Here is a 72,089-nt window from a genome sequence, read left to right on the forward strand (position 1 = left end):
GGCTGAGAAGTTTTAGCAGCTGTGGATGTGCTTTTTTATTGACTATTGTATCTGAGTAGCGTAGCAAGGGAGGGGTTTGTCAATCCTAGTAACACCAAGTCTACCAGATCATTGTTTTGTCATATCGCCTAAATTTTAATACTGTAGTATTTATTTACAAAAAAAGTCCTAGGCCTAGTAATACATTAAAGAGGGAACTTCTGTGGTCTAGTTTAGATAAAAGGGGACATATAATTTTCTCTATATAATGGCATGGTGCTGATTTAGCGCTGATATGACCTTACAACAATATTACATTGTAGTGTTTTCTGCATTGTTTCGTATCACTAGTTTCATGTTGCCTTCACATTTGAGTCTATTACTTGTTTTTGTTTTTATCCTTGATTAGTATCAATTGTTGTATTGTAGACTTATAATTGTGTTAGTATCAATTTTTTTGTTTTTATAGAAGCTCAAGTGTGAAGTGTGAAGCCGTCAAGTGTGAACCCAAGTGTGAAGCTGTGAAGTCCTACTCAGTTTAGAGTAGCATACTGTAGCACATCTGTGTTGTAAAGATTGTAATAGATTTATTTAGTCGTATATTTGATCAATTTTATGTGTTCTTAGTTCTATTTCAAATTCATTCTTGGATTGAAAGTGGTCAAAAGACAATATATTAGTATTAAATTTAGGTTGGTTCTAAGTTTGTGATGTCACCTGTATTGGATCAGATATATTTGTGCCTTCATAATGCTACAGATCAAAATGTAAAAATCTTGAGTCTCAAAATTTGACAAAATTTTGAGATAAGCATGACATGTGGGACCAAGTTATGATATTTATTTAACAAAATGTGAAATTTCTGACGTGTGGGACTAATTTTGAGATCAGCATGACATGTGGGACCAGTACAAAAATAAAATGGCCAAAAAATAAAATCAATAAAAAGTAAAAGGCCACAAACCAAAATTCAAAAAAAAATACTAAAGTGGCTGTAAATAGGATAAGGCCCAAAAATAAGCCCAATAAGAAAAAGCCCAAAAAAATAAAACCAGCCCATGTGATCAATTGAAATGGGTTGGGCTGATTTCAACCATGACGTTTTGATTTCACCGTAATTTTGCCACGTAGGACTGAGTTTGATTGCCAACGACGATTTATGGTTGTCGTAAAGGTTACGACAATCCAGGAATCGTCGTAAAAGTTACGACAATTTTGATCAAAACGTCGCTGTTGTTCATTCTTGACGCTCCGTTTTCGACGCTTGGTTTTTCGTCGTGAGATCGTCGTAAATTAAAAACCGTGACGATGTAGCGACGAAAAAATAGCGTCGTGTATTAGCATATTCCTTGTAGTGGTATCACCTTTATATCTTTTGCTTTTACCTTTGTTTTAGTTCTTTCCTTTTCAGTTTTTATTTCTTCTCTTAGAGGAATAAGTCTTTAGTTTTTAGTTTGAGTCTTTTGCTTTTGTCTCTCCCCCGATGTATTCGAGCTTACGAGCTATATAATAAAGAGTATCTTAGTCAAGGTCTCTGCTTTGTGCCATGATTAAAAGTATGAAAAGAACGATAGCATGAAAGATCATGAGACGATCTTATGGAAAGTGATAACTTCACTTATGACACGTATGATGATTGAAACTTGTTGAGAGTAGATCAACATAGACCTTAGTTATTGTTGCAATTAATAAGAAGTAATAAGGAAAGAGAGGTTCACATATAAATATATCATCTTAGACACTTTTTACAATTGTGAGCACTCACCAAACTCTTACATGCTTAGGAGTAGATGTTGGACAAGGAAGACAACATAATGAATTGTGTTTGCTTGGTTCCAAACAATTTTATATGATTAGAGATCCCTTAGCATGTGACGATTGCTTCCACCTCATATTAGCCAAAGCTCCCGCACCAAGTAGAGATACTACTTGTTCATCCATAAACCTCCAACCCAGTTTTGCCATGAGAGTCCACCATACCTACCTATGGATTGAGTAAGATCCTTCAAGTAAGTTGTCATCGGTGCAAGCAATAAGAATTGCTCTCTAATATGTATGATCTATTAGTGTGTGGAAAATAAGCTTTGTACGAACCTGTGATGAGGAAGACATAAAAGCGATAGACTGCATAATAAAGTTCTTTATCACAGGAGGCAATATAAAGTGACGTTCCTCCGCACTAAGAGGACACGCATTCAAACCTCAAAAGCGCATGACAACCTCTGCTTCCCTCTGCGAAGGGCCTATCTTGTACCTTTACTTTTTGCCCTTGTAAGAGTCATGGTGATCTTCACCAACTCCCTATTTTTTCCTTTGTCTTGGCTACCGTCACATGTTTGGGAAAGATCTATATTCATATATCAACTTGGAGTTGAGTACTTATGCTTTACTATTGTTGACTTTACCCTTGAGGTAAATAGTTGGGAGGCAAAACTATAAGCCCCTATCTTCCTCTGTGTCCAGCTGAAACTTTGACACCATGAGTACCACGTGAGTTGTAACAATTGTGGAAAACAAAAGAGATGATTGAGTATGTGGATTTGCCTTACAAGCTCTTATTTGACTCTTTCTGATGTTGTGATAAATTGCAATTGCTTCAATGACTATGGTTTATTGTTGGTTACTTCTCGGTGAGGTTTTTGCTTCATGCTTTGCTTTGTGAAGGAATTGTTACTTTTCCATAAGAATCTTTATGATGTATTGTTGTCCTATGTGTGATCATGATGCCCTCATGTCCGTATTATGTTTTATCGACACCTTCGTCCCCAAACATGTGGACATGTTTATGGAACTTGGTTTTCGCTCTAGGACAAGCGAGGTCCAAGCTTGGGGGAGTTGATACGTCCATTTTGCATCATGCTTTCATGTCGATATGTATTGCTTTTGGGGCTGTTATATTACTTGTGGTACCATACTTATGCCTTTTCTCTCTTATTTTGCAAGGTTTATTTGAAGAGGGAGAATTCAGGCAGCATGAATTCTGGACTAGAAAAGGAGCAAATCTTAGTCCACTATTCTGCACATCTCCAAATGCCCTGAAAAGTTACGTGGATTTTTTTGGGATTATATAAAAAATACTAGACGAAAGAACTACCGGACGGGGGCTGCCAGGGCGCCACAAGCCCTGACACCGCCACCCCCTGGTGGCGGAGTGGGGGCTTGTGGGCTCACTAACGGCCCAATAGCCCCCCTATTTTTCAATATGAAGGTTCTTGGTCCAGAAAAAATCATACAGGAGCTTTTTTGTGGTTTTGCCGCCGCCAAGAGGCGGAACTTGAGCAGATCCAATCTAGAGCTCCAGCAGGGCGATCCTTCCGGGGAAACTTCCCTCTCGGAGGGGGAAATCACCGCCATCGTCATCACCAACACTCCTCTCGTCGGAGGGGAGGCATCTTCATCAACATCTTCATCAGCACCATCTAATCTCAAATTCCTAGTTCATCTCCTGTAACCAATCTTCATCTCACCACTCCGATTTGTACTTGTAAGGTTACTAGTAGTGTTGATTACTCTTTGTAGTTGATGCTACTTGGATTACATGGTGGAAGAGTTTATGTTCAGATCCTTGATGCTATTCATTACACCTCTGATCATGATTATGATTATGTTTTGTGAGTAGTTACTTTTGTTCCTGAGGACATGGGATAAGTCATGCTGATAATAGTCATGTGAATTTGATATTCGTTCGGTATTTTGATATGTTGTATGTTGTTTTTCCTCTAGTAGTGTTATGTGAACGTCGAATACATAACACTTCACCATATTTGGGCCTAGAGGAAGGCATTGGGAAGTAGTAAGTAGATGATGGGTTGCTGGAGTGACAGAAGCTTAAACCCCAGTCTATGCGTTGCTTCGTGAGGGGCTGATTTGGATCCACTAGTTTAATGCTATGGTTAGACTTTGTCTTAATTCTTCTTTTGTAGCTGTGAATGCTTGCGAGAGAGGTTAATCATAAGTGGGATGCTTGTCCAAGTAAGGGCAGTACCCAAGCGTCGGTCCACCCACATATCAAACTATCAAAGTAACGAACGCGAATCATATGAACATGATTAAACTAGCATGACAGAAATTCCCGTGTGTCCTCGGGAGCGTTTTTCCTCCTATAAGACTTTGTTCAGGCTTGTCCCTTGCTACAAAAGGGATTGGGCCCCTTGTTGTACCATTGCTACTACTTGTTACTTGTTACTCTTTGCTTGCTACGGTTCACCTAGCTACACAATCACTTGTTACCGCTACTTTCAGTTCTTGCAGTTATTACCTTGCCGAAAAGCGCTTATCAGAGCCTTCTGCTCCTCGTTGGGTTCTACACTCTTACTTATGGAAAGGACTAGGATTGATCCCCTATACTTGTGGGTCATCAGTTTACCCTTTGTAACTGTTACCGCTGAAACGGTGAACCTGTCTCCGACACTCCTCCCAGTCGTCGTAGACTCCGGGAACCTCACCCTTGTACACGCCATACGACGGCATCTCTATGCATAAGACAAACAAAACGTTAGTGGCAATTCACAGATAATATATAAGTAATATATAAGTATGCAACAAATGGATCGGAAGAGACAAGCAACACATTAATAGCACGATTCATGGTCCTACTAATAAATAGCATCGATTACATATAAATTGAACGACTGTCCAAACTAAAGAGACATACAAGTTCACTAAAGTTTAATTACAACATGAGCTAATCGATATTTCATAATTACATAGCATCAATACTTTCAACTCGACTCAGGGACCGGAGTGTGGATGAAGCCGCCGTATTTCGTGATGGTCATGAATGTGCGGTCGTTGTCAGCCTGCATTTGTAGCGTTGTTTCTATTTCACTGTTGGACGGTTGATAGTTGAGGTAGAACTGTCCCGAGGTACAAATGACATCTTGATAGATTATTTCCGCAAACTCCGACTGGATGCTATAGAATTCTTGTATGATGTCCTCGTCCTGGATTGCCGACAATCATGCGGCCCATTCTTTGAGACTATTTGGTAGCATAAGGTGATGATGGTTCCGTGCGATCGCCCGCATGTGATGGAGGGCGTAGTAGGCATCCTGCTGACTGCCAGGAGGCCGCTTGACACAGGGGAACATCGTTACGTGGGTGAACACGTGCTTGCCGTACCTACAAATTGGCCTCCTGAACGTGCCTCCAGATTTGGCGTAGCCGAGGAGAGCATCATCAAGAACTTTCTTGATATTTGTGTAGTCTTTCTTCGACTGACGGTCTGAGTTGAAATACGTGGCCATCGAATATTTCGGGTTTAAGAGGATGAGTGTGCAATGTGTGTCACTGCACAAAACATGGAATGTTAGAAAAAAAGAACGATCGAAATCTAAGAAATCATATGTTAGGGGGCGGTGAGGGGATGACTTACTCGGAAAAGTATGGCGCGAGGAAGTTATCCTTATCTGGGTTCGCCAGAATGACGCCTTCGAGGTATGAACTCACGACTTTCCGGTGCCCAGCGCTGCCCAAGATCTTGGCACGCATGTAGAAGGGGTCGACTCTCACGATGTCCGGGGTCTTGTCTCTAATGATCCAGATCTCCATACTGAGCAAAAATAGCCGAATGAAGGTGTAGTGCATCGGATAAAGGTTAAACATAGGGAATATGTCATCAAACCGCAGGACGATCATACGCCCGATGGTGCTATCGACAAAGCCCTTTCCCTCTGGCACCTTGGCCACGAAAACCGGGTATGCCACATCATTCTCGGAGAGACGCCGCTTCTCCATAGAAACAACACCGTCATGCAGACTCCGCATAGCACCGGTTGCAACATTGAGCAGATTAGTCGGTAGCATCGGCCTACCCGCCACATGCACCCTCCTCGAGATATCCTTAGATATTGGTGGCCCGTCCTGAGCACGGATCGTACTCGGTGCCGGCTAGCTCGCACCCTTGTTATTTTGTCTCTTCCGTCCCTTCTGCTTCTTCTGCTATAATGGGATCGAGTTCTGCTCAGATACCACCTTCTTGAGTGTGTTGGGGCTGATAATATTTCGCACCTCGGCTATTTGATTCTTGGTGAAGGCGACAACTCGAGGTGTCTCCTGAGAACTGAACAGACGATGCCTGTTGCAATTGGGTTTCTCCGCTGTACCAGCTAGATCGCGATCGTCTTTTGCAGGGTTGGGTTCTTGAGAAGGAGGCCCCAAGAATTCGTCACCGTACCCATGTTCGCTGATGTACTTATCGACGTTGGAAAATGTACCGTCGTCGTCGTCCGAATCATGTGCCATATGCATGTCCGGATCAACTGACGGCGGTAGCGTTGCGGCGGTCTTGCCATGGCTTGGCACCGGGACGACTGGCGATGTTGTCTGTGGGGTGGTGTCCCCCGCCCCCAAACGAATCTGGCTCTTCGGCCAAAGCATGGACCAGTTTAAGCAGGCGCTGAGGGTCATCACATCATCTTCGTCGGCCCAGGGGGTCGATACGGAGGTAACAAGTCGTCGCAGCGCCGCAGCACCCGAACCAATTGAACCCTATACACGGTGGGTGGCACCAGATTACTATGGAACACGCTGTTGCCCGGTTCAATGATTTTGGCCTTGGCGACATCGATCAACTCGCCGTCCACGAAGTGTAGGAGAGTGCATGGAACGTTGGCGGCTCCCTGCGAAAACATGTAGGGCGTCAGGGATGGCCAGTCAAAGGCAAGTAGATGAAGTCATCGGCCGAGGCTTAGTTACCGTGATGGTGTCGAGCTCGGCTAATGTCGAGGCACCGCCAACGGCACGCGTGCAAGTGATGGAGGGGTCACTTGCTGCCGAGGTGCCGACCGACATATTCTTCCCACACCCGGGTGCATTAAGCACCAATACCGGCGCCGACGCCGGAGACAGTAATGTCGCCTCTGCCGGAGACACCAATGCCGGCGCGTTGTGCGAGTTGCTGCTCGTGAAGCTGGGAATCGGGGGCGGCCCCTGTTGGCCGCCCGCAATCCACCCCCGCAACCCCTCAAGCAAGGAAGGCATAATGGCGATGATCGTCGCTCCCAGTTGGTCTCGCACTTGCTCATGGACTATCTCCGGAATCCGCACCACTTGTGCCTTGAGTTCTTTAACCTCGCGCTCCTGACTTTCCGAGCTGGTCTTTCTCTCCTTTCGCCCAGCCTTATAGTATTCGACCATTTCGTGGACAAGCCTTCGTCGGCCACACGACCAGCTGACGACGGCTTACTGAACTTATCCTCATGTTTCATTACGTTCAACGCCCTATTTAAAGTGGTGATTCAAGGGGCAGACGGGGAGCTCTGAGACCCCGCGCTACTGCTTTCAGTTTCCTGCGGAAGGAACATGAACCATTTAGAAATTTGGCTTCATTAATTAGAATGCAACCATATGGAGCTAATTACGCAGGGGTGTATTCCTTACCAGAACACGCTCAAGCTCCTTCACCTTCGGATCCGTGGTAAGTCCTTTGTTACCGGGTCCACCTTGTACCGGGCCTTGACATAGTTCCTGGTCTGCTTTTCATAGTATTTATCGATGAGGAGCGGTAGGCCTTGCTCGGCACGCTCTGCATCCTCCTTGTCCCATTTAGGTTCCGCCACTCTGTAACCGCCGGGACCGAGTTTGTGGACCCCTAAGTTCAAGTCCCGCATATCTTTCCCCCACTGACTTGATTCTGCGGATGCGTTGCTCTCGCACTTGATCTTGAACTCCAGGTAGTCAGCTTCGCTGATCGAAGGATTTGTCTCCTTGATCTTCTCGTAACTATCACCTCTTAGAATCCTTCTCTTCACCGCGGTTCTCCAAGTAGCCAGGGTCGTGCTCATCTTCGTGAGGGCGACACTGTTCACTTTATTCCCTGAGAGGCGTGTGTTTGCGAAGTCACCGGGGAACTTGTATCGTTCGTGCAGCTTCGTGAAGAGGAGGTTGCGCAAATTCCTTCGGTCACGGTGCCTTAGGTTCTCGGTGTTGATCGAGACGGTGCTCCGGAGAATGCACCCTAGTTTTCCCGCGTACCCACCGACTAATTCTTTGGGCACCGTTGGATGCCCACTGGAGGAAACTTCAGTAAATTCCTCCTTGACGGTGCCGAGCACGTTCGGGCGCCGGTCCTTCCATTGCCTCTTCGGTTGGCTGCCATCTGTGTGTTCGTTGCCATAATCAGTGGTGGCATCCCCGGTGGCACCATTAGTGGTGTCATCCCCGACGCCACTAGGGGTTGTGTACTTGGGATCGGTGTCGTCCGCGGCGTCCTCATAGCGGTGAGGTTCTTCCTCCATCTCGTGGGATAGCTCCCAGAATGGCTTGCCCGAACCGACAGCCTCATCGTTGTCGGCCATGTTCGCTCTAAATAGGAAAAAAGGCTACTAGAGTTATTGGATGAGATCAGGATAGTATCTATTCTTCTCATATTTAGAGGAAAACTGAGAATAAAACATGCAAATTGATGCACACCCATAGGTAAGATCTCCTTTTCTTGGTTTATTTTACTTTGCATGTGATTCATACAAGTCCTTAGAAAAACTTGCTATCCCTGCATTCTGATTACCAAGCATACAAACAAAGCATTTTTCATGATAAACAACCAAGGCAACCAATATATATATCCAAAAAATAAACAAATAAAAATGAGTTATTGCTAGATCCTGATGGTTGAGCTTTAGTTAGCATGGCATATGTATGGAAGAAAAAATAGTTTGCATTTCAACTTAAGGGAAAACTATAAAAGCTACTTAGAAATATTTGCTTTGTAGAAATAACATTGTCTCTAAATGTTGATTAATTTTTGTTTCGGTTGAGAATCGGGCACCTTCTAGGTCAAGAAAATTGGGCATGACCTTTGCTAAATTTTTTTACCTAGGAGTGCCCCATTGTCAACCGAAATGAAAATTAATCAACATTTCAGGAGAAAGGGGTAACTATTTGTCCCTGCATAAAAAAGGCCTACATATATCCAGTGTAGTGCGAGGGAAATTAATTTGAGAATACATTAGAGATATATACAGTTCGTTATGGCAGGTCTCCCCATAACTTTGCAATAGAGTCCAGTCAACTGTTTTCTTGCCTCACAATATCATTCTGAACATATCTTTTCTCCGCTTTAAAAAGGCGGTGACCAATTAACCAAAACGTCTTAGTGTACTGATTTAGATATCGGGATAATATATAGCCAATGGCCCCACCTACCTTTTCTTAAATATGCATGATTTGTGCTTATAAAAGGCACCCTACCTCTGAAGTTTGGAAGATACTTCTCGTGGTCTCCTACATCATAGCATGCATCAGACTCGGTGCAAAAAAGAGGAAAATAACAACTAGAATGGGTTCGACTGGTGCTAGATGATATGAATGGGAGGTATACGGAAACACATCCCCTCGCAATACTATTGCTGCTCCGCAGGTGCTGGTCCATCATCTTCGTCCCACAGGTGCTACTTGTGTCCCTACACACTGCCGAACCTGTTGTTATGTTAAACCTGACAGTCCTGAACATGTCTCTTTAGTTTTAGGTTAAACTCATGTAATATAGTCAGAAACATGCTCTAGTTCACGTTGCGTCTTAGTCCTGGTCATATGATAGTTTTCAGTTAGTTTGTTTCCTGTAAAAGTGGGTCATTGTGGCCACGATTTTGTTCGTGGGATGGCACGGAAGAACTGCATTGTGGGCAGATTATTTGGCAGTATTTTTGCTCAATTTAATAAGAAGAAGAAACAGAGAAAAGACGCAAAGTCAGAGCACCAAGATCCAATCTAATGGTAATTAACAACCAACGGAACGGGAGGGGGGAGGCCATGCGCAGGTTTACCTCGGGTGATGCAGGATCCCACGCGTGCCACCGGCGCCACCGGAGGAGTAGGGGTGGCGGGACGTGCTGGAGGCGGAGGATGACGGGGTCGTCGGTGAGCCTCACTGCGCGATGAAGGCGCTGATGGGGACAGCGGAGTCGATCTGGAGGTGGACACGGAGGCGGAGGCGGTTGGGCTCGTCGGCGGAGTTCGATCTGGGTGGCGGCGAGGTGGGTGGCGGCGAGGCGGGACGAGCCGGGTGGCGGCGGTGGCTGGCAAAGGAGAGACGAGTGAGGGGAGGGAATGAAAGAAGGGGAAGGAGTAGGATAATGTCGTAGTGGGGGAGGGTTAGCAATGGCGCACCTTTTAGGGGTGCGCCATAAAAATTCGTATATCAATGGCGCACCTTTTAGGGGTGCGTCATAAACACCGTGATAGCAATGGCGCACCTTCTCCTCATGCGCCATTACTAACTTTTTTTATTTTTTTTGAATTTTTAGTTGCATGCAATAACTTCAGATTTGAGATAAAAGAAAAGAAAATGCAAATGGAGTGATAAAACCATTGTGCAAAGATTTAGAATTAGATGACATGGTTGAAATCAAGTGACATGAAATAACAATCATCAAAGATTGAGCTTGCCACTGACACACACACACGCGGCCGACACGTCGGGATTCGATCTTAGCTATCTTTTCACAATCTTCTTGCCCTTCTTTCTCGCGGTTGAATAATTTAGCCACGGAACCCCTTGAATTCTTCTCTTAAACGGACGTCCTTTAGGTAGGGTGGTCCTGGTTCTTCTTGTGGTGTATGGTACTTCATCGTCGTCGTCATCTTTCATCTTCGGGTCGTCGTACTTGTCGAAGTCTTGCTCATTGGCGACTCCATCCATTCCGATGATGTTCCTTTTGCCTCTCTTCACGACAACACGACTGTGTTTCGACGGGTCGGTAATGAAGAAGCATTGGTCCACTTGGCAAGCTAGTACCCATGGCTCATTTTTCGCGGTGACGTTTGCGCCTGCGGTCTTGGATTTGGCTTTTGGTATAACCATGGTGGTGAAATACCGGTCTTCTTTTAGGACGCTCTTGGCCCATCTGACACGGAACATCGGGACCTTCTCTCAAGCGTAGCTCAGCTCCCAGATCTCCTCGATCCTTCTGTACTATCTGTCCTTGTCATTACCGGTGTCGGATTCCATCGTTACCCCAGAGTTCTGATAATCGCTCTTCATGTCCTTTTTCTCAGTGTAGAATGTGTAGTCGTTGATATCGTACGCCTCATAGGTTATCAGGTTGTGCTCGGCGCCCTGTGACAAGGTGAATATGAGTTTTTCTTCCGCGGAAGAATCCTCATGTAAAGGGTACGACAGAAGCTTGTCCTTGAACCAACGCATGAACATGAGTTGTGCTCTTTGATTATATCTCCGTCCGTCCTCTGTTGGCCTCGGTCATTGTACGTATTCTCAATAAAGGTTTTGTGCTCTACCACCCAAGGATCGACCACGTCTATGTGTTGTAGCGCGACTAGGTTTGCTCTTTCAAATCGGCGAGTCGACACTTGAAGTCGACATGCATTTCGCGGCGAACCTCGCGGTGACCCCATCCAGCGAGCCTACCGAGGTGCCTGTTGACGGGCAGACCAACGGGGTTCTCGATGCCTAGATAATTCGTGCACAAGGATATGCACTCTTCTATCAGAAAGCCCTTGGCTATGCTTCCATCTGGACGTGCCCTATTGCAAACGTATCCTTTGATGACACCATTCATCCTTTCGAACGTCATCATGTTGTGCAGGAACATCGGCCCGAGTTGGATGATATCCTCCACGATATGGACCAGCAGATGCACCATAACGTCGAAGAATGCGGGCGGGAAGTACATATCAAGCTCGCATAGTATCACCACGATCTCTTCCTGTAGCCTTCTAAGTTGCCTCACGCCAACCGACTTCCGAGAGATGACGTCGAAAAAGTTGCATATGCCAAATAGCATTTCACGGATGTGCGCATCCATGATCCCACGAATTGCAACTAGAAGTATCTACGTCATCAGCACGTGACAGTCGTGAGACTTCATCCCGCTGAACTTCTGCTTCGCTGAGTCTAGGTATCTACTTATCTCCCCCCCCTAAACGTAAGGAAGTTTTACTCCTACGAGGCAGGTGAAGAACTTCTCGATCTCCTTCTGACTTAGAGTGAAGCACGCGGGAGGCAGTCATATTCGATCTTCTTGGCCTTTTTGCCTTTGCGACGAATTTCCGTGTCCTTCGCCTCATCATCATCAGCATCATCATCATTAGGGTGTTTTGCGTGAAGCTCCTCCCCGATGCCCATTGATTGCAAGTCTACCCTTGCTTTCGGCCCATCTTTGGTCCTCTCTGGCATGTTGAGCAGGGTACCAAGAAGACTCTTGCACACGTTCTTCGTGATATGCATGACATCAAGGCTGTGAGGCACACGGAGGATCTTCCAGTACGGCAGGTCCGAGAAAACAGACCTTGTTTTCCATACCTTCAGCAGCAACTCTCGCGCCTTTCGCTTCTTTCCCGGCGGTGGGCACTCTTTCCAATTTTTCAACATCTCGTCTATTTCCTCGCCGCTCCTCATACGTGGGGGTCTTCGGGGTTCGGTTTCACCATCGAATAGATCCTTGCGTTTTCTCCATGTGGCATTGTCGCAAAGCCACCTTCGATGTCCCATGAACACGGTTTTCAAAGACCCGGGATCTCTATCTAGCTGGCGATACGTTGTTTCATCCATGCACCTGACGCATGCAAAAAATCCGTGGACCACCTACCCTGCGACATATCCGTAACCGAGATAGTTGTGCACCATCGTGAGCAGTGCGGCTCTCATAGGGAAATATTGTTTCGCTGCGGAGTCCCACGTATTGGCTGGCGTTTTCCGCAACGTGTCTAGCTCCTCTTTCAGCAACCCCAGATACAGATTGATGTCGTTCCCTGGTTGTTTCGGACCTTCAATTAGCATACTCATGTGAATGTACTTCCTCTTCATGCACATCCAGGGGGGAAGGTTGTATATCCACACAAACATAGGCCAGGTGCTATGTGTGCTTCTCTGGCTGCCAAACGGATTGACTCCATTGGTGCTCTCGCCCAGCATGATGTTCCTTGGATCGTCCCCAAATTCTGGGTGTTCGTAGTTCAACGCTTGCCACTGGCTCGCATCCTTATGGTGACTCAACATCTTGTCTTTTTTATTTATCTCCGGATCATTTCTGTCATCTTCTCAATTGTTCTCCTCCCTATCCGTGTGCCAACGCTGGAGCTCTGCTTGCTTAGGGTCCGCGAAATACCGCTGCAGACGAGGAGTGATCGAAAAGTCCCACACCACTTTTCGAGGAGCTTTCTTCCTCTTCTTGTATCGAGTGATGCCGCACACCGGACATATGGTAGACTCCGCGTGCTCGTCCTGATAAATGATCCAATCGTTCATGCACACATGGTATTTCACATGCGGTAAATCCAGAGGACACACGATTTACTTCGCCTCCTCGAAACTGGTCGGGCACTTGTTCCCCTTGGGAAGACGTTCGTGCCAGAATGACATGTTCTCGTCGAAGCATGTGTCGGTCATTTTGTGTTTTACCTTCATCTCCAGAGCCATGAGCGTTACTCTCAGGTGGGTATCCTCGGGCCTGTATCCTTCATACAATGGAGTAACCGCATCTATCTCCAGTTGATCCAGCTTGGCTTTCTCTCGGGCGACAACTCTTGCGTTACCCGTCTGCTTGAGAAGAAGCTCTTGAATATCAGGGTCCTGCACCCAGCACATCGATGGTCCATCGTCGTCTGCTCCGGCATGTTCATCTTCATGATCATGCCCTTCGTCTTGATCTTCCTCATCATCATGTCCGACATCTTCTACATGATGACTGTGTCGTGCATCTACTTCGTGATCATGTCCTGGATATTCTTCGTCTTCCCGCCCGCCCTCGCCGCCATTGTCTTGCTGCCCTTCCTTATTTCTTGCCCGGCCCCCATGGACGACTTCATAATCATCTTCATCACCTTTCCACTGATAGCCATCCATGAAACCACGCACGAGCAGGTGGTCCCGCAACTGTCTGGAATCCAGGTCCATAAGGCTCTTCAGCTTGCATCTTCGACACGGACATCTTATCTCCGTCTCATTCTTTTGAAGCATCTCGGCCTTCGCGGAGCTCAAAAATCTATTCACGATGCCTTCGGTCATCGTGCGGACCATGGTCGCCTGCGGGGTAGAGAAAAATGATATTTTAGAACCAAAAGAAAAATTGGCATGACTTTGCCTAAAAATAGGACCTAAAAGTATGCATAGTGCCAAATTCTCGCCGAAATGGAAATGAATCAACATTCCGGCAAAATATTGGCAACTATCGGATTTCAAATACCGGTACGTGCAAACACAAACATATGCATCACCACAAACATACGTAGATCTAGGCCATAAAAAGTGTGTACGTTGGAGGGAGAAAAAAGTAGATCTAGAACATAAAGAAAGCTTTTTCCTTACTTACCTATCAAAAAAAGGAAATTTAACCACTTAATTTGGGTGAATCTATGGTGCAAATGAGGTGAGGAGGAAGAGGCAGCCGAGACCAAGCTTGGTAGAGGTGGAGAGAATGAAGTGGGGAAAGTGAGTGTGGTAGGTGGCTGTCAAAAATATCTAGTTGCTCTCTGGTTACCAATGACGCACCTCCTAAGAATGCGCCATTGGTAACCAGGGTTACTAATGACGGACCTGGTGTGTTGTGCGTCATTACTAGTTTTAAAAAAAATAGAAAAAAAAATTGTTAGTAGTGGCGCACCGTGGGAGTGGTGCGCTATTACTACTTAATGGTGCACTTTTCCCTGGTGCGCCACTGCTAAGTCTGGAAACGGTATGGAGCCAGGACAAAACTAGTAATGACGCACCACACACCAGGTGTGCCATTAGTAATGTGGTCATTAATGATGCACCTATATCTGGTGTGCCACTGCTATATAGCAGTGGCGCACCACATACCTGGTGCGCCATTAATGTCCATATTAGCTGGAGCCGTTTTTCTAGTAGTGATGAGGCGGGAGGAGGGAACTAGTGTTTAGCGTTTACCTTATCCTCTCTCTTGTACGTATTGTTACTTTGACTTTCTTTTGCATGTATGTAGGTTCAAAGTTTGTATTCTTCCACCAAGCGGTCAACTTGGTAAGCCACCAACACAAATTGCAAATCTATGCATATCAATAGAGGAAATAGGTATTTTTGGTTTATCATGCTATTTTGTAGCAAACCCCTAATGTTTCTAGTAATCAACCAGCAGTCAAGGTTTAAGTCAGGTTTTCCTTTTTTTGCGAGGAACCCCTATGTTTCTGGCAATCAACATGCATACTAGTTTTAAGTCAGCTTTTTTGTTTATGTAGGAAACCGCTCATAATTGGGTTAATCAACCCGCGGTACAGATTTCTTTTAAATGTTCATATTTTCAAACCCTAACTTCAAATTTAACATGTCTTATATGAATTTGGATTAGAAAATGTGCAAAATGTGAATATGATGTTATTTTACCTGTTAACCAGTTTAAAATGCTATTTAGGGTGCAACCTTAATCAAAACCGCAATATCCGTCTTTATTTCATATCGGTGTTAATCCGTATTAGAAATAAACACCTTAGGGAAGCAAGGATTGGAGATAGAAAAAACCATCTACAATCACGCATGCACGTCTCACCAAAACCTCATACGACAAAAGCATATTTCTCATTTTATGTCGAAAGAAAGACTCCTTACAATTTACAACATTCAAACGTGTTGTGAATGTGTGGGAAACGAGGCCAGTGTCGTTGAGGGTGGGAAGAAGGATAAGTGGCAACACAGATGGGATTCCATGTGTTGAAAATAGGGATGTGGATGGATTGGGGTATTAACTTATGGTTATCTGGTTAGGGGAGTGTTATATTCTTTTTCTCATGTCACAATGCACCGGCTCTTTTGCTAGTCAATGAAAAAAAATCTACATCCTTCCTTCATGGAAAAAATTTGTAGTTTCCTCTCTATGGGTGTGTGAAATATAACAAAATTTCAATGAGCAAACTACTGTGGGCTAGGAGGACAGGGCGTGTAACCTTTTTTGGTACCGCTTCTATCCAAGTCAAGTCGTGCAAACTATTTCCTCCGTCCCATAATATAAGAGCGTTTTTGACACTAGTATAGTGTAAAAAACGCTCTTACATTATGGGACGGAGGGAGTAGTAAATTGCGGTTGGGGAGGAGGATAAGGCATATCACACTAGTTTACTTTGCACATGAGGCAGAAGAGGAAGGATGCGCCGGCGTCGCGCGTCGCGCGGGGCGGTGGGAGTCCATCGATAGCGGGTGCCCCATGGTGCCTCCTATGTTCTTTCCTTTCTGTCCACGCACGAGCGGGACGGGGATGGTGGGTCAAATGGAGCTAATTTTTTTAAATTATACATTTTTTATTAAATTTAAAAAATATTGTGCAGATTCAATTTTTTTAAAATAACACGACATCGGTCGCATGGTGGCCGAGTGGATTTAGTGAGCTTAACCGAAGCCGACAGGATCTTATCGGTCACGCGGCGGCTGATATGTGGCCACTTGGCCACGTGGAAGCCGACGACACGCCCAACCGCGTCACTCAGCCTGGGTTGACTCCAGTCGGCCATGGAAAACCCGACTAAGCAGTCGGCCACGGCTCGGCCGATAGGAGGCCGACCGAGCCAGGGGCCGCGCCACGCCCCCCTTCTACCTCGTCTCTTCCTCCTTTCCCCTCATTCCTTCTCTCTTTATAGAAAAATGCCTCGAATTTTCTATGATATTTGAACCGATTTCTTCCCTGTTTTCCATCGTAGTTTGATTCTAGAGGGTTAGGGGAGACAAGGGAACCCTTGATCTCGTGATGGGGTGGCTCGTGATGGTGATGGTACTCATTTTGGTGGAGGTGGTGGTGGTGGAGGTGGAGGTGGAGGTGGTGGTGGTGGTGGTGCAAGCTCTTGTGTTAGTCGTTTTTCCATTGTTCTTCGTCATTTTCCCCTTGCCGTTCATCGTTTTTTGCACGCTTCAAGGGTAAGATTTAACGTTCATTCCCATAGTATTTAGTTGTGAGAATATTTGTAGTTGATTTGCTAGTATATGTAGATGTCACGTATTTAGTTGCTCCGATACCTTAGGGAAATATGTTTAGTTGTATTGATGTTGATTCGGTAAATATCTTTAGTTTTAGCTTGTGCTTAATATTTGTCCATGTTTCATAAAGTTTTAGGTATGTAGAGATGTCACATGTAGTGAAGTTATTTTTTTATTACGGTCGTGGTACTGTGAGAACAAATCAAAATGGTGCCGATCTGAGTGAATTTTAGTACACTGAGGTGCGAGTGACTGCCCCTCAAACATGGTTTATTATTCAGGTAACAGAAGCACCCACCGTGGGTGTTCATGCATTATGGACCCAGTCCAGTTCAAATATTTTCTTTTATTTGAAGAAGATAGAGTGAGACTCTCAGTGTGTGCGCTTGTTACAAGTTCGCGAGAGCAGGGGATGTAATCCTCTCGCCTTAGTGCTCCCCGTCATGAAGCAGATTAGTGCACCTGAAGCAGAGGGTCGTTATGATTATGGCCAGAGTAGTGAAGGTATGCATGATTGAATGTAAAATTATTCGTCCCATCCTGGAGATGATGTTTACGAATCAAGGCACAGAAGTCAGGCAGAAGGAGGAAATGCTGATGATTATGTCAGTGGGAGGCGAATGCTCATGAGATAGATGGGCACATGCAAAACCAGATGGATGATGAAGATAGGGATGGTGATATTGCTGATGATTCGGACGAGTCGGGCGACGAAGAGAATGCGGAGGAGATGCCTAATACTGCATCATGAAATCAAGACTTCTCCGCTGCAATGACCGTGAATGATGGTCATGATTCTGCATGGATGCCCTCCATTTTTACAGTTGTGGTCGGGGGAGAGGTTCTCTATAGGACTACCAAACATAGATGTCGAGGAGGGTTTCCCTGCAGGCAGTCGATGTTGAAGACATTGGCATGCCTACTTGTGGTCTGTGTTGGACACGTCGCAAGGTATGTCTCGTGGTATAATTTAATCCACCTTCTTTGAGTACACTATGGCTGAAACTCACTGATGTTCTGCGTAGAGATGCTTTGCTACTGATCAGACTAGGCGAGCCTACACTACATTAAATGAGCAGTCTGATACATACACTAGGGTTATCTGGCAGCCGTACATGCAAGCAGCCATACATGCCATATATCCCGACGGTATTTCTGAGTTACGCGCAAGAGATCGGGGTTACTCGATGACGAAATCGAAGAAGATCTTCGATGTCTTCGTCGAGGAGATGGTGCAGCAGCGGGGATATGAGGTAATTTGGTCTTCGACAGATGGTCCAAACACCCCCTATAGATAACCCGCTACAAGCAGTAGTCCACGGGTATTTTATACTTATTGAATATTGCATTGTCTTTCACTATTGTTTATGGTGAAACATCGACTAATTGTTATACACACACCTCAATTGCAAGATCATAAGGAAGAGGACAATCAGGACACGGGCTTAGTGGCTCTAGAGGCTTCAATAGTACATTACAAACTGTGATACTGCGGCCACACGTCTCTGGCACGAGGATGTCGGGTTTGATCTTGGTGGATACAATGCCTATTTGGATCGGTACATGAGAGGGACACACTTACACATCGTTCAACACTCTAATGCAGAGGACATACTGGACCCTATTACGTCGGATACATACCCGAGCTATGATACTTTGGGCTCTAGGTAGTACGCGGTAACATCTATTATCTTTATCTAATGCATCTTGTTGTTTCATACTTTGTCGTCCATACTTAATAATCACCGAGACAATTTCAAGCTGAGTTGGCATACAATCTTCATAGTGATTTGATGAACTATGGACAACAAATTTCGTCTGGACTCTTGTAGTACCTTGGTCTCAGCTCCAGCCATGGTTCGCGTGCATCGAGCATAAGATACGAGATGTTTACAGAGCTACCACGTGCACCCGCACTTCAGACGTTCTTCGGCAGCGCTAGTAGTAGCAATTGTGTCCCTCCACGCAACGACATCAGCCACGTCCACGCTTAGCGCAACAGATGACACCCCATCCACCCTCTCCTGACCAGGATGGTAGTTCAGCGTGGCAACACCCACAAAAGCATGCTCCCTCGTCCAGCTTTGTGTTTCGGCCTCCACCACAACAAGAAAGTCCCACACCAGGTTTCATATTTCAGCCACATCGAGCTGGTCTCTTCATATTTATTCTTTTGAATATTAATTAGGATTACATATTTATTCAGTATTTATGTTTCATCATGCAGGATCGTACGCATATCAGGAGGCGTCGGCGTCTGGATCTGGGTGGGGGAGTGAATAGGAAGATCCACTATCGCAACACAACACCTCGATGGACATGGTTTCTACTCCTCCACCAGGACCCACACAGGATACACAGTATGATCAGGACGATTCTGAGATTCCTCCTTGTAACATTAGGCGACTCCACAGGTGGGAATAGAGTATGCCTAGCACACCGCCTGAGCGCCTAGGCAGACGCCATGAGTGATGCTTCTATCTAATAATAGAGACATGATTATCCAATTATGTATGAGATATATGTCCATTCTATGTATGAGACAAATGACTATGTATGAGACGCCGTCAGAAAATCTTAGTTAGGCAGAAAAATATGAATGCATGCACCTAACGGCTTTGCCAATACCAATTAGTATTAATTGTTCACTAGTAAGACGATTAATATAAATTGATCATGGCTGAGCCGATTAGTCCTGTGTGAAAATTGTTAAGCCAACTGGAGCCATCTTAGCAGGGCCGAGAGGCCAATCGGTCTAGCCAAGGCCGACAGGAACTAATCAGCTTCGGCGAGGCCGACTGGATCGAGTCGGCTTTGGCTAGACCGATGGCATATATTATTTTGGAACTTTTTTAAACCTCCACAATAATTTTCAAATTTAATAAAAAATCTTTTATTATTTTTTTATAGCTCAAATGGAATTTCAATGAGCTGGCAACTTCATGTACTCGTGGCAAAAGTGAAGGTTTGTTAACCTAGTAGGCGCTCTTACATCTTAAAATGAGGGCCCGTGTGACTTCAGCATTAAATTTAGTCATGACAAAATATGCAACGCGGGGCTTGTAAGTTATGTAATCCTGATTGTCTTGGCAGACTTCAGCATTAACTTTAGTCATAGCCTCCTACAGCTTTTGATTTTCATTAGTACCAAGTACCTTTCTTAGTTGATTATAGCTATATAACGAGAAGCTGGTGTTCCTTTCTATGGTTATCAGAGTACACTGTTATATGCATCTGATTAGCAATATGTCTACTGGTATTTTATAATTGGCAACATGCATGATTTATATTCGACATATTAGTGACATTTTCTTCTTGGACAATGCATGTCACTATTTTTTTTCGCGGCTTAGTCTTGTGCTAGCTTATATGCACAAGGCTACATCAGCGGAGTCCAAGGAAATGATTTGATTTTCGGATAGCTCCGCCACTGATTGCATGTATCCTATGCGAAGTTTAGTGAAGTTATCTTCATAAAATTCCGTTTCCTAAGTGTATATGGTTGCCCTTGTAGCCTCCAATTTCATTTGTGTTGTGTTGAAGTTATTTCTCGATTTCATTTTCTAAGTGTATGTTCATGTGTAGCGAAGTTATGCATTTTAAGTGGGACGAAATAACGTGTAGCCTTGTAAGCGAGTCCGGGATTAGTGGGTCCTTGAATCGTCTACCTATTCTTATGGGTCGGACTCTCTCGCATGTTCAACCGTCAGCAAAAGTATTGGATTTGAGATGTACTCTTCCGAAGACTTGACGTGCAACTCAAGACGATATAGTAATTGACATATTCCTTCTCTATTATAACCGACCTTGTGTAACCCTAGTATCCCTTGCATCTATATAAGTGTGATGCCCCGGTAGTTAAGCTACAGTAACCACACACTAATGGTGCCATGTCATCAAGTTTAACGAAGCTAGATTGTCATTTAGTAAAATCAAAGCCAAATTTCAATCTTAATTAAAATCAAATTATTATTTCTTCACGCATAAAAACAAAAATTTTCTATGGTTGCAAATAATCTACAGTTAATTATGGTGGAGGAACCAATATTTTATGAAGTGTATAAATGCCCAAAATAATTACAACATTAGCCAAAACAATAATTTAATTCCTTTTAAAAATTATAACCAAAATTATAAACTATTTTATTTGGGTGCCAAATATATTGTGGTGGTAGCTTAATATGTAACACTAATTTAGATGCTAGTTTCATATTTTATAAAACTAGATTACTTTTGAAAATAAAAAAAACAGAAATAAATAACAGAAAATAAACAAAAAAATAACCCCCCTTCTTGGGCCTCGGCCCAACTAGCCCATCGAACCGACCGGCCCACTTACCCCTCCCTCCCTCTCTGTCGTCTTCCTCCTCCCCCTCCCTGGCAGCACTCCGGTGGTCGTGCCCGCGATGCACGCCACGACGATGTCCCTCTAGCACCGGCGAGGATAAGGGCAACTCCCCGCCCCCCATCGTGCTTCCCCTCTCGCCTCTCCTCTCTTCCTCCTCCCTCGCATGAACCCGACGTTGTCGCGCCGCCGCCGTCAACATGCTCCGGCGCCACTCCGAGCTGCACCCGTTTGTCCAACAGCTTCACCGCCCTCCCCTTCTTCACGTGCGCCCCCGAATTGAGGTTGGCAAAACACCCATCGTTGCCCTCGCCCGCTTCCTCGCCGCTGGTGTCCGAACGCCGCCGTCGATTCGCAATGCCCAGGACGTCCTCGGAATACCCGTGCTGCTGCTCGACACCACTGTGATCCCCCACTTCTCCACCGTTCAGCTCTCCAGCTCAGGCATGCATGCTAGCCATAGCCCCACCACCGCCGAAGCTCACCTCCGCCATGGCCGATGAGCCTCGCGCTCAAGAGCACCTCTTCTCGAACCCGCCGCTTGGTCGAGCTCCTAGACCTCCGTAGATGTGGTAGAGGCCTTCCGCGAGCTCCCCCATTGAGGGAGTGCGGGATTCTGGGGTCCTGGGTGGCCGGTTAGTCAACATTGGATGAGCCCATTGGGCCGCGCTGGATAAGACCGGGCTTGATGACGACCTCTACTCTGGAAGGTATATCCCGAAGATTGGCGTGTACTCCAAGCTTAGAAGGACTAGGTCGGCTCATCTATTCCCGATTATAGTCGGTATCTTGTAAACCCTAGGGACCCTGGTGCCTATATAAACCAGGGATCCCTATCCGTATACAGGAGGCTGAATCATCTAGGGTTTAGCATATAGGATCTCGAGGTAGATCAACTCTGTAATCTTCTTCATCAATATAATCAAGCAGGACCTAGGGTATTACCTCTTTAGGAGGGCCCGAACCTGGGTAAACCGCTGTCTCCCCCTCTTTCTGCAACCCATCGATCCAAGGTCCATAGTTCGGGGTCCCTACCCGAGATCTGCCAGTTTTGACACCGACATTGGTGCTTTCATTGAGAGTTCCACTACAGGTTCGCCAAAAGTGTCGATGTCTCGTTTAATCATTAGCAACAGAATCAACAACGGTGACATCTTTGTCTTCGGACTGGTTCTCTCGTTCGGCAGCATAGCGCTGCGTGCAGACCCAACCGGCCGTCTTGGACTGATCGAAAGCTTCGTCCCCGATCAACAAACGACGTCAGGAAGTTTCAAACCCCCAACCCATCCGCGGACCAATCTGGTCCTCACAAGAATCCTGGCCTCGGCCAAGGAGACCAGAAACCTCGAAGATTTAACTTCGGGTCCCACGTTTGGCCAGATCCTCGGATCCTTCTCTTTTGAAGAGTCGGCCCCTATATCGAAACTAACCCAGACGACGGGATCGTAGCAAAAGGCTTTGACAAAACATGCCTCCCTCACGGTGGCCTGATGACGAGATCATGTATATACTTCTCGCCCCTCATTGGATACCCCAAGTGGAAGGTGGAGATGTAGTCAGCAGCAAATTTCCCTTACACGGAGACTGTAAGGTTAATCGAACCAGGAGGACTCCTAGGCTCAACAAGTAGGTGTCCGCTGCCCCTGTTTAGCAGAAGACGTGGACCTGCACACACAACAAATAAGTTTGCTCCCAACGAGTACAGAGAGGTTGTCAATCTGTCTGGCCTTGTAGTTTGCAAAGGATCAAAACACAAGTGAGAAGGTAACAGTGATTGCAACGGAAAAGTAAATGAAAGCGGTAAATGATGGAGGTATAACGATGATGGTGATATGGATCGGAGTCACATGATGTGCACTAGTGATGTCTCTCTCCCAAAAGACGATAAAGAACTATGATAGGGTAACAAATCACAGTTGGGGAATTGACAGAATTATGATCGCACCGCAATGCTAATTATGCTCCTTGATAGTTAGAGGCTCAATAGTAATGGGCAGTACGCCAAGAAAAGTAGAATGTTTATTCATCAGCATCTACTTACTAATCATCCACCTTGAGATATCTATCCGGAACATATCTCCGGTATTAAGTTGCGAGCCCCACCCAAAGGGTAAACTTAAAGCAACGGACAACTGCATTAACGAACTATGCGTAAGGTAAACAATCCTTGCAACCGTGGTCACGAGCACTGTTGTTTTCTCCGTGGTGGCAACAAGTACATCCCCTAGTCTCATGTGTCTGTCACTCAAGCTAGACATCGAGGGACCTGAACCCACAATCATGCATAACGCTCCCTCTTGGAGTTACGATCTACTACTTGGCCAAAGCAATAAAAATCAACGGAGAACATGCATGAATCACTAAGGAGCATAATATAAAAGGATAATCAAATATATAACTCATAACAATCTGAACATAATTTCATAATCCATCGGATCCCAACAAACCGAGCATAGCAAAAGCAAGAGAATTACATAGATGCCTTGACCATGTAGGGCAGCTCACAAGGACTAACCATTGAAGCATAAGATTGGAGAGAAGACATCACATAGCTACTGGTCATGGACTCATGGTCCAAGGAGGACTACTCACGACATGTCCGGGAAGCGTCTCCATGGCGGTGGAGAAGCTCCCGGAGGTCAATCCTCCATCCGGCAAGGTGCCAGGAAGAGGTCTCGTGACGCTCCAGAACTTGGAAGCGTTGCGGCGGCAGAACGATGGAGAAATTCGCGATTCCAGAAAGTCTACGAGGGTTTCCTCACAGATCTCTAAATATAGGCCAAAGGAGGGCACCGGAGGAGGTGGGACCCACCCAGGCGACCTCCTGGCGCGGCCTAGGGCATGGCCGTGCCAATAGGCCGCCTGGGAAGCCCCTGGCCACCCTCTGGCCCTCCTTCAGTGATCCTGAAGCTTTTGTTTTCGCTGATTTTTTAATATATTTTTCTGGATTTTTTCAGGCTTCGGAAAATTTGGGTAAAAGCCCCTCCAAAATAGACATCAGCAGACAAAAACTCACACTGGGTGCACTTAGTTAGTAGGTTAGTCCAAATATGTGTAAAATGATATAAAAGTGTAGCAAAACATATAACATTGTCACCCAAAAGATCATGGAACAAGCAGAAATTATAGATACGTTTGGGACGTATCAACATCCCCAAGCTTAATTTCTGCTCGTCCTCGAGTAGATAAATGATAACACAATAATTTCTGTGGTGACATGCTAACACACATATAAGAAATTCAAAGTAAAGGAAGTGAGATATGCAATTCAAGACAAGACAATAACAAGCAAGAGTCTATATCTAGTATTGAATTTAGCAAAGTAAGAACATAAAGGTGCAAGACCTCTCGCTGTCTGTGACTCGAATGTCTCCAAATGGTGTTTGCGTGCAAGAAGTGGGAGATGGGTTCAGAGATAAAATACTTTTTAATTGAGAACTCAATCTACTAGACCTCACACTTAGTCTCCTTTGGAATCTTATTTTGACTCATCCCCATACCACTTGTGAGGCACAAATCACAATGATCCTCTCCCTTTCGATTTTGAGCACTCATGCAATGAATGAGCGTAAGCAAGATATGTTGGCACTTAGGATGGCAAATAGAATAATGGTGGGCAAGGAAGACCAAAAGGTGTGAAAGGATCACATCAATGAGGACAACCATAGGCGATAGAAAGCCAAATGATAGATATGATGTGAGGAGTAGGGATTGCCATGTAACGGGTGCACATATGAGCCAAGATAAGCTCTCCAATGGAACTAGTGGGGGTGCATCCAACTTGTTTGCTCATGAAGACCTAGAGCTCATTTGAGGAGGCTCATCATTGGAATATGCAAATCAAGTTCTATAGTGTAAGAGTCCCCACATAGTTATGCATGAATGATACTCTCTATGTAGTACCAATATAGTAATGGAGTACGAGTGTGGATCTTTCAAAAGGAATAGTAGTGTTGCCCCCTTCTCTCTTTTTGTTTCTTTTTCTTTTTATTTTTCTCCTTTTTATTTATTTTTGTGGCATCTTTGGCTCTTTCTTTTTATCTCTCATTTGTCCTCTTTGGGATCTTTTCCTCACTTGAGGGCAACACTCTATGTTTTACATGGATGGAAAGAAAAATCATCACACTTTATAAGAAGTACTTAACATAAAGATAAGTGAAAACTATCATGATGTATGCAAATTTATGCCTCTGCCAGTGTAGCAGGATATGCAATGATACTAGCGCGTCATGTAGGAGTAATGAGGGCAAGACCCAACTATCATGCGGCTCTACGATCAAGAAAAAGCATGTATGACATGAAGATCAAGTCATGAGATGATGGATGTTGCATGGCAATGTATCTCGGAAAGGCTATGGAAATGCCTTAGTAGGTAGGTATGGTGGCTATTTTGAGGAAAGATATAATGAGACTTATGTATGACGGAGCGTATCATGTCATGGGTTTGGATGCACCTGCGGAGTTTGCACCAACTTTCAACCTGAGAAAGGGAAATGCACGGTACCGAAGAGTCTAGCAAAATATGGATGGTGGAAGTGCCAACAATCAAATACTCACATTAGTCCGAAGAACTCATACACTTATTATCGGTAACTCTCGATATAGTTAGGAAATTCACAAAGAGACAAGTACCCCGAGGAGGAATGTTTGGGGGTTTGGTTATCCTTGCGCATCCTCGACTCATGGTAACGTGAGGGTACTCTATATATTCCAACCCCTCCAGAGGTTCGCGGTCAATTTAGTAGCTAGAGTTCTCAACTAATTTTATTTTTTGAAAAACACACGGATTTCCCAAAATACGACACCTATCACTAATAGGCTCAAGCTCTTGTCACCAATAGTGCAAACGTTACTCAAATCAATACCTCAAAACTATTGCAAGTTACTACTATACTTAAATAGCAACGTGCCAACTCTTTAAACAATATAAGCATGATAACTCAAGAGAGTTCCAAGATCAACCAAAATAAAAGATCTTAAGAAGATAAGCATGAAAACTAAGAGCTAAGCATGACAGTGGCTATGAAAAGATGAAGAACACACAAAAAGGATAAGCATGAAAAACTATGTTGTGTTCTAGAGTGGAATCGAGCGTGTGTCTCTCCCAAACAAGGTAGGCTAGGTTCCGACTTGTTATGACCAGCAAACAAAACGAAAACAAACTAAAAATCAAATAGCGAGACGCTCCAAGCATAGCACATATCATATGAAGTGATAAAAATATAACATGGAGATGGACGAACTGATGATTGTTGATAGAGAAGGGGCTGCACGGGGGCATCCCCATGCTTATACGCTTGAGTCTCCTTGATTATTTCTTGGGATGCATGGGGGCATCCCCAAGCTTGAGCGTTTGACACTCGTTTATCTTCTTTCTTTGTCTCTCCCATCGCATACTTGAAAACTCCCTTCATACAAAACTCATCATAAGCTGATTAGAGTGGTTAGCTCCCTTAATTAAATAATTCAATACCTGCTGGAAATAAAGATTTTCATGAAAAGCTACTGATTCTCATGATTGCCAAAAGGTTTTTGCAAATAAAAAGCAAGCTTATGATTCGCAAAACAATGAAAACACAAAACATGGCAGAATCCGTGAAAAACAGAACAACATGTAGTAAATAATTTATTCGGGGTACTTCTGCAACTCAAATCAAAAAACTCAGAACAGATGCAAGAAACACCATTATATAGAGAATGCTTTCAAAAAAATTAGATTAAAAAGATGATCCAGTGATTTTTGGCGAATGTTTCCGTCAAGCAAACAAAATCTGTTTCTGGACAGCATGTCATAATTTTTGAACTTTCTTGCAATCGGAGGCTATAACTTGACACAAAGCTTAAAAAATAAATATACAATGACGTTGCTACAGTAGTGACACACATCAAGACCACTAAAACAGAAAGTAAAAACAAATTTGTTGCCTCCCAACAAGCGCTTTCTTTTATGCCTTTGAGCTAGGCACAATGCAAGAATATCAAGTGTTATCAACTCCAAAAGAATAACTTGCCCGTGTAACGGACTCATAAGGTAACTTAATATTCTTTCTAGGGAAGTGTTCCATTCCCTTTTTAAGAGGAAATTGTAATTGTATAATTCCCTCTTTCATGTCAATGATAGCACCAATGGTGCGGAGAAAAGGACGTCCCAAAATAATTGGACATGAAGGATCACATTCAGTGTACATAGTAAGAAAATCAACGGGCACATAATTATAATTTACAATAATAAGAACATCATCAATTCTCCCTAAAGGTTTCTTTATGGAAGAATCAACAAGACGAACACCAAAAGAACATGGATCATAAGGTTTCCAATCAAGCATATCATACATCCTTTTGGGCATAAGAGAGGCACTAGCTCCAACATCACACAAAGCAAAGCAAGAGATATTATTAAATTTAATTTTGACCATAGGATCCCAACCATCTTCTAGCTTCCTAGGAATAGAAGTCTCTAGCTTGAGCTTCTCCTCCCTAGCTTTGATAAGAGCATTGGTAATATGCTTGGTGAAGGTAATATTGAGTGTACCACTTTGGGGGTCTTTAGCCATTCTATGCAAAAAGATGATAACTTCGGAAAGACTACAATTATCAAAATCAATAATATTGCTATTAAGTAAAATTGTAGTGTCATCCTCTACATTTAATTTGCTCTCTATTATAAGAGTTTGGATGTCTTCCCAAGTTTGGGGACGTTTAGGAGCAACTTCAAACCAAAGATCTTGTGGCTTCCCGACGCAACCATGCCAAGGGCATAATTCTCCATAATGACTAGTATAGTCACATGGTTTACTTGTAAAAAGACCCTTAGTGGTAACTGGAGCAATAGAGGAGAAGGTGTAATCATTGTTGTTGTGACTAGTGGAGTCACCCAACATGGTGTTCTCAGTGGAACCCATAGCAACGGCAACAAGTAAGAACAAAGCAACTAAATTTTTGTGGTTTTTTTGGTATAGGACTCTAAAGAAAATAATTATAAAGAAAACTAACAAGACTAAAAAGCAAAGGTAAAATATGGTGTTCAACTCCCCTATCTTGAAGAGTGGAGTCCCCGGCAACGGCGCAAGAAATTCGCTTGATGACGAAATGATGTATATACTTCTCGCCCCTCGTTGGATACCCCAAGTGGAAGGTGGAGATGTAGTCAGCAGCAAATTTCCCTTACATGGAGACTGTAAGGTTTATTGAACCAGGAGGACTCCTAGGCTCAACAAGTAGGTGTCCGCTACCCCTGTCTAGCAGAAGACGTGGACCTGCACACGCAAAAAATAACTTTTCTCCAATTGAGTACAGAGAGGTTGTCAATCTCTCCGGCCTTGAGTTTATAAAGGATCAAAACACAAGCGGGAAGGTAATTGTAACACCCCAATTTTTCTGCCACAATTTTATTTATTGAATTTGGCCAGGATTATTTTGAAATTTATATCTGTGGGTTTTCTTCTGATTCCAGAGTCTTTCCTATTCTTAGTTTTATGAAAAACTCTTTCTATGAGCTAGAGCTTTTTGAAAATTTATTTGCGGCTTGAGTGTTGACTCAAATATTTTTTTATTGACTATCGCACAGAAGGCTTTTGCTATAAATATTATCTTTCAATTCTATTTATTCAAAACTAGTTTTATTTTTTCTTAAGGGTCCAGTTTTAAACTACAACCACTTGTTAACTTCTTATAAAAATTCCATAATAAACTTGGCAATTACCTACTATGCTTCTCGATCAATTTTATATAATAATATAGCCAAGTGTTTTGAATAGTTTAAGAAAATTAATTGATTTTTATTTCTGGTCCAATTGGAGTTTTGTACACCAACCTCTTAATAAAAGCCTCCACAAATTCAACAAAAATTTGTAGTGGTCTAGGGATTCATATAAATGAGTTTTATGCAAAAATATATATTGGTATTTTGAAAAATTAGAGCACCTCTTCTTGTTTTATGTTCTAGACCAGTTTGACATTTTATACTACAACCCCACTATTTTCTTCCCCAATGACCTTGAAATATTTTGTGCTTATAGTCCACCCTATAAAACACTTAAGTATCAAATTTCAGCCCCATTGGAGTTTTTTTGACCCCTCTTGCATTATCATCTTGTTTCTGTCCAGAAATAGACTTTTGCTGTAATTGCATTATGAAGTTGTTTGATTTCTAGATCTAACCATACCACATTTGTTTGCATCCAAGGAGACTCCTATCTGGTAATTCTTGTGGCTAGCAAGTACTCCTAGATGCCCTTGGCATTTTGACAAACACCTGGTGTCCCTGACCAGATTTGGCATGAAGTTTTGTTTGTATGGTGGAGTTAAACCCACGACCAAACAAGATTTGGCATGAAGCTTTTTGAAAATTTATTTGTGGATTGAGTGTTGACTCAAACATTTTTTTACTGACTATTGGAGAGAAGGCTTTTTCTATAAATATTATCTTCCAATTCTATTTATTCAAAACTTGTTTTAATTTTTCTTAAGGGTCCAGTTTTGAACTACAACGGCCTGTTAACTTCTTATAAAAAATCCACAATACACTTGGAAATTACCTACTATTCTTATGGATCAATTTTGTATAATAATATAGCCAAGTGTTTTGAATAGTTTAAGCAAATTAGTTGATTTTTCTTTCTGGTCCAATTGGATTTTTGTACAACAACCTCTTAATAAAAGGTTCCAAAAATTCTACAAAAATTTGTAGTGGTTAAGGGATTCATATAAATGCGTTTTATGCAAAAATATATATTGGTCTTTTGAAAAATTTGAGCACCTCTTCTTGTTTTATGTTTTGGACCAGATTGGCATTTTATAGTGCAACCCCACAATTTTCTTCCCCAATGACCTTGAATTTCTTTTGTGCTTATGGTCCACCCTATAAAACCCTTAAGTATCAAATTTCAGCTCCATTGGAGTTGTTTTGACCCCTGTTGCATTATCATCTTGTTTCTGTCCAGAAACGGACTTTTGCTATAATTATATTATGAAGTTGTTTGGTTGCTAGATCTAACCATACCATATTTGTTTGCATCCAAGGAGACTCCTATCTGGTAATTCTTGTGGCTAGCAAGTGCTCCTAGATGCCCTTGGCATTTTGTCAAACACCTGGTGTCCCTGACCAGATTTGGCATGAAGTTTTGTTTGTATGGTGGAGTAGAACCCAGGACCAAACCAACATGTCTAGCTGAGCTTTAGTAAGGCCCTTAGTCATTCTGGATAATTTCACCTCAAGCCTAAGCTCCTAGCTAGCCGTGGCATTTCATCGAGCACCTCGCCGGCATGCGAGAGCGCGCCCCAGAGCACGCATTTGCAGCGAGTGCAACCGAGCCGTCGCGTCCCAGGCCTGCCGCCCCCTGATACGTCTCCAACGTATCTATAATTTTTGATGGTTTCATGCTATTATCTTGTCAAACTTTGGATGTTTTGTATGACTTTAATATATTTTTTGGGAGTAACTTATTAACCCAGTGCCAAGTGCCAGTTCATGTTTTTTCCATGTTTTTGACCCCTTTCAGAGGAGGATTTTAAATGGAGTCCAAACGGAACGAAACTGCCAAAAACATTTTTTCCAAAACAGAAAAAGATCGGGAAGCCTGAGAATCAGGGCAGGGGCCCTGCAGGGGCCCCACAAGCCATCTAGCCGCGGCCGGGGGGCCGCACCTCCCAGGCTTGTGGGCTCCCTGGGCCACCTCTGCCTTAGGTCTTTCGCCTATATATTCCCATAAATTCCAGCAAAATCAGGAGATCATTGAAAGTACTTTTCCGCCGCCGCAAGCTTTTGTCTCCGCAAGATCCCATCTGTGGCATGTTCTGGTGCCCTGCCGGAGGGGGATTCAGATAAGGAGGGCTTCTTCATCAACACCATGACCTCTCCGGTGATGCGTGAGTAGTTCACCATATACCTACGGGTCCATAGCTAGTAGCTAGATGGCTTCTTCTGTCTCTTGGATCTTCAATACAAAGTTCTCCATGATCTTCATGGAGATCTATCCAATGTAATCTTATTTTGCGGTGTGTTTGTCGAGATCCGATGAATTGTGGATTTATGATCATATTATCTATGAATCTTATTTGAGTTTATTCTTATCTCTCTTATGCATGATTTTATATCCTTGTAATTCTCTTCGAGTTGTGGTTTTTGTTTGGCCAACTAGATGTACGATTCTTGCAATGGGAGAAGTGCTTGGTTTTGGGTTCATATCGTGCGGTGACCTCACCCGGTGACAGAAGGGGTAGCGAGGCACGCATCGTGTTGTTGCCATCAAGGGTAAAAAGATGGGGATTTCATCATTGGTTTGAGATTATCCCTCTACATCATGTCATCTTGCTTAAGGCGTTACTCTGTTCGTCATGAACTCAATACACTAGATGCATGCTGGATAGCGGTCGATGTGTGGAGTAATAGTAGTATATGCAGAAAGTATCGGTCTACTTGTCTCGGACGTGATGCCTATATGTATGATCATTGCCTTAGATATCGTCATGACTTTGCGCGGTTCTATCAACTGCTCGACAGTAATTTGTTCACCCACCGTGATATTTGCTACTTTGAGAGAAGCCTCTAGTGAACACTATGGCCCCCGGGTCTACTCCACACCATATTTTCAGCCTTACTCTTTACTTCGTTTCACTTTCTGCATTCAGATCTCACTTTGCAATCAATCTTGAAGGGATTGACAACCCCTTTATAGCGTTGGGTGCAAGCTCTTTTGTGTTTGTGTAGGTACTCTAGACTTGACGAGATTCTCCTACTGGATTGATACCTTGGTTCTCAAACTGAGGGAAATACTAACTGCTCCTGTGCTGCATCACCCTTTCCTCTTCAAAGGAAAACCAACGCAAGCTCAAGAGACGACGGAAGGTTTTTGTCGACGTAGCACCCCCTCGCTGTCTGAAGCGACCCCAACGCGTGAGAACTCCCGCACAAGTTCCCCGTGCACTCCTGTCGCCGTGCTGCCCCTACTACCCTTGGATCCTCGCAGCCGCGTCGGTCGTTGTTAAGCTGCAGTAACCGTGCCGAGATGCAGCACAGCCCAAGCCTTCCCCGAGCGCCACCTACCCTTGGACCGCTCCTGCACATCGAGCCCCTGCTTCCTAGGCCTGTTGCCGCATCAGCCGCCCCTCTGCCGCTATCAGGATCTGCCGTCGGCGTGCTTATTGATCTCCTCCACGGAACCAACCCTTCGGGGCTATAAATAGGACCCCCAGCGGCCTCGGAGCAACCCAAGCCCTCCGTGTTAGCCGTAGCCAGCCACACCGGCTCCAATTTGCAACGAGACCCCTTCGTCCCCAACTCCGGTGACCTTCGGTCACCGCAGCGCCTCGAGTCGATTCGGTCCGTTAGAGCACCTCCGCCCCAACTAAGCCCACCGCTCGAACCCCCGATACACAGCGGAGCTGCCCCACCATTCGCTTTGCCCTAGGGCCCCTCCTGGCTAGTACCTCGTTGGACCCGATGCTCCCTCCGCCATGGAGGAAGGGCCTCTTGCTCTCGACCTCTGTCACGGCTCCCAGTCCCAAAAATGGGTGCGCCAGGACCTCCCGAGCAAATGCATAGCCGGGGCGAGTCGAGCGGCGCACGGAGTCGCCGACAATCGTCGCCGGAGCCGTCCCCTACCTCTCTCAGTGAACGCGGGAGGAGAGGGACGAACCCATCTGTCGGCGAGTGGCCTAGCCACCGCAGCCGCGCCAGGGAAAACGTCTTTGCCCGAGTACGACTTCTGCTTTGCGCGCAATTTCTCCCGAAATGTTTTCTTTTCTATTTGTTTTTAAAACAGATTTTTGACCAAAGTTTGACTCGCTATAACTTTTAACAGGAAACACCAAATGAATTGATTCTTTTTCTCACCCTTTCATATTCTGTCTAGTTTATTTTAGTATTTATTTGAAAATTTTCTAAGACAACTTTGTGTGCTATTTCTGTATTTTTTGTTAATTAGCATATATTTTTAAATAGGGTTTGAAGAGAGGAGTCAAAACTTGCAAAAGTTTTGTGGTGAACCCTACCTCTCTATACTTTGAAGGCAAGCATCCTGAACCTACATTTATCTTGGTTATGTGTGGTTTGCTTGGTGAAAATAGCATAGAGTTATGTTATATATGTGGTGTTATTTCATGTGACAATCATGCATGTGGTTCATAATTTATGAGCAAAGATTGTTGCATTGCCGAGCATGGGCTGTGGTCATCTTTTCCTACCATATATGCCTACCGGATGGGATTCGGTGAAAGTCGGTGTCTTGAGGAGACACGACCGTGGAATTGACACCTCCTGGACGAGAGTGGTCAGGAAGGCATGTTAGGCGGGTAGTGACTCTGTCTACATATGGTTAATGCTAATCATGCAAGTAATATTTAAACCTCCTGAGTCGACCATAGATCGAGTCTTGTTAGTATGTCTCCTTATTTGCGTGCTACCATGGCTTCCTAGATAATGCATTCGGTATAGTCAGTTGTAGACCTATTATTAGTAACACACCATAGAGGGGCCGGGATGAAGGTATCCACGGTCGTGGTCTAAATCCAGTCATACGGTCAGGGGGCATGGGTGTTTCCGGTCTGGGACTGGAAGGGAGGGCACTCCCCGTTAGCGTGCGGTATAAATTATTTTGATCCCATGCTAGTCGAGGTCGGAGCATCCCCGTCTTATGGTTTTTCCTTAGCAGCGTAGTCTGGGTGAAGCCGGGCTTCACGGAGATGAAATGGGTGTGTGCTGGTTCTGAGTGTCTGTTTCTAAACTGCCGTATGCGGAATTAGTCACAATGACTATTGAAAACCGTGAGCTATGGGGAAAGAGTACACCCTCTGTAGAGTCAAAACAATTCGACTAACCGTGTCCACGGTCAAGGACGTTGGTTGACTAGTCAAGTGTCGGTCTTTGGAGGTAGTTAAAGAAGTATGAGACTAATCGGGAAATATGGTGGATGAGTATAAACATTATTTTCTGTGGACTAACCCTTATGATTTTGATTGTTAAAATCCCTCGGACGGTTCTACCTCCTAGATATTCCTTATTATTTCATATAAACCCTTTATGTGGTGTTGCTGAGACACCCGACTGTGGCATGTTTATTATTTCATATAAGCCCTTTATGTGGTGTCGCTGAGACGCCCGACTATGGCGTGTTCATTATTTCGTATAAGCCCTTTAGGTGGTGTTACTCAGACGCCCGACTGTGGCATGTTTTATATTTCATCTGGTATTATTACCTTTATTGATTGCTTAATAAATTTCAGTATGATTATAATTTCACTACTAATGCTTGAGTAGTATTTTTGTGTTGACGCGGTATCATGGCATCATTATGAGTGTATAATTAACACTGCAAATTATATGTTTGTTCCTTGATGTTTGCGAGTAGATTCAAAGTACTCACTGGCTTGTCCCTAGCTATTGTCTTGGCAAGATTGCGAGCTTGGAGATGATAAGCTTGACTATAAACCTGGAGCATAGGCATCAAGGACTGCAGCCTCGGGAGATAGGAGTTAACCCGGTCAGCTGTCCCTGTGGGAAATGGAGTCCCATAAACATTGGAGATCCCTGAATGGCTTCCGCCATCAACCCCTAGAAACCCTTTTGATGTACTCATTGGACCTCCTTGGTCTTGTACCTCAATTTGTATTTTTGCTTGGACATTTGTATCAAGGAAAGGTGTGCCAGCTAACAGTATTCCTGGTGCTTGTATACTTAAGGGCCATTTGAAGGGAAATAATATCCCTAAAAATCCGGTCCCCACAACCTTGGTATCAGAGCCAGGCTGACAGTTGGATAATCCAATCTTAGTCGGGTCAATAAGCACTAGACGACCACCCATCAAACCAGTGCCATAGCCACCAGTTAAGTCTGTCGTAACCAGTAGTCGAATAGTGTTCACCAACACCTTTCGTCAAAGCGGTGCCCAACCTATCAGACTAGCCCTGTGGTCACACGCTAGTGACCCACGACCATTTTGTCCTTCTCGCAGTCTTGCGAGAGAAGACTTCATTCTCCTTTCTATAAAGGGAGCGATTGCCCAGCACAACACATCACGACCACAACCACCTCAAGATGCCAGACCCCATTGTCCACAATGAGACCACTGTTGCGGACCAAGGAGGTTTTGTAGCCAGCCTAGCCAGCCTAACCTATCGTGCCTTTGCCATGGAAGAGCCTCCGGAGTATGTTGTGTACCAAGAGCGCACGAGTGGTGACATTCGTCACTTCTGGGCCACATTACATATCTACGTCAGGAGTATCACCCAAGAGCGTCCCCATCGGTTCACCGGAAGGACAACGTCCTACGAGCCCGAAGCCATCTAGCTGACAGCTCGTGAGGCAATAGTTCAACTCCGGCACCTATCGCCAGGAGTTAACTATCGCTTGTTCTACTACTACCCTAGTCGAGAAGGTTATGGTAGGCCGATTCAATTCGCCGGCGGAGACCATGAGACCGACCCCGCCTTGTTGAACATTGTGCGCTATGTGAAAGCGCAAGAGGCATTGTACGACCAGGTCACGCTCGACTTGATTGCACCTCGTGCAGAGCTAGCTCGTCTGAGGAGGAGAGAAGCGGAGCCCGAAGCCAGCAACCCTGTAGTGTTGTTTGGGAGGCCGATTGAGCTCCAGAAGTCTATCCCAGTTGCTAACCCAAATCATGCGCCTATCTCCCCCGAGGAGCTTCACTGCATTTTGGGGATTTCCTCCAACGGAGCGGTATCCACAGCACCCCGCAATGGATACCACCGCTACCCCGACCTTGTAGCTCCACCCCCTTCCCCGAGCAACCCTCGCGCCATAGTTCTAGCAAACCCGACGTCCACAAGACCCGCTCACCTAGATGTAAACGAAGTAGACTAAGCCTTGACCCTGTTGTAGAGTTCTCTTGCATGTAATGTATGAGGTGGTATTTCATAAATGAGCAAACTGTTTTTGTTCCATTATTTTAAGCACTACTGGTAATCACCTGTGTATGATTTTAGACTGCAAAACTATAGTTGGGCGTAATCGCGGCAGTCTACCATAGTAAGGTGTCACATTTCGTGAACTTTTATCTCTGGTCTTGACCAAACCCCTCTTGAGCGAAGCCAGCCACCGAGACCAACCCAACCTACTGCTTGTGTTCCAACCCCACCTATATAAGGGTCGCCTAGTGATCTTCCCAGCAACCCTCACCTTGTGCACTGCTTTCACAACCTTTTGCCATGCTACCCCAAGGGAGTTACCTCAGAACTACGGATGCAACTCTGGGCAGTTTTGTTAAAGTATTATGGGATTTTACCCGTAGTACCATGGGTTCTTTCCTTCCACCCCGGTACGAGCTCTTCAAATCGAGGATCACTTCCACCACCTCGAAATATTGGGCAGTTGTGCACATTTGCCGAGTAGACCCTAACCAAGACCCCACAAAAATCTGCTTCAGCAAAAAATCTATGCCTACCCTAAAAATGGCCATAGAGGTTGCTGCCTATGAAGCGGTTACTCGTCTTCAATATGCAGTACCATATGCTAGTGAAAGGGGGCACAGTTATTTTTCAGAGCCGTGCAGAGCCGGGAGCAGCAGCATCTTTTCCGGGAACCCGTTCAGAGAGAGACCCCGTGTTGATCAGGCTCGTGCAATATGTCATCGCTCAAGAGCGTTTGACACAACACGTTCTGGATTTTCTCTAGAACCTCGCCATCCAGAACCCTCAAATCGCCATTGGTGAACCCGTGAAGATAGACCCACCAGGACGCATTCTGCGAGTCCTCCAACCTCTCGCCCGTGAAGACGAAGTAGATATTCCACTTCCAGGAATATCCCCCCATGACCGTTAGATTTTTCTTCTGCGTGCGCTGTAAACGCCTTGCTGTATCTACTAGTATAGTTATGTTTGTGTAATGAGATGATTGTGCCTTGTATTTTATATTACTGCATGCGTGTGTTTTAATTTGTGTGATCGCTACAATTTTTTTGCCTTAAGCTGCTTTTCTTACAATGACCCTTGCGTAATTAATTTTCTACTGCGGTAGATATATTATTCAACAAGATTTTATTCGCATGCCAATCAGCTCGCAACCACGCACACTCTACCAATGCACTAAGAGCAGAACCGCACACACAGGACCCTAGCTAACTACCTCGCTAGCACCATAGTTTCTCCGAAAGGAATGCACTACTAGTAATTTGTTTTCGCGGATTGCTACGAGCGCATTTTTGCACGCGCCTAGTCTTCGTGTTCATCGCCCTTGCGGAGAGCCGCCACTCGAGCAGCAGTGTCAGGACGATCATCTTGGGTCATCGCACACAGCAGCGCCGAGAACCCGATCAGGGCCGCCACTCCTATGACCAGCAGGATGATCAGCCACCCCGGGTAATCATCCACCATTGGAGCCTCGCTTCGCACTCCTGCAAACAGAGAGGAGGAAGAGGAGGAAGCAGGAAGGGTGAGGACGAGAGTGAGGTAGCGGAGAGAACGACACGGTCATTTTATACACCGAGATAGGTGTGCGATGGACGCAGTCCACCAGCGCCGCTCGTCGCTCGATCGCCGGTGCTCGGAAACGAATCCGGAGCAGTACCGACAAGGCACTGGCCTGCGACGTAAGTGCTTGCTGCGCGGCAGCTAGGACGCCGCGCACTAGCACGGTACGGCCCTAGACGCCTACGAGCTAGCCACCATGCGTGCAGAAAGCAGTGTAAAGCACGCGAGAGAGAGAGAGAGGAAAGAGGAGGGACGAAGGAAGAAGAAGAGACTGACCATGGGCCGTGGACCAACCTATCAGCAAGAGAGAACACTATGCACTCGGGTACGGCAAGCAAATTCGGCAATTGAAAATTTTCCTTTTTCTAAATTTTTGTCGTAGCCATTTGTAGCAACACCTCGTTTTGCCAACCGTAGGTTTTGTCTATATCACCAATACCACATTATAGCTGCACCGATTATTTTTTTACTGTGATTTCATTATTTTTGTTTAGATGTAGTTTGTTATATTGTCCATAACAAATCTCGAGGACGAGATTTTCTTAAGGGTGGTAGAGTTTCTAACACTCCAAAAATTTTGCCACAATTTTATTTATTGAATTTGGCCAGGATTATTTTGAAATTTTTATATCTGGGTTTTCTTCTGATTCCAAAGCCTTTTCTATTCTTAGTTTTATGAAAAACTCTTTCTATGAGCTAGAGCTTTTTGAAAATTTATTTGTGGCTTGAGTGTTGACTCAAATATTTTTTTTATTGACTATTGCAGAGAAGGCTTTTTCGATAAATATTATCTTCCAATTCTATTTATCCAAAACTAGTTTTAGTTTTTCTTAGGGGTCCAGTTTTAAACTACAACCACGTGTTAACTTCTTATAAAATTTTACAATAGACTTGGCAATTACCTACTATGCTTATGGATCAATTTTATATAATAATATAGCCAAGTGTTTTGAATAGTTTAAGCCAATTAATTGATTTTTCTTTCTGGTCCATTGGGAATTTTGTAAAGCAACCTGTTAATAAAAGTCTCCAAAAATTCTACAAAAATTTCTAGTGGTTAAGGGATTCATATAAATGAGTTTTATGCAAAAATATATATTTGTCTTTTGAAAAATTTGAGCACCTCTTCTTGTTTTCTGTTCTGGACCAGATTGGCATTTTATACTGCAACCCCGCTATTTTATTCCCCAAAGACCTTGAAATATTTTGTGCTTATATTCCACCCTATAAAACCCTTAAGTGTCAAATTTCAGCCCAATTGGAGTTGTTTTGACCCCTGTTGCATTATCATCTTGTTTCTGTCCAGAAATGGACTTTTGCTATAATTGCATTATGAAGTTATTTGGTTGCTAGATCTAACCATACCACATTTGTTTGCATCCAAGGAGACTCCTATCTGGTAATTCTTGTGGCTAGCAAGTGCTCCTAGATGCCCTTGGCATTTTGTCAAACACCTAGTGTCCCTGACCAGATTTGGCATGAAGTTTTGTTTGTATGGTGGAGTTGAACCCAGGACCAAACCAGCATGTCTAGCTGAGCTTTACTAAGGCCCTTAGTCATTCTGGAGAATTTCACCTCCACCCTAAGCCCCTAGCTAGCCATGGCATTTCATCGAGCACCTGGCACGCATGCCAGGGCACGCCCCAGAGCACGCGTGTTGCAGCGAGTGCAACCGAGCCATCGTGTCCCAGACCTGCCGCCCCCTCGCTGTCTGAAGCGACCAAAACGTGTCAGCACGCTCGCACAAGTTCCCCGTGCACTCCTGTAGCCCCTGATGCCCCTGCATCCTCGCAGCCGCGACGGTCGTTGTTAAGCTGCAGTAGCCGCGCAACGATGGAGCGCCGCCCAAGCCTTCCCCGAGCGCCACCTGCCCTTGGACCGCTCCTGCACATCGAGCCCGTGCTTCCCAGGCGTGTTGCCGCATCAACCGCCCCTCTGCCGCCGTCAGGATCTGTCGCCGACATGCTTATCCATCTCCTTCGCGGAACCGACCCTTCGGGACTATAAATAGGACTCCCAGCGGCCTCGAAGCAACCCAAGACCTCCCTAGTAGCTGTAGCCAGCCTCACCGGCTACAATTTTCACCGAGACTCCTTCGTCCCCAACTCCGGTGACCTTCGGTCACCGCAGTGCCTAGGGTCGATTTGGTCCGATTAGACAACCTCCGCCCCACCTAAGCCCACCGCTCGAACCCTCTAGACACAACGGAGCTGCCTCACCCTTCGCTTTGCACCTAGGGCCCCTCCTGGCTAGCACCTTGTCGGACCCGAAGCTCCCTCCGCCATGGAGGAAGGGCCTCTTGCTCTCGACCTCCGTCGCGGCTCCCAGTCCCAAAAATGGGTGCGCCAGGACCTCCCGAGCAGATGCATAGCGAGGGCGAGTCGAATGGCGCACGGAGTCACCGGCAATCATCGCCTGAGCCATCCCCTGCCTTTGTCAGTGAACGCGGGAGGAGAGGGACGAACCCGACAGATGGGGCCCATCTGTCGGCGAGTGGCCTAGCCACCGCAGCCGCGCCAGGGAAAACGTCTTCGCCCGGGTACGTCTTCTCCTTTGCGCTAACACATCTTGTCCCGAAACATTTTCTTTTCTTTTTGTTTTTAAAACAGATTTTTGACCAAATTTGCCTAGCTATAACCTTTTATGGAAAACTCCAAATGAATTGATTCTTTTTCTCACCCCTTTCAAATTCTGTCTAGTTTAGTTTAGTATTTATTTTCAAAATTTTCTATGACAACTTTCTGTGTTGTTTATATATTGTGTGTTAATTAGCATATATATTTAAATAGGCTTTCAAGAGAGGAGTCAAAACTTGCAAAAGTTTTGTGGTGAACCCTACCTCTCTACACTTTGAAGGCAAGCATCCTGAACCTACATTTATCTTGGTTATGTGTGGTTTGCTTGGTGAAAATAGCATAGAGTTATGTTATATTTGTGGTGTTATTTCATGTGACAATCATGCATGTGGTTCATAATTTATGAGCAAAGATTGTTGCATTGCGGAGCATGGACAGTTGTCACCATTTCCTACCCTATATGCCTATGTGGGATTCGGTGAAAGTCGGTGTCTTGTGGAGACACGACCGTGGAATTGACACCTCGTGGACGAGGGTGGTCAGCAAGGCATGTTAGGCGGGTAGTTACTCTGTCTGCATATGGTTTGTGCTAATCATGCTGGTAATATTTAAACCTCCTGAGTCGACCATAGATCGAGTCTTGTCAGTATGTCACGTTATTTACGTGCTACCATAGTTTCCTGGATAATGGATTCGGTATAGTGAGATGCGGACCTATTATCAGCCACACACCAGTAGAGGGGCCGGAGTGAAGGTATCCACGGTCGTGGTCTGAATCCAGTCATACGGTCAGGGGGCATGGGTGTTTCCGGTCTAGGACCGGAAGGGAGTGCACTCCCCGTTAGCCCGCGGTATAAATTATTTTGATCCCATGCTAGTCGAGGTCGGAGCCTCCTCGTCTTATGGTTTTGCCTTGGCAGCGTAGTACTGGTGAAGCCGGGCTTCGTTGCCACACCCTGTTTTTCACCACCAATGTTTTGAGTTGCAAAAATCAGGGCTTGTTAAAACTTTTTCCAATGATGTTGTGAATGCTATGAATGCCTTTTATGAATGTGTGCTTGTTTGCTTGTTGAACCGAACCCATGGCTAATTATTTGTTTATTTAAAAATGAATTTCCAAAACTCTTTTCTTTGACATCAGATCACCTTTACCTTGCTTGGGTTACACTACTAGTTCATGATGCTTAGTAGCCCTCTCAACCAAAGTTGGTGATCTGAACTCAAATACTATTATGTTTTGCCAAAAACATTATTTAAAGATTTAAAACATTATTTTTTCTATTTTAAATACATGTCTGTTTCTAACACCAGAAATGATATTCCCACAAGGAAAAATGCTTCTCTGCCTTAGAAAATTCTGAGTAAACTCATGGAAGCTCAGAAGGACATATATTTTCCATATATAACATTTTCAACCCTATTTTATATTATAATTATTTGAGAAAAGCCCTGAAAATCATTTCTATCTGTTTTAACCTTTTGAGATATTTCCAAAGGAAACATTCTCAATAAAATCTTATTAAATTACAGGAGCCTCCCCAAGCCATATTTGGTACCCACATAAACTCGCACCTTGATATAAGGTGGGGAAGGTCACCAAATGAGCCTAAAACCCTCTCTGTCCAGAATATAGTTGGAACAACTCTACATAGCAAAGTTTGTCCAACAGGGCTGAAACTTTGCAGGGGAGTTTTACACCTCAAATGAGGACTCCACACCAAAAATGAGATTTTCTAGACTCTGTTTAGTCACACTTCCTTTGGAGAAGACAGATCTGGCCACTACCATGCATTTTCATGTTTACAAAGCTAAACTTGTGCAATGGAGCTCAAATTTGGTGGAAGCCTCTACTTTAACCCCAAGACCAAACCTGTTAAGTGGCAGTTCCAGTGGTAGAGTGGAAGCACCCCAAACCACTGTCGAACACCTTCTGACAGGAAGGTAAAACCCCACCTAGCCACTGTTTTACCCCATGTCAGAGCCTCAAACTTGTTGTATTAGTGCCAAAGACCAACCTAAACACCCAGTCAACTGGACCCTCCCCAGTTCAAAGCACCAGTGACAAAAACTCCAATTTTTGCCACAGATCTGGACTGGCAGCACTAGTAAACCATGTTCCCCTTGACCAGCCAGTGCTCTCACTAGCTCACAACGGCTAGATACACTCCCAGCAACACCCAGGACATGAGGGACACGTCTGAAGTGCCCCAGAGCGCGCCAGCATGCCGTGGCATGGCAAAACAGCGCTCTGGACGCGCTACAGAGAGCAACCGAGAAGGGGACGACGCTCCCGACCGGTTCCAACCTCTCCCCAAGTGTCCAAGACCTCCCCCGACAACCTCTCAGTGTAAAGCAGCCACCAGGGACCCTCCTCCCCCGCGTAAGAGCTCGGGCGACGCGTGCCGGCGCGCACCCGACTCGACCGAGCATGCACGGACGCTGAAGCTCGACCCCACGCTCTCTCTCTCTCTTTGCGGCCGATGCTTCAGAGCGTCCTAAACCATGTCCGGAGACCGTGGTTTCGCAGCCAGCCCCTCACTGTGCACGCATGCGCGCCACTGTGAGTCACCGACGCACCGAGTTCGGCTCACCGTCGCTAGCCTATAAATAGGCCTCCCCGGCACCTCAGCAACCCTCCAACAGCCTCTGCACGACCACTAGCTCCCCCTAGCCACCCAATCGAGCTCACAGAGCCCCGGTACTCGAGATCGACCGAGGCCCCTCCGCCTCGGAGCTCCGGTCAATCTCCGGTTACACGCCGGCTCGTGCGACCCTCGACCCACCAGAACACTCCCCTCGACACCAGGAACCTTTCCCCCAACAGCCCTGAGCTATTCCGTGCCCCTAGATACCAGTTCAACCACCTCCCGAAACTCCTCTGCCACGACCACCTTGTCGCTGGCGACTACTAGCCTCTCCGGCGCTGTTCCGACCACCTACAGGTAGGCGGAGGCATGCTGAATCCATTCCTGCCCTTTGCTAGACCCATGGACGACGGTAGCCTCTCTGGCGTTCGTCTCCTCCTCTCTGGCTGGAGGTAGGGGAAGAACCCGACAGGTGGGCTCCACCTGTCGGCGTCCTGGAGCTGCCCCGCGCGCAGCCACTGCCACTGACTCCAGGGGCCCGCACGTCACGTTCAAACCTGGCGCGCGCGCGCCTGGCAGCCTGCTAGCTGTCTGGGCCGGCCTTCTTCTCAGGCCAGGCTTTGGCCTTTTCTTTTATTTTTAAAAAAACCTGAGACTAAATGATTTTTGTAAAAATAACCATCCAGTGGAAAAATATGATTCTTCCACTGATATTTTTCTAAAAATGAGTAGTATTTGATTCTGCCATTGTTGATATTTTTCAAAAACAGAATCTGTTTTATAACAATATAAAGGCATTAAAAGCAATAATTTGCTTCTGTTTTGTAATTATTAAAATGCTTTGCTAGTAAAAACAAAGAGAAGATATTTTCAAAGTAACTACCTGATTTTTTACCAAGACTTGCAACATTTTCAAAAGTGGTTTGTGATCTGTTTTTTTTTTGTGTGAGCTATTTCTTATTTATTCTATTCTCGACGATAGAATTACCGAGTGACGAAGGATTCTAAGCGGAAGACCTCGAAGACCCAGGATACTTAGCTGACCAAGGCAAGCAGCCCTTTGACCATGACTTGAGCACATACATTGATGCATGCTAGAATAGCAAGTACTTTTCCGTTGCATGAGATCACAGTGTTGGTTCATCATTGGTGTGATGGTACTAAAGGCTTCTTCGAAGCACTTGCATGATGGTGATGTTATTCATATGGCTCCTCTGAGCATAAGCATGATGAGATTGACCCTACCATCTATGAGGATTATGCTACGATCATGTTAACTAGTAGAGTTATAGGACCATTGCATTGAGCTTGACCCTACCCCTTGAGGGTCACGCTAATACCATGTTGACAAGTAAAGATAGAGCATATTATCATGAGCATGATGATGAGTCAAATCAAGAGTTTATGAAAACCCCGTCGGGTGCCACTAATGCCCGAGGGTGATGATGAGTTGGTGATCACTTTTGGTGAAGTGATGCACCGGTGTTTTTGTGTGAGTATGGTTTCGGAAATGGGATTAGATTTATGATGTGTCGACCTCCCAACCTTACCAGTAGGACCACGATACCCCTTTATGGGACGGGTCTTTGTTGATTACTCTGGTCGGTGCTACTAAAGAGCCACATTACTAGTGGCGGGAGTGATTGTCGTCACTCTCGTGATGGGGTCGTCCCAGGTAGGACGACTATGCCATTATTATGAGTTCCAGGAACACCGTTGGTCCCTGCATGGTTGATACTGTCCAGAGTCGGTGCTCGTAAGACGTACAACATGTGGGCTGGGTACCAATCGAGTGGACCTCTTTGTCTAGTATCGTCAGGGGAAAGATGATGATCGGGTACTTACCTCGGGTATATGTGATATACCGCGAGTTGTGGATGACACGGAAGTTTCCCGTTTCTTATGGGTCCAGCGTACTACCTTTGCAGAGTGTAAACTATTTGAATAGCCCTGTCCACGGTCCAGGACAGTTGGTTAATCCTGCTTAAACTACGTCCTGATATTTCCGCATAAACCAAGTGTGAGTGAGTGAGTGTGTGTGGTGTTAAAAAGGTGTTGTTATAAAGATGACGATATGACCAAGTTCGGTGACTTGGCATATAGGGTAAACCCAGATGGTTTAACCCTAAGCTGATATATTGAGGTTATGACAAGTCCGATGACTTGGCATATAGGGTGAACCCGGATGGTTCAACCCTTAGCAGATATGTTGATATCTGTAACCTGTTCTTCAAGAGTAATTCTTTAACTTGATGCATATTCATGATCATTCCACCCAGATGAGTTACGCTAAAAATGCATGATATTGTTGTCCATCATTTTTATTGTTCATATCATGGGCTGTTTGCGAGTACATTCAAAAGTACTTATTGGCTTGCCACTGGTTATATTATTGACCAGACAAGGAAGGACCGGAGTTTGGCGACGAGTACGTCTTCGGAGACGGACCTGCAATCTAGGACGCTTCCAAGTGAGAATGTCTCTCGGTGTAGGCTTGATGGCATGGGCACCCGCTTAGCCCTTATAAGTTTCCGCTACCCGTTGTACCCGCTTTATTTGGCTTTAGGCCCTGTTTGTGAACCTGACCCTTCGGTCATGTGATGTAATATTAGGTCTTTGGATGTAAGACTCTATTATTCAGTATATGTGTTCAGTGAGCATTGATCCTTGGGATCACTGGGCACGGCGATCTCGACTCACCAGTCGGGGTCCCCACATTCGTGGAGGTGAAATGGGTGTGTGCTAGTTCTGAGTTTCCGTTTCTAAACTATCGTATGCGGAATTAGTCACGATGACTATTGAAAACTGTGAGCTATGGGGGAAAGAGTACACCCTCTGCAGAGTCAAAACTATTCGAGTAGCCGTGTCCACGGTCAAGGACGTTGGTTGACTAGTCATGTGTCGGTCTTCGGAGGTACTTAAAGAAGTATGAGACTAATCGGGAAATATGGTGGATGAGTATAAACATTATTTTTTGTGGACTAACCCTTATGATTTTTATTGTTGAATATCCCTGGGACGGTTCTACCTCCTGGATATACCTTATTAATTCATATAAGCCCTTTATGCGGTGTCGCTGAGACGCCCGACTGTGGCATGTGTATTATTTCATATAAGCCCTTTATGTGGTATCGCTGAGACGCCCGACTGTGGCATTTTATTATTTCATATAAGCCCTTTATGTGGTGTCACTGCGACGCTCGACAGTGGCCTGTTCATTATTTCTTATAAGCCCTTTATGTGGTGTTGCTCAGACGCCCGATTGTGGCATGTTTTATATTGCATCTGTAATTATTACCCTTATTGATTGCTTAATAAATTTCAGTACGATTATAATTTCACTACTTATGCTTGAGTAGTATTTTTTGGGTTGACGCAGTATCATGGCATCATTATGAGTGTATAATTAACACTGCAAGTTATATGTTTGTTCTTTGATGTTTGCGAGTACATTCAAAGTACTCACTGGCTTGTCCATGGCTATTGCCTTGGCCAGATTGCGAGCTTGGAGAGGATAAGCGTGACGATAAACCTGGAGCATAGGCATCAAGGACTGCAGTCGCGAGAGATAGGAGTTAACCCGGTGAGCTGTCCCTCTGGGAAATGGAGTCCTATAGGCATTGGAGATCCCTGAACCGCTTCCGCCATCAACCCCTAGAAACCCTTTTGATGTACTCATTAGACCACCTTGGTCTTGTACCTCAATTTGTATATATTTTCTTGGACATTGGTATCAAGGAAAGGTGTGCCAACTAACAGTATTCCTGGGGCTAGTATACTTAAGGTCCTTTTGAAGGGAAATTAATATCCCCGAAAGTGCGGTCCCCATAGTAATAGTGATTGCAACGGCAAAGTAAATGAAAGCCGTAAATGATGGAGGTGTAACGATGATGGTGATATGGACCGGAGTCATGGGATGTTCACTAGTGATTTCTCTCTCCCAAAAGACGATAAACAACTATGCTAGGGTAACAAATCATAGTTGGGTAATTGACAGAATTACGATCGCACCGCAATGTTAATTATGCTCCTTGATAGATAGAGGCTCAATAGTAATAGGTAGTACGCCAAAACAAGTAGACCGTTTATTTATCAGCATCTACTTACTAATCATCCACCTTGAGATATCTATCCAGAACATCTGTCCGATATTAAGTTGCAAGCCCCACCCAAAGTGTAAACTCAAAGCAACGAACAACTGCATTAACGAACTATGCTTAAGGTAAACAATCCTTGCAACCGTGGTCACAAGCACCGTTGTATTCTCCCTGGTGGCAACAAGCAAATCCCCTAGTCTCATGTTTCTGTCACTCAAGCTAGACATCGAGGGCCCCGAACCCATAATCATGCATAACACTCTCTCTTGGAGTTATGATCTACTATTTGGCCAAAGCAACAAAAAGCAACGGAGAACATGCAAGAATCACTAAGGGACATAATATAAAAGGATAATCAAATATATAACTCATAAAAAACTGAAAATAATCTCATAATCCATCGGATCCCAACAAACCAAGCATAGCAAATGCAAGAGAATTACATAGATGCCTTGAGCATGTAGGGCAGCTCACAAGGACTAACCATTGAAGCAAAAGATTGGAGAGAAGACATCACATAGCTACTCGTCATTGAATCATGGTCCAAGGAGGACTACTCACGGCACGTCCGGGAAGTGTCCGTGGCGGTGGAGAAGCTCCCAGAGGTCAATCATCCCTCCGGCAGGGTGCCGGGAAGAGGTCTCGTGACGCTCCCGATCTTGGAAGCGCTGCGGCGGCGGAACGATGGCGAAATTCGCGAATCCATAAAGTCTGCGAGGGTTTCCTCACGGATCTATAAATATAGGCTAAAGGAGGGCACCGGAGGAGGTGGGACCCACCCAGGCGACCTCCTGGCGCGACCTAGGGCCTGGCTGCGCCAGTAGGCCGCCTAGGAGGCCCCTGGCCCCCCTCTGGCCCTCCTTCGGTGATCCCGAAGCTTTTGTTTCGTTGATTTTCTTATATATTTTTCTGGATATTTTCGGGCTTCGGAAAATTGGGTAAAAGCCCCTGCAAAATAGACATAAGCACACAGAAACTAGCACTGGGTGCACTGAGTTAGTAGGTTAGTCCAAATATGTGTAAAATGATATAAAAGTGTAGGAAAACATATAACATTGTCACCCAAAATATCATGGAACAAGGAGAAATTATAGATACGTTTGGGACGTATCATGGCCACAGAGGCTATCTCCAAAAAACACCCGACATTAAGCGAGATGCTCGGCCGGATCCAATCGTTACACATATCAACCAGCCCGAACCGTTCATAGTACGGCTTGGAATATGGGGAATTTTACAGCCCACCCACCACCCACTTGGTAGAAACCGTCAAAGATTTAACCGACGCGTTAGACTACGGCTCCGAGGAGGATGAGGGCATGGATGAGGAGGCCGAGGAACCCACTCCCACAAACACATGGCGATGGACCGACGTCCACTTATGACGTCTATATGGTGGACACGCCCGGTAACAACGGTGACATCCCCCCTCAGCCGAACGATGAAAAATCTGGGGAGGAGAATTCAAAGTGCCCAAAGCATCATAATCACGCTAAGGTGAACAAGGGAAAAGTCTCCGCACAAGGCACTGGGAAAATAAAACCCCAGACGACCACGACAATCTTGGTATGCCAGAACATCCGCTCAAGGATGCGGACCAACCTAAGGACCAGGACGACCCCGACGACATCAAAAGGTCGGAGGACGATGATTATCTTCCACCTGACGACTACACGGAGAATGAAGACTTCGCAATACCTGATGACCTTGGAGGTCAGGAAGAATTTGGTAGCTACTCCTAGATACCTCTCGAAGCTTAAAGGCAAGGGAGCGTCAAATCCAGGTCGAACAAGACACTATAAACAGCAGATGGACCAAGGTACTTGCCATCGAAGAAGAGCACGGCCCCGAATGGCTGGATCAGAAGAAAACTTGCCCACGTCGCCGACTATTGCCACAATTTGATGATGAGGCCCCAAGGCCTGCATCCCCAAAGCAAACAGATTATGACCATCCTGACCGCCCACCTCAACGGCGCGAAAGGGTGGCGTCGCACGTCGAATATTATCCCGTGCCACCCTGTGGAAAGGTGAAGGACAAAGCACACCCTCGTGGCAGAAAAACCTGCGATACAACCTGGATAACAAGACAGGAGGCAACACATCCATTTACGGTTCAAGAAAGTACCCCCCCACTAGATGGGACGGAGAGCCACCTTGGGCCCCCTACTACGCCAGAGATGGGGATTCATAACGAACGCAAAGCAAAGCCAATCTTTGGCACAAGATAGTCCGGACTAGAGGCGTCGCACACCCACTATGCTTCACTGATGAAGTAATGCAACATCATTTCTCGGAGGGATTCAAACTCGTTAACATAGAACAATACGACGGAACTACGAATCATGTGGTGTGGATAGAAGATTTCCTTCTCTACATTCACATGGCGAGAGGGGACGATCTCCACACCATGAAATACTTGCCCTCAAGTTGAAAGGGCCAGCACGACACTGGTTAAATAGCATGCGTGAAGACTCGATCAGAAGCTGGGAAGAGCTTGAAGAAGCCTTCCTGTCTAACTTCCACGGGACCTACATTCGTCCCCTGGATTCCTCTGACCTAAGTAATGTCGTCGAGAAGGCGGGCGATTCGGCCAGAGAGTTCTGGAACCGAGTCTTAACAAAGAAAAAACAAATCGTCGATTGCCCAGACGCCTAGGCAATAGCCTCTTTCAGGTAGAACATCTGAGACAAGTGGTTGGCTCGCCAGCTCGGACAAGACAGGCCAAGGACAATGTCCGCCCTCACTTCTCTCATGACCCACTTTTGTGCGGGCGATGACAACTTGCTAGCTCGGCGCAGCCACAACTCGGACAATCCTGGAACCTCTTAAGTCGGGGATGGGAACGGAAAGCCGAGGAAAAATAAGAACAAGTGCCGCATACGCACACGCGACATCGATGACGCAACACTCAATGCTGGGTTCCGCAACTCTAAGACAGGACAGCGGGAAAACCCTTTAAAGGGAATAAATATGATCCAACCCTATGGGAAAAAATTATGGAACGACCATGTCAAATCCACGGCACCCAAGATAAGGCAGCCACTCACACAAACCGTAACTGTTGGGTATTCAAGCAGGCTAGCAAAGTAGAGCCCGAAGAACAAGGTCGGAGCCCTCGAAGCCAAGATGACGAGGAGCCCCGTGGCCGGAACAACGGGAGCGAAAAACAGTTCCCTCCCGAGGTAAAAACCGTAAACGTGATTTACGTGACTCACATACCCAAGAAGGAGCGGAAGCAAGCCCTCCGACAAGTCTATGTCGTAGAGCCTATAGCACCAAACTACAATCCATGGTCGGCTTTCCCGATCACATTCGACCGCAGGGACCATCCGACCAGCATTTGTCACGGAGGGTCGGTCGCCCTCGTCCTTGACCCCATTATAGATGGGTACCACCTCACTAGAGTCCTCATGGACAGTGGAAGTAGCCTTAATATGGTCTACATAGATACGGTGAAAAAGAAGGGCATTGACCCATCAAGAATAAAACCAAGCCACACTACCTTCAAAGGAGTAATTCCAAGCGTCAAGGCCCGCTGCTCTCGAACAATAACCCTGGAAGTTGTGTTCGGCTCACCCGATAACTTCCGCAACAAAGATTTGATCTTCGACATTGTCCCCTTTTGCAGTGGGTACCACACACTTCTCGGCAACACCACCTTCGCCCGATTTAACGCGGTGCCCCACTATGCTTATCTCAAGGTGAAGATACCCGAACGCCGAACAATCTCTACGGACCGAAGAACACACCATGACCTTGGCAGCGGAAGCCGAGCACGACAGCTAACTATCTAGTCACAAGCCGGTCAAGCCAAGACTAGTAGGCAAGCAATCCCGAGATCAATCAGGTCCCCCGGAGAGCTCCTCGACACCGAACACATAAGGGCACCCCTCCCACAGCATCTCCCGAGCACCTGCAATGTATGGAATACTGCAAAAGACCCGAACAAGCACCATATGCTAGGCTAGACCAAACTGTGGTGCCAAATTCCTCCTTGATACATAGGGGATACCATAAAGACCCTCCCAAGCGTCAAGCTATATTTCATCGATAGCTTCTCATGGCTCCTTGGTTGAAAGCCCGTCTGCCATCTGCAACAACCTTTTAAGGAAAAGACTCCCTCCCCATACTATTTCAATTTAACGCAGCTAAAAGCGAGATGTACATCAAGTCACTCATAAAATGGCTGCAGGGGAGGTGTTGCTTAATTTTGATAGTTTCCTGTACACACTGTCCATAGGGCCGAGAATTGAAGAAGTTATTTTCCAACATCTCTCACAAATGCTTTTCTTTTGATGTACTTATTCTTATTCATGTTTTTCCGCTGTACGGGGCTGACAAAACAAACTCATTTTATGATTGCTAAAACAAAAAAAGAAGGTGCGCACGGCTACTAACCGGGGGCTACGATACATTGACCGCCCCGAGCACCTCACCGTCACTCTTACACATGTGTTCGATATCTCAGGATTTTGCATTATATGCATCAGTTTCAAATTATGCATTAGGTCTACAGTTGGATTTCCCCGCTCGTGTACTTACCCCCTTACATTCCGCTAGTTCGGATAAAGGGGTAAAGGGAGAACCACTGTGATTGTATTCCCAACTTCCCTAGTCTTGAAATACCTCAGTGGAGAAAGCCAAAAACCGAACGTCATAATGAGCGATAAATCTATTCCGTAGTCGATAGACGCTATTCCGTATTATACGGACGGGTTTTGCTATTCAACAAACCCTTCGGTAGTCATAACGATCTTCGGTTTTCTGACTACCGCAATAAGGGTTGGGGGCTTGTCATTAGCCCCCGCATGATAACATTCCTAACGCTAAGTGAAAGGAATAAAGTCTCATAGTCCGGTTACCTCGTTTCCATTCTACACTACCACCTTCCGGCACCAATTAAATCGGCTAAGGGATGTGTAAGGACGAATAAACACCTCAAGTAGTATCTACATGGGGGCTGAACCGACGACTCGAAACTTTCAGGATGAAAATGGCCACAATAGGAATCAAAATAACATAAAACAAAATTAACTTAGGACATATACTGCTTCAAGCAATTCATTCTCGGTTACATCACACATAAATCTATTCTAATAGTACACCCTTGGAGCATTGCGATTCAATCACCCGACAAACCTCCATGGCAAAAGTAAAGTACAACTCGAGGCGCATGTGCTCCTTTCGTGCGGGTGGTGGATCAATGGCCATCTTCAGGGGCCACATCCCTAGGAAGTGCACCATCGTCCGTGCAAAGGCCATTCGAGCCCCCTCCATACATGTTGAGCGCTGCAAGGCTTCAATCCGAGGTATGGCTTCGATTAGCTTCCGCACCAAGGCAAAGTAGCTGCTCAGCAAGGGATCAGCAGGCCACAGCCGAACACACAGGTCTTTCATAGCCGGCTCGGCCATCCTGTGTATCTCGAGGAGCTGCTTCATCTGATAAATTAGGGTAGGGTTAGCCTCAGGTGCCTCAAATTGCGCCTAGAACAGTCGTTGCTCGGCATCCCCGTCATGAGCCGCAAAGTACTTTGCCGTAGATGCTACATTCTATGGGAGGTTGGTGAAGGCGCCTGCGGAACACCATATCCACGTAAGAAAGGCAAATCGGTTCCCACCAAAGGCACACTGCAGTATGTATGGCTTACCAGTTGCCATCAGCTTGACCTGGCGCACTTCTTCTTCAAAGTACTGCCGCTCTACCCACTCTGATTGGAGGTCGGAGGCTAGCTTGGTCTGCTCAGCGGCTTGCTCTTTGACTTTTTGCTCAAAGGCCTCGCACTTCAAGCTCACCTCCTCCAGCTCTTTCTGGACCTGCATCACCCTGGCCTCATATTGTTTGCTAACGGCCTTCAGGGCATCCAGCCCGGCGGCCGCCTATTCAGCCGCCGCCTTGTGGGAAGCCGCCTCTTGTTTGGCGCTTTCCACCTCGGCCCGGAGCTTTTCAAGCTCTTTATCTTGAGCTGTTGAGCAAAAGTTAGGTGATAGGGCCAGGGTATCCCATTAGGTATAATTAGAATGGGGTACTCTTATACGAACTAACCCTGCTTCTTGTCAAACCGACCATTGAGGCGGTCAAGCTCTTCATCGAACACTTGTAGTTTCCGATTGAGTTCGGCTATTTCCAATGTGTTAGCATTGGCAACTGATAACGAGGTCTGCAAGATGCACAATCCGTCAGAATGCTTTCAACCTATTTAACCTACCATGCTTCGCCAAGTTTCTTAAAATAAGCATTCCAAGCATCATTTCAGGACATTTTTTGTGCATATCTTTGAGCCACGGGTTAGCTTTTCAGACTCCCCTGGTTCGGGGGCTGTCATACGAGTAAAAACATATTTCATATATAAAACAATACTAGTAAAGTGGGCGGCTTACCTTAATGACCGTCAATAAGCGTGTAAAGTCTTCATTCAATCTGCTGTTAATAGACTGAATGCTCCGCAAGACCACACCCATTAAGGTGCAGTTTTCTTTAGTAATAGAGGAATCCGCTAAGATCTCCTCCATCACCGTCGACCCCTTGATCGTGGCCCGTTCAGGCACAGGCGGCACCAAGGGAGGCTCTGAGGATGTTGGAGGGAGCTTAGTCCAATTCTGACCCTCCTTCCCACCCTCTGAAGGGACGATCTCGCGGGTAGTATCAACCGGGGAATTGGCCCCAATTAGAGCCTCCTGGCTCACAGTCGCAGTTGCATCTTCGGTGACCGGGACCTCACATTCCTCTCCTTCCGAGGTATTTGTTGGAGAACGTTGCATGGGAAACAAAAAAATTCCTACGCGCATACAAGATCTATCCATGGTGATGAGCATCTATGAGAGGAGAGATCGGATCCACATACCCTTGTAGATTGCTAAGAGGAAGCGTACATAACGCAGTTGATGTAGTCGAACATCTTCGCGATCCAAATCATAGTCTGTCCCGTGATCCCATCCTGATCTAGTGCCAAACGGATGACACCTCTGCATTCAGCACAGGTACAGCTCGATGACGATCTGCGCCTTCTTGATCCAGCAAGAGGGGGTAGGGAGGTAGATGAGTTCTCCGACAGCACAACGACGTGGCGACGGTGGTGGTGAAGAACAATCTCCGCAGGGCTTCGCCAAGCACAACGGAAACTACGATGGAGGATGAACTAGCGGGGTTGTCGGCACACGGCTTGGGGTAATCTTGATGTGTTCCGGGTGCCAGCCCTGCCCCTCTATTCATATGTAGAGCCCTTGGGGTCGTTTCTTGGAGAAAGAGCCTCCTCAAAGTTTGTTAGGCACGCAAGGAAAGAGTATTCCTTGGACTCCAGGACCAGATGCCAGGGTCCTCGGCGTGTGGCCCCAGACACCAGGGTCCCTGTCATCTGGCCCCTGGCCTTCGCAAAACTCCTTTTGCACCTTCCTATAGCCTCGTGGGCTTTACCCCTTGGCCCAAATAAAGTATTTCTTGTGCACGACCATTTCGGGAAACATCTGAAAAACCCTTCTGGTGAATTACGAAACCCTTCCAGAGAACAAACACTATTATCCCATATATCAATATTTACCTCTGGACTATTCCGGAACTCCGAACAACCTTCGGTCACCAACATGCATAACTCATTAATACCAAATCATCATCGAACCATAAGTGTGTTAGACCTTGCGGGTTCGAGAACTATGTAGACATGACGAAGACACTCTCCGGTCAATAACCAATAGCGGGACCTGGATGCCCATATTGTCTCCCACATATTCTACGAAGATCTTTATTGGTCGAAGCACGATGTCAAGGATTAAATCAATCCCATATGTTGTTCCCTTTGTCCATCGGTATGTTACTTTCCCGAGATTCTATTATTGGTATCTCTATACCTAGTTCAATATCGTTACCGACAAGTCTCTTTACTCGTTCTCTAATACAAGATCCCGTGACTAACTCCTTAGTCACATTGCTTGCTAGGCTTGTTGTGATGTTGTATTACCGAGTGGGCCCTGAGATACCTCTCCTCACACGGAGTGACAAATCCCAGTCTTGATGCGCGCCTACCCAACAGATACCCTCGGAGAGACCTGTAGAGCACCTTTATAGGCACTAGTAACTTTGTGATGTTTGATACACACAAGGCATTCCTCCGGTGTCCGAGAGTTGCATGATCTCATGGTCATAGTAACAGATACTTGACATGTACTTAAATAGTGGCAACAAACTGACATGATCATATTCTATGTTCATAGTTTGGGTCTTGTTCATAACACCATTCTCCTAATGATGTAATCCCGTTATCCAATGGCAACTCATGTCTATGGCCAGGAAACCTTGACCATCTTTGATTAACGAGCTAGTCCTTTAGAGGATCACTACGGACAATGTGTTGTATATGTATCCACATATGTATTTGAGTTTCCAATCTTACAATTTTAGCATGGATAATAGACGATTATCATGAATAAGGAAATATTATAATAACCAGTTTATTATTGCCTCTAGGGCATATTTCCAATAGTATTCACCTCGTCCATCACCTCTTCGCCCCCCCCCCCGCGCGTTAAGCGAGTCGGGTGGGAGGCCACCTCGATGGCCTCCTCGGAGGCTTGGGGAAGGGAGGTGCGGTATGCATTCCCACTCTCCGCAAGCTCGGCTGGCAGAGAGTCTCCCTCCGACACCTAATCTGTTGGTAGAACTCGGATGGGGTTGTAATGAGTAAGAAAAATGACCGATTAGTATAGGATTCGGACGGTATGTTCACTCAATAAGCTCATCAGAGCTCGTATCTTTGGGCCAGGAGTTCGACCCTGGGGGCTCAGTGGGGAACCATCTCGAACTCCCTGATCTTATCATCGGAATCCGGACAGGTGACAAGAGAAGCGGTCTTGCATTTGCAAGTCCTCTTCGGGGCCCTAGGAGGCATGACTTCTTTCTCCGCCTCTTGCAGTGCTCTTTTCTTGGACTGGGAGGAGTCCATGTTCTCCCCCTCTTCTACCTCCTCTGCCTTGCGGGTAGAGGAAACATGCGTGTCCTTGGACTTAGTGTCCGGAGACCCCTGGAACAGAGACCTTCGTGGGTCTCCTTCTTCTTCGGCTCTGGTGCCTTGTATGGCTTCAGAACTAACATTGCGGCCAATAGTTTTACCTTGGCTCCTCAGGCAAAGGAGTTGGTTCGTCGATGTTCTTGGCCATGGCCAACCACTCCTGTCAAAACCATTTGGGGAGAGGTGAGATATTTGTAAAGGAGATCGGAACTTCAGGATGGGAACAATATTCAGACATACATCGACTGGAGGAGTTTTGTCGTCCAAACCTCTTTCTTCGTCCTCGACTGGCCACGCCGGTTGGGGCTTGAACAAAATCTGCCATATGTCCTCATGGGTCATGCGGGAGAACTCCTTGATGACCTTAGGGTCATCGGGCTTGTAAACCCACATCAGATTCACCCGATGCTAACACGGTAGGATGCACCAACACAGCGCGACTTGGAACACATCGGTCCATTGGATGTTCGCATCCACCATCTGCTTGACGCGTTTTTTGCATCATCTTCATGTCCGTGGCAACCCCTAGTCCGTATTTTTCTTAGCCGAGGAGGGTAGCTTCTCTGGAGGGACAAACTTGAAATCGGCAGGGGTCGCCTAGTTAGCCTCCCGTGGTTTGTTGATATAGAACCATTCCTCCTGCCACCCCTTGATAGTATATATCAAGGTGCCCTCCGGCCATATCACCTTGCAGAGCTGGCTTATCACCGCCCTGCCGCAATCAGCGTGCTGGTTGCTCATAGACTTTGGCTTGACGTTGAACGTCTTAAGCCATAGCCCGAAATGTGGGTGAACTCGCAAGAATGCTTCGCACACGATGATGAAGGAGGTAATATGCATAATGGAGTTGGGAGCAAGATCATGGAAATCCAACCCATAATAGAAAATGAGACCCCCAACAAAGGGGTGAAGGGGAAAGCCTAGGCACCAGAAAAAATGGGGAATAAACACTACCCGCTCACCCAACCTGGGAGTCGGGATCACCTAGCCAACCTCCGCCGCTCGATGGGCAATGTCGGAGGAGAGGTATCTGGAGCGCTTCGGCTCCTGAATATCCGCGTCGGAGACGGTTGACACCTCTCACTTGCCATGAGAGTCGGCCATGGTGTGGGCTTGAATACGACAATGGGAAAAGAGAGCGAAAAAAGATCGGATTTGGGCGCTCGAGTTGGGGGAGGCAAGAGAGAAGCCGAGGATGCCGGTGGTGGAAACCTTTGGATCTTTGTTCCTTTTAATAAGGGACCGTAATACCAAGGTCCATTTTACTGCGTTGGTTGCTCCGCCACCTACTTCCAAAAAAGTATTGAGTTGTTGCACGTGTGGGTGAGCGTGTTCAGTTATTCGTATCCCAGTAAATGCAGAGGCCCGATCTCCTTGAGAGGACGTGACCCTTGAAACATGTCCCCAAGCCACAGTTCGAGGTGGCCTTTTGTCAGGAAAGCCTGCCAATCGGGGGGCTATTCACACATGGACGTTTAAATGCCTTTGTTAAAAAAGATGCCAGCATTAACGATGTGCCGGTTACTGGAGCGATCAAATCAAAGTCAGTCGCGCATGGGTGGAACTCACCTTGCAAGACGATCACTATCTATATGAGGGGCCTCCAAACAATGAACACACCGGTGTTGAAGGCTAGTTCGCGGGATAATGAGGGAGTCCGGGATTCTCGGGACCTCGGGTGGTCGGTTAGTCAATATTGGATGATCCCATTGGGCTGCGCTGGAGAAGACCGGGCTTCATGACGACCTCTACTCTGGAAGGAATATCTCGAAGATTAGCTTGTACTCCAAGCTTAGAAGGACTAGGTCGGCTCATCTATTCCCGATTGTAGTCGGTATCTTGTAAACCGTAGCGACCATGGTGCCTATATAAATCAAGGACCCCTATCCGTATAGAGGAGGCTAAATCATCTAGGGTTTAGCATATCCAATCTCGAGGTAGATCAACTCTGTAATCATGTTCATCAATACAATCACGCAGGACATAGGGTATTACCTCTATAGGAGGGCCTGAACCAAGGTAAACCGATGTCTCCCCGTTTTCCTGCAACCCATCGTTCCAAGGTCCACAGTTCGGGACCCCCTACCCGAGATCTGCCGGTTTTGTCACCGACACCCGTGCCCCCCAGCCATTCGCCCGTGCTAGGCCGAATGCCGACCGCCGCCACGATCTCGGTTTCGACGAGCTCGATTTCGATGAGCTTGCTAATGGGCTTGTCCACATCATGTGCACCACTGCGCCATTTACAAACCCTGCTGGCAAAAATTCGGCCCTGCTGGGACTCGAACCCGAGAGCTCTACGCCAACCGCCACTACGCTAGCCACTGCGCTAGCCACTAACTTCTGTTAGTTGGATACAACTCAAACAATATATAGTAAGTTTATAAAGATATCCCTAATTCAGATAGATACAAGAGCGCAGAGGGATGCAGTTTTCAGATATGTTGCGGCGGCGGATCTGGTGACCGGAGGTGGCCGGCGACGGGGGCTGATGCGAAGGTGACCGGAGGTGGCCGGCGACGGAAGCTGATGCGAAGGTGACCGGCGGCGGTGGCTGGTGCGACCGTGCCCAACGGAGGGGGCTGGTGCGGCCGTGCCCAACGTAGGGGGCTTGTGCGGGGGCGTTGAGCGGTGGAGGGAGCTAGTGCGGGGGCGCGCGCTGAGCGGCGGAGGGGGCTGGTCCGGCGGCGACGGCATGCACTTCTTCCCCTACTTCTTCCCCTGCTCCGAGCGGCGGAGGTATGGTTACTTCTTCCCCTGCTCTGTCTGTCTGTTTGTTGTCTTGGAAGTTGCTGCATTTTACCCTCTGCCCTGAAGTTGTCTTGGAAATTATGTGCACAATATCTGGTACTCTATCAACTCCTTGGAGCTGTTGTCTGTCTAGTCATGGCTGAAGCCTTGTAAACGAATTAAATCATGCTGCTACTACTATTTTGTATGTTGTCTTGGCAGTGGCTTAGCAGTGCAGTGGCATGGCACTAGCAGCTTAGATCTATTGCGGCAGCCGTTGCAACAACAAATGTTGGCCAAAGTATACGCTCTGCGCCAAATAATCATGTCACTATGTATTCTAATAAATACAGTATAATCACATAATCGGGGAATTCAATATGTCTGAATTTTATGTGGAAGAGAAAAATAGAAGGAGTGGGAGACTTTGTCTTTGTGCGTGGCTATATAGGCAGCTTCACCAGTATATTGTAAAAGAAGACATGGGAACACAACCTCGTGAACGTAGTCTGCGTTTCGAAATTATAAACGATGTTAGCAAGCACCAACAAGCAAATAGACTGATGTATGTACTCATGTGAAAGTTATATTATAGAAATGTAAATCTACTACCTGCACGAATATAATAATGAATGCATTCCTACTAAAATGAAGATTAAAATATGCATAGTGAAGGACTATCACAACCAACAAATGGTACCTGAATAGCTTGCACAGGAAAATATGACAGGTCAGCGAATAGAGCTTCTGTCCCTGCAGCATGAGCAAAAATGTCTGCAGTGGCATGGCACTAGAAGTGGCATATCCATGGAGGGACAGTGTCTGCAGTGGCATGTGCAGATCTTAGATGAATATGCCGTGGTGAAAGTAGGGACAGGGTCTTAGCAGTGCCTGCATCTACATGTTTTATATTTATATTTATACTTGGTGAAAGTAGAGGTAGTGGCAAGAATTGTTCTCTAGGTTTGGTTTGCTTTTTGCTAGCTACTGTTGGTCTCTGAGCTTTGATTGATGCTAAGTTGCAACATTTCTTGGTCTTTGGCAGATGGACAGGAGCTGGATTAAAGGAGTTAGAAGGCTTTCCGCTGAACATACAAAAGGAGTCGAAGAATTTATGCAATTTGTTCGCAGAAGTGCTGCCGAGGATGCTCAAGTTCTTTGCCCATGTCGGAGTTGTCTCAACCGTGCACAACAACCTCTAGGAACTGTAGAGGCTCATCTATTGATTTATGGGATGGCAAGCACATATGATCGGTGGGTCTATCATGGAGAATCTTTACATGCTGAACCTGAACCTGAACCTAAACCTAAACCTGATGCAGACCCACACCATGTTGATGAAGGCAATGATTTTGTACAAGATGATCGGCCAGCGGGTGCCGGTTTTGAGGAGGGTGGAAATGAAGATGACAGAATTCCTGAGTTGTTAAAGGATTTCGACAATTCAGAACCGCAAGGTGATCGACAGAAGACAATCTTTGCCGAGCTGTTAGAGGAGGTGAAGCGCCCAGCTAGTGATGGTGGTAAATTGTCCAAATTTTCCTTCACCGTGAAGTTACTTCACGCCAAGTCTTTCTACCGGATGACCAATGTTCAATTCAACGGATTTCTCCGTGTCATGACCTTGCAATATCCAGATAGCGAAATTCCCAAATCTTATGATGAAGCATTGAGTATAATCAGCACATTGGGACTTGGCTATGTTTCAATCCATGTCTGCCCGAAAGCAGTTTGCCGACTACGACGAGTGTCCGAAATGTAATGCCTCCAGGTGGAAAAATGCTGATGGGAAGAAGCGGATACCGGTGAAGGTATTGAGGCACTTTCCTTCGATTCCAAGGCTGCAGAGGATGTTTATTTCGAAGAAACAATCGGAGGAGGTAGAATGGCACAAGCTAAATCGGAAAGCCGTGGAGGGTGAACTCACCCATGCAGCTGACGGGGAGGCATGGAAAGAGTTGGACAAATTAGATAAAGAATTTGCCGCTGATCCAAGGAACTTTAGACTCGGCATTGCCGGTGATGGTTTTAATCCATTTGGAAAGATGAGCACATCCTATAGTATGTGGCCTGTATTTGTGATTCCATACAACCTTCCGCCATGGGCATGTATGGATCAGTCCAACGTCATGATGGTGTTGCTGATTCCGGGTCCAAATTCTCCCGACAAGGATTTTGATGTCTTTATGGAGCCCCTCGTAGATGAACTGCTCCTGCTATGGAAGGGTGTACTTACATATGATGCCGGAAGTCCCGAAAAGTTCAATCTACGTGCTGCGATCTTATGGTGCATCCATGATTACCCGGCGCTGCACACTTTATCAGGGAGGACCACAGGGGGTATCAAGCATGCGTTCGTTGTGACAGGGACCCTTGCTCAAAGAGAATAAGGAGAAAGATACGCTTTACTGGGCACCGCCGTTTTCTTAGTCGCAGCCATCCTTGGCGAAAAAGCAAGGATTTTAACGGCGAGACTGAAACTCGCGACAAGCCAGCACAATTCACTCAAGAAGAGCTTGAGCAGCAACTTGACAAGGTCAAAGATGTGAGACCAGGAAAGCATGGAAAGAAAAGAAAGGGTCAGCAGGGTCAATGTTGGGACCGGAGGTCTATTCTGTGGGACCTCCCGTACTGGAAACACCTGAAGCTCAGGCATAATCTCGATGTTATGCACATCGAGAAAAACATATGTGAGAATCTGCTAGGGACATTTCTGAATAGTGAAGGAAAGACAAAGGACACGGTTAACTCCAGGCTAGATTTGGAAGACATGGGCATAAGAGAAGATTTGCACCTACAGCCTTCTGAAGACGGAGAGTCATTCGAAATGCCAGAAGCATGGTATACGATGACTAATGACGAAAAGCTTGCATTCTATGAATATATAATGAATGTGAGATTTCCATATGGGTACGCCGCAAACCTAGCAAAATGTGTTTCTCCTGATGGATGCAAGCTTCAAGGCCTAAAAACACATGATTGTCACATCCTGCTCCAAAGGATTTTACCGGCGGGACTCCGAGGTTTGATGGATAAGGAAATATATTAAGCGGTTGCTGAGCTAGGGAATTTCTTTAAAGAGTTGTGCTGCAAAACACTGAAGCTAGATGTTCTGAAAAGACTTGAAAAAGAAATCCCAATTATCCTTTGCAAGCTAGAGAATATTTTCCCTCCATCTTTCTTCACTGTTATGGTTCATTTGGCCATCCATTTACCTGAAGAGGCAATGCTTAGAGGACCTGTAAATACGGCTGGATGTACCCGATCGAAAGAAGGCTGCTTACACTGAAGCGGTATGTGCGAAACACGGCCAGACCGGAGGGATCCATTGCCGAAGCATATATTGTCGATGAGTGCTTGACATTTTGCTCGAGGTACTTTGACGATGTGGAAACGAGATTTAATCGACCGGGTAGAAACAGAGAGCGGGATGATTCGCAAGGTGGTGATCTCTCGGTTTTCAAGCATGGTGTGAGCTTTCTTGGAGCTTCAGATTACGTGCCTCCTGGTGATGACTATGACAAGATGGTTTGGTATGTCCTCAGAAGTTGCCCTGAGGTTCAACCCTATATCGAGTATGGCATCTCTTGTGCACTTAATTGTATCATTTTGTTGGCTTGATGCTTTAATTTATTATTTAGGCCTGATGCTTTAATTTATTATTTTGTTGGCATTACAGCTTGTGCAAGGAAGAACTGAACCAGCAAGGTATCATCAATGTTGATAAATGGCTTGCGAAGGGATTTTCACAATGGTTTAAGACTCATGTGAGATATTTAGCATTTGATCAATTGACACGTAATTTTCCATGTGTGTTATTCACCCTGGTTTTATTTGTGCAGATTGGAAAATTACATGAGAAGAACAGTGTTAGTGATGATCTCTTTGCCTTGGCATGTGAACCGGATAAGCGAGTGTTGTATTCTGCGTGTATTGTTGATGGTGTCCAGTACCACATTGTTGACCGCGAGAAAGATCGAAAGTCACAGAATAGTGGAATTTTTACCGAGGGAGAACATGAAGGCGCTGACATCGACTTCTATGGTCAGCCCAAAAGCATCATAAAGCTGCAGTACAACACTATCAGAGGTGTCCGTCATTCGGTCGTCTTATTCCATTGTGACTGGTTTGATCTTAGTTGCAAGAAAACCTACACAGGATTCAATGATGATGGACACTTCATAAGCATTAACACTGGTAAGTGTTGGTACAAGAATGATCCTTTTATTCTAACAACACAAGCAACAATGGTATTCTATGTGCCAGACACTCGTTTGCATGGAAATTGGCGAGTTGTGCAAAAGTTCCAGCATAGGCATTTGTGGAGTGTGACTGAAAATGAAACAGGAGATGGTGCCGGTGATTCATGTCGATTCCGTCCGCGGTTTGAAGGATCTGCGTTGCAGCCCTACACACTTGCTCCGTTGCCCTACCGTATATGCTTCATGCTTGCACCTTGCAACCTGTCACCGTCACCGCTCAGTGGCTTGGAGGATGGCATTACGTACTACTGATAGCAACACCTCGAACGTGTTAGCAACAAGTCCATGTCGCATCGTAGCCAAGATCACAAGATGGTAGGATAAGGATAGCGATCGTGACAACCTTACTTCCAGCTGCGCTGCATGAAAGGTGAGATGCAGTGCAGTGTAGTGCAGCGAAGACAACCTCAGCAGGAGCCTAGGAGAGCTCAGCTCAGCTCTATAAAGCCCGGGAAGCAGGGCTCATGTCCCCGTCATTCCTCCCTCCCTCCTCCTGCATCCAGCATCCTCCGTGCTCGGGCGGACACGAGGATGAGCTCCTCACCGGCGCTGTTGCTGGTAATAGCACTGGCGGCGGCTGCTCACCTGGCGCCGTTGGCGGAATGCGACGGGCCAAACCCAAACCCGGAGATCGGCAACACCGGCGGGCTGAGCTTCTGCTTAGTAGCGGTAAATCTACGAGTAGATCTAGCCGCAGGTTCATATATGCGCGGATGCATGTCTTTTTTCGTCTTTAATTTTGATTAGTAGAGGAGTTACCCTGATAGCAGTCAAGTGCTCGAGCAGTAGCACGGTGGCATGCTGTTGTGTGTAGTTTCCAGGGGGTCTTGGGATCGATTCCCCCCAAGCCTTTTATTTTTTTGCCTAATTCCTTTGTTGTTTGTATTTTATTGCTATGTTAGTTGATGTAGGTGATGCTAGTGTTTGTGTGATCAAGACACTAGGTGCATGTGTGCTTGTGTGGTGCAAACACCACCAAGGCTTGAGTAGAGGTAGATCACCATGTGTGAGTGTGTGAGAGTGTGTGCAATGTGTGTGAATCACTCACACATGCTTGTGCAATTGCACAAGCACATGAGAGCCATGAGAGTGCTCATGCTAGTAGTCATGTTGGTGTGTGTGTGTGTGTGTATGTGTTTAGTTAGCTATTAGCTATAGCATATAAGGGGTACTACTGCTGAACGTGAGAATAGTGTTACCAGGAGTAGTAAGTTGGCCTGGTTAGTGTCCTGCCCAGTGCTACCTTCAGGCCCTTTAGTAGTTTGCTGGAAAGCTGTTGTAATTATGCTTATGTGACGTGACATCATAGATATCGTGTTCTTGCAGAATTTCGATTGTTTTGTGTCGTCAATATGGATGTTCGTTTGCTGGAAAGCTGTTGTAATTATGGCACGCATTCAACTTTGCCAAAAGTAATACACCATCCATTCTGCATGTTTATGCGTAAAACACTTTGATAAATTAGATTAAAAGGTCAACAATATTAGTTTTCGGTAACTCCACAGCATTACTTATTGATACTTACAAATGGTAGACACAGCTCTCTGATACAGTAATGTCAGTGGTTGCTATACTTTCAATTAAACCATAATCATTCCTCTGTTTCTGTATATACAACCTGAATGCAGTCATTCATCTTATCTGGATGTTTATCATATTTTTACTCTAAGTCTATGAGATCAAAATATGGGCACACTAACTTTTACTCCCTCTGTCCCACAATATAAGAGCATTTTTGCAAGTTATGTTGGCTTGCAAAATGCTCTTATATTATGGCACGGAGGGAGTAGCATGTAAGCTATGGACCAGACTTGTTTATTTTTTAATTTTCTACAGTACTATGATCCTGGTATGCTTATTTACTAGTTTAATGGTACTTGTTGGCTCTTGCCATCAGAAAATGTGCGTAGATGTTGTAGGATCAAGGTGGTGATTAGGTCATGTGGAAACAGGGTGCAATTCGATGTATCTTAACACAGGAACGCGATGATTAAACATATAGCGCGATCTTCTTTCACATGCTTTTGTCAGGTAGCTCATTGTATATGCTAAGTAATATTTCTTATTCCATTGCAGGTGCCAAGTTTTGGAGTCAAGCTGCCGTGACCGTGTGATTTTGTGGTTATCTCGCTTCCCTAATTTCTGTTAGTTGAGATTCTATAAAATTTATGGTGTGGAACACTTATGTAAAGTTGTGAACTTATATGGTAGTCTATGTTGTATACAGTAGTGCTCATTGCCAGTGCTCATCACCTTGTAAATAAAATCCTGGGAGTAATTTGTTTGTTGAAGGTTTTGATTTGTGCATCTACTAATTCTTGTCGATCTGAACACAATAGTGGATCTGAAGCAAGTGGTCATGTGGCTGGTAGGCTGGTAGTTTTAGTTAATCTAAAGAAAGTGTATATGGTTGTTGGTTTGTTATTAACTATTAATGTAAATAGTCTATTGTTAGTAACTCATCTTTTACTTTAATCTATATTTTGTACGACATCACTAGCCTGTTATTACATCAAGCTTGATTGGCCCTGTTGTATAAGCTTGTTATACAAGTGCTTCTTCTTAGATATTAATTGAATCTATTGAGTTCTTGGCCCTGTTTATGGTGGTTTTGTTCCTGAAATTGATTGATAAAATATTAGTTCATTGGAGGATCATTCTACTTTATCCCCATTGTATCTCATTCGTGTTCATTCTGTTTTGCAAGCTATTAGGGCAACTTCATACCATCAGCACAATCAGCACATATACAACCCCTTGAGATCAGCCTACAGCCCCTCGAGATCAGTCATGACAAGGATGAAGCAGCCGTCGCCTGGTATACAACTTGCTACTTATTGTACCGCTTGTTTTATCAGCCATGTTAAGCTACCAGGATGTATGGGACATTGGGTGCAATACTGTTTGTTTGTAAGTTTCACACAAAATATATTATGTGGCGCCTGGGTGTGTATATGTGCTAACTATAGAAATGTGCCTAGCTCATGCTTGTAATCTAGTAATTGAAATATATTGTTTTAGTCCAAACAATTGGTTTATATTTTGCTTGTGCCATTAATGTACTAGGATTAAATAAAACTAAGATCTTATAGGATACCTTAGTTGTTTGAGTTGTCTTGCTTCCCTATGCATTTCAACCCTTCATCTAATGGCTATGTTTTCTTATTCATGTAAAGAAGAACCCCTGACTGAGATCGAGAAGATTAGGGCTAGAACTATGATCAGGAACAACCGCATGTTCCAATCGCTAGGTCTTGGTACGATAGTATCAATGACTAGGAAGTCAAATGCACGTGAAGACGGTAGTGCAGCTACTTGTAATGAATTGTCATCTGCCATAACACAAGATGGAAGCTCAGACTACAAACCCTAAAGATGAGAAGTTATTGATGGAGAGGAAGTTGATGAAAAATTAGTGAAGAAGAAAGGAAAGGTGCAAACTCTATCTTGTTTGGGGTCGGAGTTGTATGTTGTGTGCTTTCTTTTTTCGTACATTGCAGAATTTTCTTGTGATCTAATTCTGCCGTCCTTGCCTTTTATACGACACCCTGCAGGTTTCTAGGAAGAAGAAGTGTGCTAACAGAAACAGGAGGAAAGTTTCAGAAACATCTACTCTAATGGCTCCAGGAAGGGTGTTAGCTCTATCTCCAGAAGGATCAAAGAGGCTTCTGACACTTGATGATGAACCAGATGCGGCTAGACTCACATAAGGATCAAAGAGGCTTCTGACACCTGATGATGAACCAGTTGTGGCTAGACTCACTAGGCAGAAAGTAAGGGAGGATGTTGACAAGAGCCTGCTGCACAAGGGTCAAGGACAACTGTGAACTGATGATGAGTTGGCCTCCATGGAAGAAGGAAGGAGGATGTGCATGGACCTCAGCCCTGTTGCACCTTGTGTGGTCAGCAATCATGGCCATGAGTTGAACCTGACAGTCCTTTCTACCCAACCTGAGCAGCCAATGGGTGATGAAGGCATGTTCATCTAGTTTTCTTTTCTTACTAGTTCATTTTCTAAATGTAAGCAATGCATGTATGGGTGACTACTAGTCTTGACTAATGTTTGAATGTATCCTTTTCAGACGCTATTGATGTGGTCAAGAGTTCTAGGAATGGCAAAGGGCTAGAAAAGTTGACACGTTTAATGCGAGCAAAGGTGAGAATTGAATCGCTGAAGGGATGAGGCGTCCGGAGAAGCCCGTGCAGGCTGCAAAGCTAGCATCTGAGGGTGGCCTCATTGCGAGAGCTCATATGCCGCTGCTTCCTCACTTCAAGGAGTATAAAAAGAACCCAAGTCTTGTGCAGAATTATATAGGAAAAGTATTTGTAAGCTAACTATCTTGTTGCTGAATGTGGTCTTTATTCCCTGTTATTATAGATCTCATATGATGGTTAATCTTGGTACTCATCTTGTTTGCTGCCTTTGTAGGCAAATTTTGAGATGGACACGGAATCAAGTGTCATTGAGTATGCATGCACTGATATCTTGAAGAATTCGTTGAGGAGCAGACGCCATTATGTCAAGAAGCAGTACTTTGACAATATTGAAGCAAGCAAGGTTAGCATCAAGTCCCCTGTTTCTGACATAACGGATACTGAATGGCAAAGGCTAGTCGAGCTGTGGTCAACTCCAAGACACAAGGTATGTAAATGCGTGACTGTTGCTTTACCTTGCCCATGCAAACTGTGTGATTTGCTTTATTTTATGGAAGTGATGATCTGATGTGCACATATGTAGGAGACATGTGCCAATAACAAGGTTAATCGAACAAAAGTCAAGTTTGCACAGAAAACTGGTTCAAGATGCTATGTTGCTCATGTGCATGCAACTGTAAGATCCAACACTGTTGTTCCTTTAGTTGTTTTCCTTTAGACATAAGCATCAATTTGTTGCAAAAGCTAATGGTTGGGTTGTTGTTGAAAAACATTTCAGCAAGAGCAAAGAAAGGGTGAAGTGTTATCTGCATTGGACATTTTCAAGGCGACACACAACAGCACCAAACATGGATTCTCAGAGGATGTTCAAGTTGCTATAGTAAGTAATCTTCCTTGGATTTGTTTCTGGCGTCATGTGCTATACCGTTGTATGCTCTAGTAGTGAAAAACATGGATTTGTTTCTGGATGAGCCACTATAAGTAGTATTTGCATCAGCTCCTTTTGTGTCCAGCATTTTATTGTAACAACCAGTAAAATGCCTGTTTGACATTGTATTATTATCCTGCTATGTGCTGATACATGCTTATACATGTAGTTTGCTGAGTCTAAAATAACAACCAGTAAAATAGTAGTTTTTGTATGTAGTTTCTGTATAAGTAGTTTCTGTATTAATTTCTGTATAAGTAGTTTCTGTATGTAGTTTCTGTATAAGTAGTTTCTGTATTCTTCATTATTATTCATTAATTTCTGTATAAGTAGTTTCTGTATGTCGTTTCTGTATGTAGTTTCATTATTTCATTAGTTTTTGGTTTTATGTAGTTTCTGGTTTCATTAGTTTCTGTATGTAATTTCTGGATAAGTAGTTTCCTCTCCCTGGTTCTATTAACATGAAACCAGAAACTTATTCCTATCTTATTGGGAGATGGTATTGCCAAACTCTACTGGTTCTATTAACATGAAACAGAAATCTGGTTTCATTATGTCTGCTTTCCTCATTATTGGGCGCTTATTTTGCTTTCTTTCTCATGGATTTAAACTGTTTCTCAATGCATTCATTATCTTTCAGTCTGAGATGGAAGAGAAGATGACTGCTCCTGTACAAGAAGGCGAAGAGCGGAAGTCTTCTGTTTCAGTTGTTGTGGAAGTTCTGACCAAGCATCGCCCATCAAGCAAATTCTTGAAGAATGTTGGTCTGCAGCCAAACTCTACTGGAAAGTCCAGCAAGTCAAATGCTGCTGACAATGCTCGTGTGCTGGATCTACAAGAGCAGCTCGAGATGTCGCGTCAAAGAAGTGAAGTTATGCGTGAAGAGATGGATGCTATGAAGAGGAAGGCAGCAGAAGCTGAAGCTGCACAAGCTGAACGTGACAAGTCCTATGAGCTGCTGCTCAAGAAGGCGGAAGAAAATGATGCGAAGTATGCTCAGCTGATGGCGTTGCTTGGAGCCAAAACAGGAAACTAGTTGGTTTTAGAACTAGATTTTCATAGCAGTTTTTGTGCACTTGATAACTATGGTGTGGGCTGAAATTTATTTTGGTTGTGCTCAGATTTTGGTAGCAGTTCTTGTGCTACAAATTTAGGATCTGTATGGGCTCAGATTTAGGATCTGTATGTGCTATGCTATTTTTGGTGTGGGCTGAAATTTTTTGTTGTGCTACATACTTTGTGATGTGGGCTATATAATATCAGATTTTGGTTGTGCTTCATACTTTGTGATGTGGGCTGAGATGTTTTAGAATCTGTGTATGGGCTTCAAAGTTCCATGGGCTCAGATTTATGTGTATGAGCTTCGAATCTGTATGGGCTTAGATTTATTTGGACATAAAAGAAAAAAAAGTTGCTGAATTCAAAAATGAAAAAGGCCAAAACTGAAAATGGATCAAATGTATTTGGACATTAAAAGGCCAAGGCCCAAAAGAAGCCCAAATTAAAATGATAAAAAAAAATTCGAAAAAAAAAACTAAAGTGGCTGAAAATAGGCCAAGGCCCAAAAGAAGGCCAATAAGAAAAGCCCAAAAAAAATAAAACGAGCCCATGTGATCAATTGAAATGGGTTGGGCTGATTTCAGCCATGACGTTTTGATTTCGTCGTAATTTTGCCACGTAGGACTGCCATGTAGGACTGGGTTTGATTGTAAGCGATGATTTAGGATCGTCGTAAAGGTTACGAGAATCCAGGAATCATCGTAAAGTTACGACGATTTTGATCAAAACGTCGTTGCTGTTCATTTCTGACGCTCCGTTTCCGACGCTTGGTTTTTCGTCGTGCGATCGTCGTAAATGAAAAACTGTGACGATGTAGCGACGAAAAAATAGCGTCGTGTACTAGAATATTCCTTGTAGTGTGCCCGGATCGAGAAATATGAAGTCTCCAACAAGTTCTTTAGCTGTAAGATGGAGGAGAATAGTTCTGTCAGTGAACACATACTCAGAATGTCTAGGTTGCACAACCGCTTGACTCACCTGGGAGTTGAACTTCCGGATGATGCGGTCAATGACAGAATCCTCCAGTCGCTTCCACCTAGCTATAAAGGCTTTGTGATGAATTACAACATGCAAGGGATGGAAAAGACTATTCCCGAGTTGTATTAAATGTTGAAATCTGCACAGGTAGAAATCAAGAAAGAGCAGGAAGTGTTGATGGTCAATAAGACCACCAGTTTCAAGAAGGGCAAGGGTAAGAAAAGCTTCAAGAAAGAGGAAAAAGTTGTTGCCTCGCCCGGTAAGCCAGATGCTGGGAAGAAGTCAAAGAAAGGACCTAAGCCTGAGAGTGAGTGCTACTACTGCAAGGGAACCGGTCACTGGAAGCGTAATTGCCCCAAGTACTTAGCGGACAAGAAGGCCGGCAACATCAAAGGTATATGTGATATACTTGTTATTGATTTGTACATTACCAGCGCTCGTAGTAGCTCATGGGTATTTGATACCAGTGTTTTTGTTCACATTTGCAACTCTAAGCAGGAACTACGGAACAAGCGTAGGTTGGCTAAGGACGAGGTGACGATGCGTTTCAGGACTGGTCCCAAGGTCGATGTGATCGCCGTCGGCACGTTGCCTCTACATCTACCTTCGGGATTAGTTATAAACCTTAATAATTGTTATTTAGTACCAACTTTGAGCATGAACATTGTATCAGGATTCGCTTGATGCAAGATGGTTACTCATTTAAATTTGAGAATAATGGTTGTTCTGTTTATATGAGTAGTATGTTTCATGGTCATGCCCCGCTGGTTAATGGTTTATTCCTGATGAATCTCGATCGTGATGTTACACATATTCATAGTGTGAGTACCAAAAGATGTAGCGTTGATGATGATAGTCCCACATACTTGTGGCACTGCCGCCTTGGTCATATCGGCGTAAAGCGCATGAAGAAACTCCATACAGATGGACTTTTGGAGTCACTTGATTTCGAATCATTTAAAACATGCGAACCGTGCCTCATGGTCAAGATGACCACGACTCCGTTCTCCGGAACAATGGAGCGAGCAACTAACTTGTTGGAAATAATACATACTGATGTATGCGGTCCAATGAGCGTTGAAGCTGGCAGTGGCTATCATTATGTTCTCACCCTCACTGATGATTTAAGTAGATATGGGTATGTCTATTTAATGAAGCACAAGTCCGAAACCTTTGAAAAGTTCAAGGAATTTCAGAATGAGGTGGAGAATCAACGTGACAAGAAAATAAAGTTTCTATGATCTGATCGTGGAGGAGAATATTTGAGTCACGAGTTTGGCACACACCTAAGGAAATGTGGAATTGTTTCACAACTCACGCCACCTGGCACACCGCAGCGTAACGATGTGTCTGAATGTCGTAATCGCACTTTATTGGATATGGTGCGATCTATGATGTCTCTTACCGATTTACCACTATCATTTTGGGGATATGCACTGGAAACTGCCGCATTCACTTTAAATAGGGCACCGTCTAAATCCGTTGAGACGACACCGTATGAATTATGGTTTGGCAAGAAACCTAAGCTATCGTTTCTTAAAATTTGGGGTTGTGATGCTTATGTGAAGAAACTTCAACCAGAGAAGCTCGAACCCAAAGCGTAAAATTGCGTCTTCATAGGATACCCCAACGAAACTATTGGGTACACCTTCTATCTTAGATTAGAAGGCAAGATCTTTGTTGCTAAGAATGGATCCTTTATAGAGAAAGAGTTTCTCTCGAAAGAAGTATGTGGGAGAAAAATGGAACTTTATGAGGTAATTGTACCTCCTCTCGAACTGGATAGTAGCGCAGCGCAAGAAAATGATTCTAAGGCCCCTGCAACGGCTAGAGATGAAGTTAATGATGATGATCATGACACTTCGGATCAAGTTTCTACTGAACCTCGAAGGTCAACAAGGTTACGTTTCACACTAGAGTGGTATGGCAACCATGTCATGGAAATCATGTTGCTAGACAACAGTGAACCTTCGAACTATGAAGAAGAGATGGTGAGCCGGATTCCAACAAATGGATTGAGGCCATGAAATCCGAGATAGGATCCATGTATGAGAACAAAGTATGGACTTTGGTGGACTTGCCCGATGATCGGCGAG

The sequence above is a fragment of the Hordeum vulgare genome, chromosome 7H, assembly GCF_904849725.1.
Source record: "Hordeum vulgare subsp. vulgare chromosome 7H, MorexV3_pseudomolecules_assembly, whole genome shotgun sequence".
NCBI lineage: Eukaryota > Viridiplantae > Streptophyta > Magnoliopsida > Poales > Poaceae > Hordeum > Hordeum vulgare.